The sequence below is a fragment of the Trematomus bernacchii genome, unplaced genomic scaffold (assembly GCF_902827165.1).
Source record: "Trematomus bernacchii unplaced genomic scaffold, fTreBer1.1, whole genome shotgun sequence".
Taxonomy (NCBI): Eukaryota; Metazoa; Chordata; class Actinopteri; order Perciformes; family Nototheniidae; genus Trematomus; species Trematomus bernacchii.
In genome coordinates, this window is record NW_022987714.1 from 7,936,955 (window position 1) to 8,009,043 (window position 72,089).

A 72,089-nucleotide genomic window follows, 5' to 3' on the forward strand; every position below is an offset into this window, starting at 1 on the left:
AAAAGAGGGTTTCATCCCTCCCTATTCTTTCTTCCTCTAGGGAGCACACCCTCCACTCTGTGCTGCCTTCAGCCCTACTCAGGGCTGCACTAAGCATCTTCTGGGTTGCTCCTCTATCCTTGTACTAACCTTTGACCTCCTGGCTGCAATTGCTCTATGTCCCAGCTCTCTAATGACATCTTATCCCTACAGCAAGGGCTACAGAGTTACTACTGAGATGCCAGCATAGGATGAAAACCTTTTTTTCAGACAGCAATCAGTGCTCAGCCAAACATCATTTACTAATTTGGGGATTTAGGTTTCCCTTACAAAAAAACATTATTTCAAACACTTCCTTGCACAGTGCCCCATTTTATCATTTTAACAGACTAATTTGCAGAAGGCATCGTTCTTACTGAACAGACTGAACAAATAAAAGTTAAGCGATCACAGAATGCATTATACAACATGAGGAGGACATTTCAGTCATATTGGTGCCCTTCCGAATTGTACTGAAATCCCTCCGGTCGTTGTTGAGACATTTCACTCCAAACCACAAATGCCAATATCAAGGGATTACCAAAATCAGTAGTATTATACAAATATCTACAAAACATTGCTGGCAATCCATCCTATAGTCATGAGATATGTACTTGAACCAAGGTGGTTGTCCAGATGAGTAACTAACTTGGTGGATGGCATACAGTATCTGTGAAACTACAATAGGTCACAGAAAATAATTGTATATCTTATCATATTTCTATGATATTGCCTTCTAAAATCATATTTTCGGGATGAATGCTGCGACACAAAATTACAAACACATCCCCTACATTCCATTGAATGTCCTCAATTTCATTTGCAAAATCTGCACAAAATAAACAGCAATTAATGGAGCCTGAATGGAAACAGATGAGAGTGTGATGTGAAGCAATGATTTTTGCTTTGAAGGAGGGCATCTAAACACCCTCAGCTCCTTTCATGTATATTGGAGTAATAAAGCAGACACTTTCTCAGGCAGGTACTGTATATGATTACCATTTCCCCCTGGGCTAATCAGTATTACCTAGGGAATGGTTATCCAGTGTTTACCAAAAGTGTACCAAATAATACTGACAGACTGAAATAAAGACTGTTTAAATGCTGAGAATCTAGGGGGATGTGATTGTTTTTTTTTATTTCCATTTCCTGTATTTAACAGTATATATATATATATATATATATTTTTTAAGTCTTTTTAAAAAGGTAATGTTTTATTTCTCTTGGTATTCAAATATAGTGGTTGTATTCTAATTTGGAGGTATTCATTAGACAGTATGATTTTTTTTCTAGCATTGATTACAAATACTGAAACATTTTTGCTGGGCCAAAATCAATGAGACAATTCAGGGCAAAGTCATCTGGCTTATTGTTTTTCTTTTTTTGAAGAGTGATTACACAAGACTGCCAGCTGATGTAGATGCCACCTGCCAGGGGATGTTTATAGAACTTCAAACTTGTACTGACTGGCCTTAGGGGTGCTGTTTTATTGATTTAACCATGCGACTAGTGGGAATGATGCATCTCACATCTGCAATTTGGCCCAGGTCTAAAATTACTACCTGCCAACGCCAATAAAATCTTGTCTTTATCTTCCCTGAGTCATCATCAGAAGAAAAACTATTGAATGGTACAAACAACATTTATATGTACACAACTTGTAGAAAGAACATGCTTTTTACCCTGCAAAACAACATAGCAGTATTTTCTTCTTTGCAAATATATATCATGTCAACGTTGACAATCCTTCAACGCTTCAGTTATTTGTTATGACAGTTGGTCCTATCTCAATAAATGGCTGATGGCAGCAGGGAGCCCAGAAAGAACTCCTAACACAGCCAAGAAGGGGAAAACAATACAGTCATATTAATGTATTCGTTCGTCCTTAATAAGATTTGAATTAATCCTACTACCCAAATTATAAGGTGATGACACACAGTATAGACAAAGTTACACCAAATGTCATGTTGAAGCTTGTTTTACAGTTGTTTTGGTTTAAACTTACAGAGTTTTGATCAGGACAGTATAAATATAAGCACTGTTTGCCCAGCAGCAACCGACACAATTAGCAAGCTAGCTGTTGGAGCATGAATCAGCTATTAATCTGATATTTGTTAAGACCAAAATATAGCTAAAAGGAAAGTGAATAATTGGCTTCCATCAACTGTAATGGATGACCAAACTAATCCTAATGTTGCTCCGAGTCTGCTTTAATAGAAAGTGTTTGCTAACATGTTCACCAAATAAAACTTAATATATATTAAGTCCGTCTCTGAGCGTCATTTTCAACAGGCTGAAATGGATCCCCACAATGCCTCCTGCATGCTGTATTGGAACTGCCCAATGATCCTAATACCAGGATGGGTTAAATAGATGGTATACATTTCACTCTGTGCATGTGCTGTGTACTTGTGTGATAATAAAGCACTCCTCCATTGCCATTATGCATCACTTACAACTATAGAAAGTTATACTTTTACAGTTGGCTTTTACAGTAAACTGTTCCAATTAATAAAGATTTTATGAACTGTGTATAATGAATGCTAAGCTTAACAGTTCATGGGTGATTGAACGACACCCTTTTCCCCAAACCTTTTCCAATTTGTCCTGTTAGTGAAATTACCACATTTTAAATATACATCTTCCCACATTGGATGTTTCCATGTGTATTTGTTCATTATGTCATTACTTGTTTTACAATTTATGGGCGTGTACCAGCGTTCCTATACGCAGCGGGGCCCTTCACACTGAGCTAATGTGGGAAGAGATGGTTTCCTCTATGATGAACTGCTTCAAAAATGATCCCATTATTTCCAGGCCTGTGCCTGGCAGCGGCTGTAAAAGACATAAAGTCTTGGTGCTTAATCCTGTTAGTGCTGCAAACCTGACACTGCTTATTGGCTCTGTGGTAGTGTGTGAACATTCAGGACCTAACTGTTTGCCCTCTAAATATACTGTACGGAATTCAATTATTACAGTTATATTTTACTGCCATTACACTGATATGGCATGTTTGCTGTAACAGGAACAAAACATATGTTTATAATTACGTTTTTTGCACTTGTTTGATCTGATTAAGTGCATCTGCATCATGGGATAAGCAATTATAGCAATTTAAAAATGGAAAATTAATTAAGTGTCCATCCTTAATGTCATGATCATTAAGGAAACAGTGAATGTTTTAGTATATCGATTTTCAGGCGTTGATAGAGGGCGGGTGGTGATGACAAGCGGAGTAAAGTTGCTCTGTAGGTGAAGATGGATTAGCTTGTCAGCCTGGGGTATCAGGAGTACAGTAGCTATGGTTTGGCATGTCTTTGTCAGGACTGGGATCGGGGGACCACGCCTAGAGCGGGGACACCGGTGTTTTTAGTTGGTAACAGAGTGGAAATAGGACATTATTCACTGTGGCGTAGAGACAACACACGATGACTGCTGAAATGGCTTTGTGTCTGATATGGTAGCTTGAAAGACAAAGTCCAGGTCAGTCAGTGTTCACTTTGAAAACAGTATCAAGGACTTGTAAAGTTAGATTGTCACTGAATTTACTAGCCCTGAAATTTGAGAAAATACGGGAAAGATGTGTTTATTAATTGAAATAGAAATGGGAAGATTGTTAATTTGAGTCAACAGGGACATTATTGACCAAAAGTTTTTAGCCCACCCACTCTGACACAGAAAATCACAACATCTCATGTCAATAGGTCAATAGTGACCTATTGCAGAAGATAATGGACCAATCTGCATGGTAATGGATATATTTGGATCGGTAAGTGAGGAGTTAGACAAAGCTGAAATGGGCTGTCATGGCTTGGTAATTGTGCTGGGAAAGCATACAATTGCTTCACTTGGAAAGAACAGTATAGCATCCAAGAACAGGGAGTGTTCGAAAAGCAAAGGAGCCTTTTTCTTAAAATATTGACTGAGACCTAAAAAATTACATAAAAAAACACAGTTTTTGTTATGATTCAAATGTTCTGAAAACATTTTCACATCTAATCAAGTCATACTGTAAAGTTCTAATAATGAGTACAGTCTGTTAAGTAATTTGGTTTGTCTGGGACCTTCATTGTTTTGAATGGATTAATTAACGGTAAGACAAAGTGACACATAAACATAACAGCCCATTAATTGAAGTTGTCTTTGTGGCGAGAGTGTTTGAAATCTTCGTGCCTGTAAAACTGTTGAATACCATTGTGTTGTTGCCTGTACCATTTGACACATGCAAACTGGTATATGTCATGGCCAGGGATCTTAAACCACACTCTGTACACTTGTGTTACACTTCCAGTATGAAAGAAAAAGCTGCCTTTCATATTATTTATAGACATGTAAGCCATGCACTTGTTGAGCAGGGACATTGACAGTACTGACGAGGGCTGATTGTGATTATAGTTTATATGTGTTGCTGTCTTTTTTCACTGATGTGCTGGACACATTATCATTACTTTGTCATCAGAATGAGTTGGTTGAAATAAAGTGACAACTGTGTAGCTCTTAAAGATAACATGGTATACCATTCTATACACTAAAATCCGAAAAATGATGGCAGATTATTTTGTATGTTGGTTGGTTCGTCTTCTGTAATACAAAAAGGCCAGAATCACATCTGTCAGGTCTATGGCTCTGATTGTTATTGAGTGTTTTTTTGCAGGCTTGACCCATTTCATTATTTCATCATTGTTTATGTACTTTTTTGGGAAAATGTGAAATGCAATAATATTACATAAATTAGACATTTTAATAACATAGGCTTCAGAAGCACACTAGTGCCCTCTAAAAAAAAAAAACATTCATTAAATACATTTCTTCTTTTTTTCATTACTTGCATGTTTCTCGAATGAAAAGTACACAAAAGCTTAATTTATTTATGAATTACTGATTGGCTGTCAATGTAATCAGTCGCAATATATCTATCATTCATATATGCACTCTTAATTAGGTTGGATAATGTTCCTGCTGAGTGATAACCTGTTTTATCATGACGGATCCCTGTTCTCTGTAGGAGTTCATCACAAACAATCTCAACCAAGCTGTGTTCAATGATTTCAGGCTTGTTGACAGACACTTATGCCACAGACCGAAAGGTGATAAGATAGAATAATAAATTAGATGCCAGTCAAATGTATCACACTAAACCTCCTGACTGCTTCTTTCTCTTAAACCTATCAATATCAAATCACAGCTTGTTCAATGTCCAATAGAAGTTGTTTTTGGTCAACAGCCGCTTTTTAGAGAAAGAGTTGAAACGTGGAGACATGCGGCAAATGGTCAAGGTCGAGATGCTATAGGGCGGCCCCAATAGAGGCATTCTAACGAATATTGTAAGGATGACAAATTGGCACGACTTTTCCCAGTAACCTCATCTTTTAAATTCCTGTCAAGTGAACAACAAAGTATAACACACTGATCACAGTTGCTCATATTACATTTAAAATGATGTCCTGTCACTTTAATGGATTAACTGAATGTCCTTAGAATTAACAAACATTGTATTGCAGCATTGATTTTTCTCATAGTTGTCCGATGTGTTCTTGATTACTTGAATATTCACAATATTGATCAATTGATAACAGATTAATTTTAACCACCCATAGCCCTGTAGTATTTACAGATCTGTAAACTGGTAACAACGTGGTTAAAAATGGTTTATATGGGTGAATAGTTTTTCAGATAATATTCATTATTTTGATATTACAAAATATAACATGGAATATGTATAATATTTGGAGTATGTATGGATTTCTGCAGCTGCTAATTGCAGGGATTTGAGTTAGGTGCTAGGCACAAGATTGTCATAGTAACTGTGAAGATAATCCAGTTGTATATCAACATCAAACAAATCCAATAAAGGCAAGCAAGCTTGAATAATTATTGGTGTTGCCACAATGTTTCCTTTAGTATAAATGAACACGCTCTAACATGTAAGACTATCTAGCCTCACTTTATCAAACTTAATAGTTTGATATGTCTTTAATAGAAATATAAAATCATACTCAGAAAAGAAAATACCAAATTCTTTGTTGTTGATTTCATGTTGTGTTTATACTTTAGTTTGACATTTCTGTTATAAGCAGCTGTATGTCATCGTGTGTTTTATACAGTACATGTGATCTGAGGATGTTCTTGGAAACCAATCACACACACACAGCGCTTTGCATTTGGAGCCAGATGCAGTCTTTCATCTCTCTCTCCAACCTAATTACTCATTATTTTACAAACAGAACATTGTAAATAGCACTTACCCATTATTCCATTTAATAACTATGGTTCCCCCACCCTCAGCCCCCAAAAAGAGGACGACCACAGCAATTACATGAAAATCTATCGACCTTATCATCGTGGTGGAGAATATTCTTAGGATTGTTAGGGTTTGGAAATAACGCTGAGTGAGTGCAAAATGTGCTGGAGATGTTCCATACTTACCAAACATCCCTTTTAAAGAGCATGGCTAAAGCAATATAACATAGGTCGACAGGAGACCAATCCACGGACTTAACGTAACGGCTCCGCGGAAGTAACGTAACGGCTCCACGGATTGGTCCATTTGGACCAATGGGTCCATTTGGGTATGGGCACGTCACTGTATCCAGGAAGAAAAAGAGAAATCTCCAACCAGGCGTTCTGGGGCAGCATAGACAGGTATGTTCTGTGTTAGAGTTTTACTCTCTACAGGGTGTACTTTGAGGGTTTGTGACTTAGCAGACCGTTTACATGCATAAAAAGCTTCATAACACAAAAGGGGACGGGTAATAACCGGAAAAGCATGACATGGGAGCTTAAATTAGCCGAACGACTTTGGGTAGACCTGATTTAAGCAACACATGGAAGATGTCGTAAAATGTGCCCTTTTTGGCTTCTCCGATACGGTTAGTATTAATTGGATTACTCTGTTTAAACATTTTTTCAGGTATTAATCTGATGGTGCACATGACTTTCTGGACCCAGGAATGTCCTCCAAATGGTGTTACAGCACCATTTGTTTTTGTTTCTAGAGAATATACAGACAGGGTTCTCAGGCTCCTATTTTGTGTCCTCTCAAACAAAGGGGAAAAATGTTGTTAAGCTCAGCCTACTCTATCTTTCAAATTGCGAGCCAGGTGACTGAAGTTGAACTGCCGCTGCTATACTGTACTGTATACAGTCCTGTCCTCGCTCTTGTTTGCAGCCATTGTGCTCAGTTGAAAAATCTGCAGACACAAGCTGTTTTCAAGCCTGATGAGATGAGGGGGGCCTATCAGTGACACACAGATCAAGTGTTGTAGGGGACACACCAGGGACCGGTTGAAATGACCCGAGCTACACCAACATTTCTGCAAAGATAATGAGCTGTAACATAAAAGCACAAAGCATAAAAGGACATGCAGAATATTGGCATTGGCAGTGACATCCACTCAGCCAGTCATGATGGATTTTAATTGTAGGTGCCGCTCTGTCATAGAGGTATTAAGATGGATATCATGGGCATAGAGCCTGTATTTTTTCCAAAACTCCCCGACCCTGAAATGATTCTAATTTGTTTCTATTACAGTCTGAGAATCAGGCTATCTGTTCAGAAAGAGAACAATTAAACAAAAATAAACAAAGTAAAAAGAGAAAAGGTTCAACACTATAGAAAGAACTATCAAAGTATTCCGGACATGTTCGTTTGGGAAAAGACCCCCAGGCGGACCTAGAACACTGTGAAGGAATTACAGATTCCATCTGCTCTGGGAATACTTCAGGATCCCCCAGTAAGAGCTGGAGGGGGTATCTGGGGAGGAAAACATCTGGTAGAGTTTGCCTAGCCTGTGACCGGGACCAAGGCTTTTGTAGAATATTGCCGGCTAGTTAGCCAAATAGCTGATTTCCAGCAGCACATTTAACAGCTAGTTACCATACTGCAGATGTCAGGTGCTGGTGTTGTCAATATGCTTTAACACCACCGCTAAATACACACTGTATATGCACATAACATATAGCAACAGCGTTAGCTTGTTTGTTTTTCTTCCCAGCGGCAATCTGGCAGCTGGCCAGCTGCTGTCAATCAAACACAAACACAGACACAGGCACACCCCTCCAGCCAGCTAAAATTAAAAGGTGCATATCTGAAATCTCCCCACAGACCCTTCTTTGACCTTTTCATTATACAAATTACAACATTTGTTAATTTTCAGGTCCTTACTTTTTGTTTTCTATTAGAACATGTTTACATGCTTCAATGTGTCTGAACATATCTGCATACACCCTCTGTCTGAAAGGTTTTTATTAGCACCTGTCTTTTAAGCCTCCCCTTGTCAAAAAATCTGATAGGCTGCTCAGTGTGACAGCTCCTTCCTTTTCCTTTACTCAATACTATAATAAACAATGATTTGATGTTCAACTAAAACAACACTGACTGCTTCATTTTTTATATCGACGGATTTCAGTCAGCAACTTTTTAACTTTCACATGACTTCTTTACAATAAAAGTCTTACCCTGTTGCACACGTCAAATGCGTTTTATTTGAGGCAGCAGCAGTGTGAAATGTTAGCTTTGCATCTACTTAAAGGTCCCATGTCATGCTTTTCCGGTTATTACCCGTCCCCTTATGAAGGTTTTTATGCATGTAAACGGTCTGCAGAGTCAAAAACCCTCAAAGTACACCCTGGAGTAAAACTCTAACCTCCCCAAAACGCCTCGTTGGAGATTTCTCATTTTCCATTGTTTACTCCCTGGGTACTCTGACGTGGGGATACACAGAGGCCACACCCTCTGCCAGCCTTTCACGAAACAAAGCTTCCCAAACCTGTCAGCGATTCATGCCGGATATGTACAGCGTAGGGCACTGAAGAACGATGCTGTTCCTACTTTGTTTGGACCAGCGGGAGATTCGGGTACACAACCTGTAAGTATTCATTGTTGTTTGTGTATTTATGATGTTTAAAATAAACAAAGTATCTACCACGACTGGGTAAACGTTTTTCGGGCTACTACGTTGGGATCGCGGAGAAATGCTCTCCGCAGACCCATGCTCACAGCGTTATAAACCTTTTTCTTACTCAATATCAAGCCACACTTATTGTTTTTACTTCGGCTGTGAGTGTTTGTGTGCGCTCAGGATGAGTTTCGCTTGTTCTCGCTGTATCGCCGACACGGAAGTCTGTCTGCTCCTCGCAGCAGCTCGCAGCAGCTCGCAGCAGCTGCGAGCAGCAACGAGCCTCTCAACGAGCCTCTCAACGAGCCTCTCAACGAGCCTCTCAACGTCGCGACCAATCAGAGCACACTGGGCTCACAGGGAGGGGGGGGGGCAGGAGCTTCAACAAGCCGTTTAGGACAGAGAGTGAATACCGGTGAATACACATACTTTACAGAGAGGCTGTATGAGAAACCAATGTGAGTTTGGAAAATTGCACAGTATAAATCTATTTTAGTATACCTCAACAACGGAATTATGATCAGTGGAAATGGCCATGACATGGGACCTTTAATACAGCTCATATATGGCTGTTGAAGCTTGAAAATGTAATTAATTAGATATGTAATTGCACTTTATTACATACATTGATGTTTGCATTCAAATCAACAATGGCAGACTCTGCCACAACTGAAGGAATTATCCTTTTGCTTTTGTCACAGGCTTTGCTGCCTCACAAAGAAGGGGCTGTCTCAAAGAAATTCCTATAATTGGATTGTCCTAAATTCTAAATTGCATTATTAGTTGCAATTTCTACAACTGAAGTCACCATACGGAGAGCTTTTGATTTGCTATTGATTTGCTTAACAAGTGATAGCCTTAGCCATGAATAGTGTAACAAATGGGTTTGACTTGTGTTTCTGTAATCACTTAAATCACCTGTGTTTTGGAGGGCAATCCTCCCTGCAAATTAGGATGAACATAGTTTCAAGGTAAAACGGTCAAAATGTTTATTTAGAAATAAGTGGCACAAGGGCAAAAGTAGGATTATAACAATAACTCAAGTCTACAGTTTGTGGAATAAATGTACATTTTTAGTAGCCTCTGTAGGGACCAAAGGTGCAGTGCATGTTTTCACTGCCTTTCCTTTTTTTTAATTCAGAGTTAAGCATAGTCCAACCTTCAAATAAGATTCACCACAAAGCATATTTTAGTCATGTTATACAGTATGCGTTACTGACCCTAATGTCATATCTGCTGGTAGATAAACAGAAGCAAACATGAAACTAAATATAACCAGCAAACAGCGGTTGCCACAACAAAGGCAGATGTGTGGTATACATTTCATTTGTGCAACTTCACCTCACATGTATGTGTTTATATTGCAGAAAAAGTTATATATTGCTGATAGAACATCACATTATTTAAGCAACAGAGGCCTGATGACTTTTGATGCGTAATTGTTTATTCAGATAAAGATGCACATCTGTATTGAACTGTGAAACTCAGATGAGAGCAGTTCAAGTACATTGAGGCTGAACACAAAGACAATGACGGCAAGCAAAGATTTATTGCACACAGAATCTTAAAAGTGTGATTATAAAAGATAAAAAGCTTATCTATAATGCAGAACTCTCCACGTCATTCATTGAAGACAGGTTGACAAACCATATGTAGAGAATGTGTAGATATAAAATAATTAATAAATTGTGCCTAAATCTTCTGTTTGAATTGTAGCATTACATCTCATAGGTTGTATTGTGATTGGTGATGAGTCTGCAAATGATAACACTTTGTTCAACGTTGTGTGATGAACTATAGCCACCCTTCCAGATATTTCTCTCCAAATAAAACTTGGCATACTGTTTGCATCCCTCTCTTTCACTTAAGTGCTAATGAAAGGGTTGAGCAAATCAATAATGCAACTAAGTATTTAGGATAATCCAATTCAAGGAACATCTTTGAGTCAGCCCCTTCTTTGTGAGGCAGCAAAGCCTGCAACAAAAGCAAAAGGATAATTTATTTTAATATTACCACTTTGCAGAGTATTACTTAATGGGGTGCGGAGAAGCTGGGAATAAGAACCATGGACTTCAAACCTATTTCTATTTAAATACTTATATGTACAGTAGAGCATGACTGGTGATGGTTTGGTTAATAATGAAAGCATAAGAGGAGTTAACTAGAGAATGCAATTCCTGAAGAAATTGCTAGTGGGAATGCTTTATGCTGAAAAGCTGACGCTAAACTGCTATGCTGAAATGTAATGTGTAAGAAGAAAGTGAAGAATTTAGATTTAAATGATACATGAACACTGGGGGCTTGAATGTGTGATGAGATAATTTTCTTCTCTCATCACAGTAAAAAGGCTAGGAAAAGCAGCAGAATATTTGAACTGCAAACTTTTGAACTAACTTGATGGTGAATGATCTGTTGCCATGCCAACGGCATTTGATGACATCCCATAATACGCCTAGATGTGTGGATGGCTGCATCGTTACCAAACCTGTGAAGTTTTGGGCTGTTTGGAGCATTTTCACTGAAGTTATGAGAAAACCGTGTTTCATGGCGAGCCTTGTGTTACCATGGCAACGGCATTTGAAGAAACCCCATAATTGACATAGAGCTGTTGAGGGCTGTACCGGTGATATACAAGCGAAGTTTGGAGGACGTTCGGACCATATCCATTGGACTTACAGCGACATCGTGCTTCTTGGCGAGTGGTCTGTCGCCATGGCAACGGCATTTGATGGCTGCATCGTTACCAAACCTGTGAAGTTTTGGGCCGTTTGGAACATTGAGAGAGAGAGAGAGAGAGAGAGAGAGAGAGAGAGATATTGAGGAAGAGGAAGATATTGAGGAAGAGGAAGATATTGAGGAAGATATTGAGGAAGAGCAAGATAGAGGAAGATATTGAGGAAGAGGAAGATAGAGGAATATATTGAGGAAGAGGAAGATAGAGGAAGATATTGAGGAAGAGCAAGATAGAGAGAGAGAGAGAGAGATAATGAAATGAACAGTTAGAACTGACTCTTGATTGCCCTCTCTCTCTTCTCTTGAACGGCATATGATGACACCCCATAATTGACGTAGAGCTGTTGAGGGCACGATCATTAACCATTATCTGAAGTCTGCTGCTCTGAGCAGTTGGAGTGATGACATCATCGTGTTCCATTACACAGGTGTTTATAGTTGAGCTAACGAGCTCTGTAGAGATCAAAGGTTTGCATTGTTCTGAATGAGAGATAAACCTCTTACATGTGAACGTTTTGTGGAAGAACGATAACAGATATCTGTGAAATTTCAAAATGTGAAGCATGTCAATGAAGTTGAGTATCTGAAGTGTAATTTTTGTGTACTTTCGGGTTAATAATGTGGCCTTTTTGGCAGTTTAACTAAAGGTGTGCGGCTGCTGCTGTGAGGAAATATCAGCCTGAAATTACAATGGGTTTTAATGGAGACATGTTGAACGTTTTTGTCACTTCATGCCCTCAGGAGGCATTTTGTTTAATTATTTTGCTTAATTATTTGTCATTTTCAAGCTACGAGATGTTTTCCTACGTTTGTCATGACAAATTATGTCTCAGGAATGTAGGGTTTGGGAATTATGGCAGTTTTAAAAAAAAATATGATGGCAAATTTCAAGATTTCCTACACTCTAGCTGTGACATCACGCACTCTGCCTTAACGAGCTGCGCAATGTTAAAGTTAAAATGTAAAAAATGTGATGTATTATGGGATGTATCTCTGGAATTATGAAAGTTATGAATGATAAAAGTAATAGCCTGCGATTCCCGACCGAGCTGAACGTTTTGATGTTTGAACGGAGTTTCTGCGATGTTGAATGTGGGAGGAGAAGAGGGCCAAAATAAGTCGGTGGAATAATAAACTTTTTGTCCGTAGCATAACATATAGTTGGAATGCTGTATCAGCATTCCCACTAAATTACTATATTCACTTTTTCATTATTTCACCTTGTTCTTGAGCCTGTGACCTAAGATTTTCATCGTCATAACTACACTGTAGCTATGCACGTATGACCAATAAAAGCCTTGAACCTTGAACTTTCTATTTAACCATGTTGATGTCTTGTTAGGTGTCGTAATATGGGATAATGGAAAAACAATTGAAAAGAGTGAAAGTTATTATTGACATCCAACATCACATTTAGTCAAGTGAAGAATTCCCTTAACGTTGCTGCCTTGTCCTTTTCAATCAATAACTTTAGATTTATATCAAGGGTGCAGGCGAGGTCATAATTATACATGTTTTTGCTCTCTCGTGACATGAACAGGGGTTGAGCATTATGTCGCGTTATCACTATTCCTCACTTCATTATCATATTGCATTTATAATTGAGGGAAGTGTTTTATTAATGCACTTATTTGTTTTTGAGGGGGAAATAGCTCTTGCATTATAATCGGCTTTTTTCTGCATGCATGAATATTTGAGACAAGGCCCCGGGGTAAATGCCTGGTGCCATCCAAGGGTTTCTCGGGGCTGGGGCAAGAGAAACAGAGGAGACCAAAAACAACAACAACAAAAAGAATAGTGAAAGGTCAGCGTTGACTGTAGATGTTTACACGACACCACACCCTGTGGCAAGCGGTCAGATCAGCTTCTGGCTGACAAATCGCAGAGGACAAAGCATTAGATCTTCCAATTTTCCACCTCCCAGGATGAATGCACCAGTGAATGCTCAACTGATTTCTCCTTTACAGCTGCTATTATCCCATGCAAAACAGCCCCATGTGATTTGCTGGGCTATTTAATGTATACTGAAAAAGAGAGACACATTCTGTGCTTTTGAAATTGGGTTTAAAAGTGTGCAGAGAACAACTCTCTGCTGTCACATTCTGTCTCTCAAGAGTAAAGAAGTACAGCATTAGTTAAAGGCTTTTCATTGAAAGGCTGGTCATGAACGGCATTAGAGAATCGGTAGAATCCATTAAAATAAAGAGCACTACTTAAGGATGAATGAAATCTCGGCAGACCAATGGCTCTTTTAACCACTGTGTTTGTTTAAGCTGTTTGGTTAAGATTACTTTAAAAGCCAAGCAATATAAGCGCCTCCACCACCCGAAGCGTGAATGAATGTTGCCCTACAGCACTCCTTTGTTTTACCTAACACACGTGTCTACATTGGGTTTGCATTTAGGAGAAAAAACACATTTTAATCCAATACAATTATGAGACTGGCCCCGGCCAATTATCACTGAACCAAATTTTTTTTTTTAATGGGCGAGCAATTGTGCATTATGGTGTGCTGCGGTAATTCCAAAGCAAATAGTAATGATTCACCATGAGATCAGGCAATGTGGTCCGTACAATTGAGCCAAAACCTGTATTTACAGGGCTATATGGAAGAGATCAGTGAGCTGAAATCACCCAAAGAAATGTAAATGGTGACATTAAAACATTTATGGCTGTATGCCTGTGTAAATAATCAAAATGCATCTGCTGCAGGATAAGAATCGCCAGCTGCCCTGATCTTGTTGATTTTTTTGAAAAGCTGTACTGAGATGCAAAGGATTAAGAATACGTGTCAGATTTCTTAAAGAGATTTGAATGTCAGCAGCATGTCACTGTGACACATCATCTACTTCATGAATAATTAAGCACAACATATGATCAGCTTCCATCATGGGAAAAGCCCCATAATGCCCTGTCATAATAAATTATTTCAGATAGACAAACATAATACTCAGACCGACTCATCATGTAAGTAAACCTGATGATCGTCAAACAAAGTAAAGTTAAGATCATCAGCTATAAAGTGGTTTGGCAATAGGTAGAGTGGCATTGTGTTTGGTTAAGCTCTGCAGGTATTAACTCTACAAAGTGTTTATGTTTACAATCCTCTTTCCTTTTTTGTGAAGAGTTGAGCAAGTGACTTTATTTTCTTTGTGTCAATAATCATAAAAAAAGCACTGAAATTGTAATTCTGCTTTTAATTGTATGGTAAACAAGAGTCAGTACACACAGATTTAAATGGTTTGCATTTTTTCTATAATTCGTTACACAACGTGTAGGCCCTCTTAATTTAGAAACAAATAATTGGTCCTGTTGACATGATTATTCAGAATGTGCAGAGCAAATTTAAGACATTAAAAGAAAGGGTGAAGAAATGGCAGGGTCTCACAGCAAGGCTAATGAACCAGCAATGAAGACAATTAGGTTGTTATTTTTATTTTACAAACACCACACTTTCAGTATATTTTCTTCAGTTAAACTTTTTAAGTGGCTCACTTTGTCCAACTGTGTTTGATTCAACGCTGTGTGGATGCATATGACTGTTTCTGTGCACACACATGCAGGTGCCCGGATGTATGCTGTATGTTTATGTGGTCAAGCATGACTGTATGAAGGAACTGCTGGGTGAGTCAGCCTGAGAGACCAGTCAGGCATGATTAGATGATGTGAAGCTTGGGTCAAGGTTAACGTCTTCTATCAGGCGTGGTTTAAATTGCAGTCAAACCCTCCGCTAGTCTCTTTCTATATGGAGCAGACAGTGAGCTCCCCTAACATGACCTTGGTTTCATCATTTTTTTATGAGACGGAATGGCAGAGGGAGGAGCGTACGCCATTCTCAAAATAATTAGTCAGCTAAATCATACATAGTGCTCCAATCCCAGGCTGATCCTGTGAATTGGATAGGACTACAGTAAGTGCAGTGGTGCATTCGCTATATAAAGAATGTTTGAAAATAGAAAATAAGGTGAAATGAGCATACATGAATTTCAATATACGAGTAATGTACTTACGTCATTATAAATATGTTTGTAACATTCCAGGTTTTGCTTTGTGTTCTGTATAAACATTAACAGCAATTTGTGAGAAAAGAAATTGGAGTGGGATGATATCGTACGAGGGAGAGAGTAAGAAAATAAGTGTGAGAGAGAGAGTCCCACGCACAAGGTCTTTGGAAAGCAGAAGCTGTCAACCAGGGATTAGGAGAAGGAGCAGAAAACCGACAATAGGCAAAAAGCTTTTATAAGAAGACGGGATTTCAATTTTAATCCACTATAAATGAAGAAAAAATAGCATATACAATCAGTACTAGTACGCCTTAAAATACACTCAGAAGGCTTATACTAAAAACGAGAAAGATGTGCGGAACAACGGGTATGGGTAGAAAGAAATAGCAGACTGAACTAAGTGAAAAAAGTTGTTTACATGAGATAATATTCAAAAGGGAGAGCATTGGTGAATACAGGAGGTAGGTATGGCTTTATTTTTGCTACAATGGAGATGTTCTGCCTCTTAAACACTGGTGAGATGGCAAATACACAATTACTGAATGATTAAGAAATATAATTCAAAATAGTCTTAAGAGTTAGACATCCTAATGCAGATCCAGCAAACCTATGATCCAACATTCTAGCAGTTCTGTGAGAACCTAAAACCATGCCAAGGACAAGAGTGAAAATAAAAACTTGGGAGGCCAAAATGAATTAAAGGCCTTCATCTATTTTATATTCTACAGGTCCCAAACATGCTCCCCTTTTTTTCTTCTAAATTACAGGGCAAGCCTCCTTTTATCCCTGCATCATTGTTTTCACATTAGCCATAGGCTCAATTAGCCTTTTGTTCTTATAACCTCATACCACTGCCATCTTGTAATTCAGAAGGCTTCAACAATACAAAGAAAAAACATTGCTAGGTTGGTATAAAAATTACTCGATGTCAATAAACATGGACCATAAACTAAACCATTTTTTTTAATTACATTTATTAGGTTAAATGAGCTCAAAATAAGCAATATTTTTGATTAACTCTTTCTCATTGTGTTCAGCACATATGGTGGGGGTCTATAGTCAGAGGCAATGAGAGAGTGTGAATGTTCATGTTTGGTGTTTTCTTTTACTGTGTGGCAATTTAGAACGTTCCTATTCTCCTCTTACCATTAAAATAAAACATAAACTTCCTTCATTAAGCGAGGAACAGACTGCAGCCAAAACTAGAATAAGCTAGCCAGCTGCTACGTGATACAGAGCTACTATGAGTCAAACCTGTCCCTGCCTAAGCAAGTGAAAAAGGAAAGCCATGTTCTCTTCCTTTTCACCACGTAACCTGTATCAGTATCAAAATGCCTCAATGTGGGAGAATGCCAAGTCATATACTCCAATTTACTTTGTACTATGCCAAGTCATGTGCCTGAACATCCTTAATAAAACAATAAGTCCCAAAGTCACCCACAGCGTTTGGTGAAAAAGAGCCCCTATCAGTGGCAGGATATTATTAAATAATATATAAACATTGCAATTTTAAGAATATGGTTAACGTTGAAAAAAGGTTGCAGTTTGTTAGGTTGTGCGACAAAACATGGCTAGATCTCGGCAAAGATCATGATTTGGGTTAGAATAGGTCTGTTTATGTAAATTGACTCATGTACTGTACAATAGCATATTACAAACTTGACATAAGTTATGTATTATTGAGTTAATTTACATACCTACCTCAAAATAACTCAACAATGAGCTTTGATTTTAGTAAACAACCACTCTGACCTACACAGACTAGATCTTTTTACAATGTCACCTTACTTGGTCATAATCCGGCCCTTGTCCATACAACCTTTGAGGTCGTTTTTTAGGGAACTCAAGTATACTACTGGTGCAAAACATATCTGTAAACCAAAGCCTTTTGAAGGGCACTCTTTCAGCTCGTAGTCACTCAGGGTCATTTCTACAAAAGCTGCTTTCAATAGCTTTCTATTTTACGGACAGTTCTAAGAAAAGCACATTTAAATAAAGTATTTGTTCTCGACTTATAAATAGCATCATAGCAGCGTAAAGGTAAAGTACAGCCTCAAATAACGTTATGACAGTCAAAACACATCAAAAATTAAGTGTTGACATGGAGACCCCTGTTTTCAACTCATTCTGACAAAATTCAGCCGTAGAACATGGACTCTGGTTATCTCAACATATCGAGTTCCATCAACGTCATTGTGATTGCTAAAGCACTTACTCATCCCTTGCCTATTTGCTTTGGAATTGTGTAAACATGCTTCAACCTTGCTTTTAGAGCCTCAGTAGGAGTTCTCAGAAACAACACAGAGATGAACTTTGATATTGACTTATTTTTAGCCTGCCCGTTGAAGGACATGAAAGAGACAACAGGGATGACCAACATAACGAAGAGAGCTGTGGTACGTCAGACCTTGAGCAATGTAAAATAAACTAAATGACAACGGACCCTTTCACGGGATGCCTTTAACATCACGGAGGGATAACAAAGTGAGAAGGAGTACAACATTATCATTAAGTACAGAGACCGAAGAAGGAGAAGGAAGGTTAATTCTTGTTCAACCCAGCCTGAAGACAAGACACATTACAAGACTGCACTCTAAGCAAATGGTAGACAAATTGGATTCAAACTCCAATCTTTCATTACGTCACTTGAATGGGCTTTTCACTTGCTTTATAAATCACTGAGAGAGAGTAGGCTGAGCAGACACTTATAGCTGCGCTCAGGTACGACAGTTGTTATGTACAAAACAAGTGTGCTAAAAACTGTGTGTCTGAAAAAGGTTTTCAGTGCAAAGACTCAGGAATCTGGCCTCTGACTCCATGGTTCACAAACATGTATCTATTGGTCTCCTGTGAATACATTTACCGTATTTTCTCCACTCTCTTTTTCTATATGTATTGCTCATGCGGGTATTGATGTTTGACAGACATAAAATCCCCAAAATGTGTGTGTATGTGTGTGTTTTATGTGTATAATGTGTGCATGCAATATTGAGTTAATGGCTAAGATAAAATATTGATTGAGATGAGCTCACTTTAGCTTAGACTAACAGTTAAAGACAGGTATATCATTTACTTTCAATGTCGACGTTGAGCAAACAATTGGCATTGGCAGAACATTTGCCGTTATATGTTTATTTTTACACAAATGATGTGCCATCCCATTTTGCCCATGTATTAACTATTTTGGTTTAGTCTCACCATTCCCGTCAGCATCTTAAAACTCAAAGAAAATAGCTGTTGTCATTGAAATGGCCACTATGACCAGGTTACCACTTACTATCCAGCATCAAATGGCAGACAGCCAGAGTTTGCGACTAGCTGTTGATCATAGTGAACACAGCTGCTACAGGGCATGATCTTGCCCAAATGAGAGGGTTGAGACTAAAACAGGGCTTCGAATTATAGATTTCTGATGGACAGAATACACATCACTCCAAATGAATGCTGATGTTGCTCTGTGTCTGCTCTTCTAATGTAAATATGGGATAAGCCACTGTTAGTTAACATGATTGCCATGAAATTAGTTACGCTTGTGTTAATAGTGCTCTTTTTTTCACCACCAGGTGGCAAAAAGATTATTGGAAGCTGGTTTCAGTTTAACTTTGTACAGCAATAGCATAAAGCATATATATTGAGCATGGCTTATGGACTCAACATGCTTTTTCTACAGTTGCAACAGTTAATTGCATTTGATGACATACCTTCATGTTCAGTATGGTTTTGCGTTAGGCAACAATAACTCATAACTAATCCCTTAAGGTCTTACATACCCTGTCACCCACATTATTATTCATTTTTATAGCATTTTGGCCTTTATTGAACAGTTACTGGATACTCTTATCACCAAGCAGCACATTTACACTGTGCAAATGTCAGACATTCAAGAGATATTCCCAATAATGATGATTTGGCTTGAGTAAAAGAACATTAAGAGATTGTTTCAGAGCAGCAAGTAAGTGTTTTTATTACAAGGACCATCTTGCAACCTTTGTTGCAAGGCACACATACCTCTAATCAAGACTACTATTAGTCATTGACAGCTTAAGTACATGTTTTTTCTCAGCAGCATACAGCATGTCGATATGTCCAATTTCCTTAAGCTAAAATGTGATTCAGCAGGGCTGATTGCTTCTAGCCAATGCCCTGAAGCTGTGGCTGAAGGTCTATAATAAAAGACAGCTTACCCGAAGGAATCTAACCAACATAACCAAGCAACTTCACCATGGTCGGGGACAGTCCTCATGAGAGAGAGAAGGGAAACAAATGCAATAGTTAGTCTTTTTGTGTGCCTACACAGATCAGTTTTCTGCTTCATCATATGTGACAGTATGAAAATACAAGTCAATAAGTGTCCCTGCTGGAGGCCTTTTCCTTTCATTTTAAGTATTGATTTTTGTAAAACAAAAAAAAAAGTCTTCTAAATTCCACACAGGAAAAACATGGGTTTGTATGTTTTACTCTATTACGTCATTTCATAATACACTATATCGCAGTTGGGTCAAAGTTGTCTTTTTTCACTTACATAATGTTTTGGTTGATTCTCAAATTGTATTTTATAAAGATACAGAAAAGGGGATATACATGATATCATAATGTAAATAACTTAAGGGTTAAAGAGTAACAGCTGAAGTTGCAAGTACACATGTTGAATAGCAGAGTGACCAGAAGGAGTCAGTAAATAAATATGGAGCAGCCTTTTTGGAGATAATAAAATGGAACATAAAAGCCTGTATCGAAACGTTTATAAAGAGGCAAGAAAAAATAATAAACTGTTTCTGTGTCTCTAGAAAAACAAAGATAACTCTGCAATGCAAGCATCACAGGCTACAGGCTCATCACTCGTTGTAATGTATCTCTGACCTGTATGGTCATGTTTGCATGGGGCTGTGTGTGGTGCGAGCGAAGAAGGGGGCCAGTGTAGCAAGTCAATTAATACATGTATTAAAAAGGGAAACTAAAGATCTTGAACACTGGTCCGTTTTCTTTTTTTTTGTGTCAAATTAACACAGAAGTGTCAGAAGTATTGACTCACGGCTTGAATGTTTATTTAAATGAGTCATTTGGTCATTTCATATTCACAAAATTATCACACTTTCAAAAACGTGTTGTTGCATTGTATTTATGAGGAATTATGTGTATAATGTGAAAATATATCTTTATATTTAGTTTGAAAGAGAAGAAGGAAGCATGTGAGTAACACAAATGGACCAAGGTTGAGAACATTTAAAGGGGACCTATCATGCAAAATGCACTTTTGTACGTCTTTTATACATGAATATGTGTCCCCGGTGTTTCAGGGAACTCACCAAGTGTCAGAAAACACAACCCTCTCTATTTTCCTCCATACCCAAATCTCTAAAAAAGGGGCTGCAACGGATCTGATAAAAACTGATCCAGATTTGAACACTGTCCTGACGTCAGGACGGTGGCGCTACGGCTATTGGGCCAACTCCACCAATCAGGAGGAGACAGCCACGGCCATTGCCGTTCGAACGCGCTGGAGACGCTGTAGTACATATGCCAGGCCTGTAGGTGGTGCTGTTCTCACTGAATCTGCCCTTGCTAAAACAGGGATAAAAAATGTCAAATTGAGCAAAATGAGGCATGGCTAAAATGCATGATCTGTTTGGTATTTTGAAAAAAAAAAAGTATAAATATGCCTTATATAGGTATGGTCCTACACTATATTATTCAAATATAGCATGATAGGTCCACTTTAAGATTACATATGAGAATTACAATGTAATGTTGTACACGTGATATGAAGTGCTTGCTGGGTACATGATTGATTGGTAAAAGGAAGAAGTAGAACATAAAGGTACCTGCTCAGTAAAAAGTGAAAAATAAATAAATTACCGGTTAGAATTTTGTATGATTATGACTAGGTAACTGCTTGATTTGATGTAATCTTACAAATTATTAATTATTTAAACCTGTTCAGGGATTATAAATGTAAATTGACTCTGTTAATGTGGATCAATTTCTAAAAGAACAGAAAACCACAGTGTTAGTGTGAATCCACTGGGAGTTTACACTTATATCTTACAAGTGGTAGTACGCTTTCCTGCACTTATTTTCGGTGAATTTAGAAAATGTATCATGCTGTCCTTCAGTGGATCATAGGATCCTCACATAAGCTCTGTGCAGCCATCAACTCACCGCCCACTTGTGCTAGGCTTTGCTAAAAACAAACAAACCCTCCTCTGCACTGAAGCAGGCACAAGCCTTGCCTTGGTGCATATTCTGTCGAGCAGAGAAATGAAACAAAGCTAGTTAGAAAGCACACAACGTTTTAAGCATGCTGTATCTAATAAAAAAGTTTATAAATAATGTGTTTTTTTTATTGTCTATCAGTTATATTTCCAGCAGCAAACAAGAAATGACAACAACATGTTTCAGGTTTACGTTTAACTAAACTCCATAACTATGTGCTTTGCATGATTTAATATATTCCAAACATGTTGTGTATTGTTGTTATTTTTATATTTAGTTATACTCCGGTTAAGGACCTGAGGGAAAAGCTTGCGAAATATTTCATCACAGACAACCTTCGAAAAACAGAAAATCGATCCCGGGCAAAAAACAAAAAGCAATTTACATCATTTAAGCAACCTCTGTTTTCATCTGGAAAATATAATGGGGGAGCATGAGGGGTTTAACCAAAAAAATTCTGCACACATATGTGTTCCTGTTTTAGTATATCTATCAAATATGAAAGACTGTTTCAGTCAGTCAACCAGGTAACAACCTGCTGCTGTTACCTGCGATCTTTAAGAGTTGTATTAGAGGAGCTCATGGTATTTCTCTTCAGCAGATACTGCTTCCACCTCATTACGGAAAGGGCTCCAGCCAGTGAGAAGTTCCCCTGAGGAGGGACGCACTGAAGCAGAGGCCAGACAAGCCCAAGATATTATTGGGTGAATAAAGAGCCTATAGCTCTGGGATCCTCATGTAACAAGATATTCAATGCCATCATCAAAATGAAAATATGCATTATAAATCAATCCCTGTTATTTTTGCTCATGTTGTTGTGTTATTTGCTAATGTTCGTCACCACGCAAGAGTTTTGTGTTTTATGATGCAACACACTTATCAGCAGCTAACTAACGAACACTCAAATATGGTTCCAAGGACTCATTTATATAATAATTTCCTAAAAAACTAATAACATTTGAAAATGTAATACAATTTGCACTTGAACTAGTTGAAAATGAAATAATATGTAATTACTTTTCCAATAATGTCATAAAATGTTCCTACTGATATTTGAATAACATTTTACAAATATTGTGTACCTTGTGGGTGGGACTGATATTACTGTATTATATAAAATACAGCTTTTTTACCACAGATATTGTGTTCAATAGTGCTGGTTGACGTGTAAAGTTGACTGATGATTTAAACCCTGAAATAGGTTCCAGTTAAGAGCAGCTTTCAGCGTGCAACAACACCTTCATCACTGTCTTCAGATTAAACAGTCCCACTGAGCGGTTGCTAACATTAGTGAAGACAAAGAGGTTTGACCCCCCAGGCAGCAGTGTGCTACTTAACAGACACGCTGACAGAGCATAAATGTCGGCAATTGCTATTTGTCTCACAGCAGGAGACTTGAAAGGTATAGATCATCTTCTTATGAGCTTGCACAGGGCACTAGTTTTAAATAGATTTCATTAGAGAATGCTGATTGTCTAAATGAAAACATGTTGATGATTGTTTCCTAAAAGTACTTATAGTCCTGAGCCTGTGGCTGACGATACAAACTAAGTTACAGATCACACAGATCAATCTCTGCAAATATGTTGCTGAAGGGTTTTGAGAAAACTCAGGGTTTTACAACATTCTGCCATAAACTGTAATGCCTGAAAAGCTGTCTGCTCTTTACTACTCCTGTATGATGCTAGAATAGCCGCGTTCACACCGGAGTACTTTCACCGTACTTTTCGCGTTTTAGTTCCGTGAGTACCCCTTATCTATTTATTTTTACAACAAGTTGAAACTGATTCAATTTGGTATCTTTGAGTGTGACATCTGAAAAATGCAAAAATATTGAAACTGAGAATGGAAAATAAATGACTGAATTAATTTCTTTGCTCAAAGGCCAAATGCTTTTGAGTAGCAACTGGCTAGTGGAGCTAGACAAATGTGTCCTGAGGCTAACCTCAGGCTGGGCTGGAAATGATCTACCTAGGGAACCAGGAGCCTAAATGTCAGAGACAGGTGCCTTTACGATGAGACACAAGGGGCTGCTTCTTCTTCATCTCAACATCCTACCCCCAAGGTGTCACTTGGGTGCGGAGATAATGCTTACAGTTGGAAATTAGTGAGACACCTAAAAGAAAATGACCTCTGTGTAGGTATTGTGACGAAATAAAAATCCAGATAAAAACTCAAATTGGAGAGGTACCTCCTTGTTGCAGAGGAATGACATTGGAAGAGAATAGGATGTATGGTTCAGAATAATGAGAAACATAGTTGCACAACACTAGTGGACTGCAAACTGTCATTTTTCCTGTTGATATATTTCATACAAGACTTTATAGAACAAGCAAACATTGCTTTGAATTGTTGTGCTGAGACGTTGACAGGGCATAAAGAATGCAGCAATGATGAATGTTGCGTCTGGATATCCTCATTTGTCTTGTGCTCAGTGTGTGTGTTTTTGATTGAGATCTGCATCTTTTCCAGGAATCCCGTCATTGTCCTCATCCCATATTTATCACATTTTGCCGGAACTGCTGACACATTAAAAATGAATACACAAATCAATATGAACAAGTAATTTGTGTTGATCACTGTCGTACATCAAAATTAGCCCCGGGCAGATGATGACTGATAATGACTTTGAAACTTTAAGCATTGCAAAAACATCGCAAACATAACATGGAAAATAATTAATTTAGGCTGAATGGAGCCAAAGCTTTAGGTGTAGGATTTGATAAGGAAATTAAAACATGTCAATCAGTAGCCCATGTAAATGTTGGTTGAAACCATAAGGCTAGTTTCCCCTGCTTCCAGACTTAATACTAAGCTAACCAACTCCCAGCAACATACTGCAGTTAACCACAATAATTAGAGTTGAATTAAGCATCACATCTGACTCTATACAAGAAAGTGAATTAGTGTATTTCTCAAAATGTCAAATTAACTTTTTATTACAGATGAAAGGCAAACAAGTTGTGCTAATTGAGTTATTTAAACATAATACTAATACATATTGTCAGAAAATGCTATTTTCTGTGTTATTTATATGGGGGCTGTGGGCTACTCCCCTGATCAGGGGAGTTGGGGAACACCAGTTCAATCCTGCCCTGACCACCACTGCAGTCAACATGCCATTGCGTCCTTGGGCAAGACACTTCACTCCAACTTACTCCTGTGGGTATTGTCCAAAGTATTGATGTATTTCATGTCTGATATATGTAATATGTAATGTAAAGCGCTTTGATCACTTGGCAAATAAATGAAATGAATCATTTGTATTTGTTTTTGACATTCATTCATACACATTTGTACTCCTTTTCATTTAAACCTGTTGAATACATATTCTATACTCCACTTGTCCAGGGTAATGCGACACATTTTTATAATCAAAGTTCCAGTTGATAGCAGAAGCTGACACATGATCTTGTTCTAACCTGAGTGCAAAACGGGCAATGAAATTCCAGCCACACTAAGGGCACAGACATGACAACACCATCAGTCCAATCCTTTTTTGGGTAAATGTTGCAAAAAAGCTTTTGCTTTTCTGAGCACAGAGAAAATACTCTGGGATATAAGGGGAATAAAGCAATAGTCTCACAAGGTCCCATAGTGGATTAGAGAAAGAAAAACTATAAAGCATCTTTCTCCGACAGACCTTTATATTGATTTAACCTTTGCCCTAATCTTTAACTGACTGCTGTGTTGACGATTAATTGATTCAATTGTGGGAACAACATGACCGATTTGCTTTGAACACCAAAAGAGGTCGCATGTTGAGAGAGAATCCCTGTCGGACTCTTTTTCTGGATTTGTATATGATTTGCTCTGAGTCACCTTCCTCTCTCTTTCCTGTCACCACTCCCATTTTGCAGTAAGTTGCCATTAAAAACAGCATCTGTCTGAGATGCAGAGATATGCCAAACATTCCCCAGTGTCTGCACAACAAGTGAAAAGGCTGTTTAAAAAAAGTAGTGTGCAAACAGGATGTATCAATGTTTGATGATGATCTGTGCACAAGATGCTGTGAAGTAGGCTATTTACATATGAAGGGTTGAAATAAATACAGCTCAGATAATACACTATTCATATACAATATTCAAGTATATAAATGCAGAAACAGACAGCTTTTAAACTTTTCCTCCCCTAGCATTTTCAGGTTGTCTAATATGTGGTGCTGCTGTTGCAAAGACGACTGGATCACTTTCCGTTTTTCTCAGAGCTACCAACACCACAGGACATTCTTGTTTCCCAACAATTAGTTACTGTCAGCTTGTCAACAACAACAAATAACAGTAAGAAACCTAAAGAACAAAAAAAGGCAAAGTAAAATACCTGATAACATAAACAGGTAACGGAATGTTTCCTTACCTACTGATCTAGTCTAGAAATAATGTTTTTTTAACACTTCTTCAAGCTTTCTTTGCATCCTCCCTCAACTGGGCTTGTTTATTGGGTATAATTAGGGATAGTTACTGTAAAAAAAATGTCAATAGGCAGTTATGGGCTTTTATTGTGAAAAGGAGATTGTGACGCAGAGGCAGACTTAATTGTATTGTAAAGGAAGGCTTAAAGGGACCAATGTAAACATAGATAGTGTCATTATTCTATAGCCTTGTGTAATCAACCATTACCTCATCATGATCAGTTAAAACAAACATGTCTACTTTTATTACATTTATAATGTATTGAAAATGTATTAAAAAACTATATCAACCATGTTTACCATCTTAAAGAAATCAATAGAAGAGAGGGGAAGCTGTCCAACTGTTGCCGTAATGTAATATTAATACCAATTAAGCCCTGAATACCAGATCCCTGCAGTGGCGGTTTTGACCACCCATCATGCAGTCAGTTGATTTAATCGAAGTAGCGAGGAGCAGATGTCCAAGGGAGAGGTTTAAAGGAAAGGATTACAACTCAGTAAAACAAATAAGAGTAGTAATCTGTGTTTTTTAAGTTAATATAACACGTGTCAGTTTTTATTTGACAGCTATGGTTCATCTTGTGAAAGGAAATATACCGGGGACATTAATTACCTTTTCACTCCAAATGTAACTTAATTATCACAACACATTCTTTCAATGATTGATCAATGCACTGTCCTTAAGCCTCTGTGTTTTATTAGCAGTCCTTACAAATCTACATTTTTACGAGATCAAGATTCAACACAGTACTAAAGAAGTTCCGATTGTGTCTTGCTGAAGGATGGCATGAAAAGTCATGTGAGACCTGCTCTATCATATTCAGTCACATTGACCCTGAAACACATTTTCATACACTGTTGGAAAGATGGGATTCTTAGCTTTCTAATGATATCAATATTGTTTTTGTGCTCCAAATATTAAGCAAAATACGTCACTTTACATAATGAATGTCACCGAACCATGATTTTGAGAAAAAGGCCTTCAAAGTTTGCAGTACTTTCTTAGGTATTTATTCAAATGAACCATACCATAAAACGAATTCTGTTTGCACAAAAACACACACACACACACTATACTGTTCTCTCTTTGTCACTTTCATACATCAATAGATGGAACAAAGGCACTCACATACACATGCACGCCGTACCAACGTGCACTCCCGTACTCACGTGCACTCCCGAACTCACGTGCACGCTCATCAATTTAACATGTATTTTGGTCATGTTTGAGCACATGCTTATGCGCACACACCTATTCCCATGTACATGGCCATGTGCACACCCAGACCACGTGCACGCCCGTACTCACGTGCACAACCGTACTCACATGCATGCCCGTACTCACGTGCACGCCCGTACTCACGTGCACGCCCATACCCACTGGTGAAGCGTAGGTGATACCTGGCAGCGGTCTGAAGCTGGGGGCAAGGAAGTTGTGCCAGTCGTCTGTTTTGACGAAGGTCTCCCCTGACTCATTGCCAACCAGCTGGGGGATGTTGACTCCAGTGACGGTACTGGACCTGACAGCCTGGCTGATGTCCTTCAGGCAGGACACTGGTGTGCGGCGGAACTGCTGCTTAAACAGGCCAAAGCACCAGTCAGGTGCAAATTTGGTGTGGCCAGCAATAAGAAAATTGAGGGAGATATCTTCATGGAGTCCCACCATGCACCACCAAGCAAGGTACCAGAGGAGGTATCTGTTTTTGTTCTGACCAGAGCAGTTGTCACAGTGCAGGTGAACGTTTTTCTCCCCAAGCCCATACTGGGAGAAGAAGTGGTGGAGGTAGGCAATGACAGCATTGGAACCCTTGCTGCTGCAGTGAGCCTCATCTATGAGGTAGTTTACCTGCTGAGGAACACCTTCACAGCAGACACTAAACAGTCCACACTTCCTGGGAACCATAAAGTAAATGGGCCCGGGCTGGAGAGGGTCACTGGGGTAGTGGACCTGTAACACCAGACCAACAGATGAATTAACTAATGAGTCTTCTTCTTCTTCTTCTTCTTCTTTGAGTCCGTAGCAATCTCAGATGTCGTTCTGCCAGTATCGGGCACAGGCCACAGCTGATGGGGTAGGTTCTGCCAGGTCTTCTGGACTGCACCGGGGGGCATCGGCACATTCCAGTAGGTGGGACATTGTCTGCACTGATCCACAGCTGCACGTGTCTTCTGTGGTGTAGTTCCACACTTTCATCAGTGCTTTGCACCTCCCCTGTTCCACACGCAGTCTATTAAGTGACTTCCAGGTTGTCCAGCCAAGGTCGTGGCCACTAGCGAGGCTTTCCGTTGGTGTGATTCCTCTGTCCAGCCATTCAAGAGCTCGTGTGTCATGTCTTTGCCATTCATCTTCCCAGATGTTGGTCCTTGCTGTTTGTTTGGTTGTCTGGAGGGGCAGGACTGTCTGCACAAAACTGGCTCTGGATCGGAGCCTGCGTGGGGGTACTACGTGGCCATGCAAGGGGTGTCTGATGTCTGTCTCCTGTGTTCTCCGTTCATCTTGAGCGATACCCAGTCGTCTGATGTGTGGGGGAGAGATGCCGGCTAGCGCATAGAGGCACGGGACAGGTGTTGTCTTAACGCATCCCGTGATGATGCGGCAGGTGTCATTCAAGGCTGTGTCGACCAGTTTGGTGTGACGTGATCGGCTCCAGCTTGAGCAGGCATACTCTGCTGTAGAGAAACACAGGGCCATGGCAGATTGTTGGTGGATCTGCGCCCCACTTGGAGTTCACTAGTTTGCGCAGGAGGTTGTTGCGGGTGTTGATCTTGGCTTTGGTGTTCTCCAGGTGTTTCTTGAAGGAGAGTGTCCTATCCAGTGTAACACCAAGATACATGGGATGCGTATGGTTGGACAGTTTGTGGCCATCCCAGGTGACGCTCAGTGCCTTTTTAGCGTCTCGGTTCCTCAGGTAGAAGCTGCATAGTTGGGTTTTTGATGGGTTGGGTTTCAGGTGGTTGTTATTGTAGTAGCTTGACATTTCTTGGAGGGCACTTTCAAGGACAGGCTCAATCTTCTGGAGGTCTACTTGTTGGGTGGTGATGCAGAGGTCATCTGCGTAGATGAAACGCTGGCATTCTGGAGGTAATGGCTGGTCGTTTGTGTATATGTTGAACAGGAGGGGGGCCAGTACGCTACCTTGTGGGAGGCCGTTCTTTTGGGCTTTCCACTTGCTCCTCTGGGGCCTCATTTATAACGCCTTGCGTAGGATTGACGTGAGAAGGTTGCTTACGTAGTACAAAGCAAAAAAATAGGTACAGACATTTTCCGACATTTTCCGATTCACAAAACATTGCGAGGGAAGTGCGTACCGGCACTTCCTACGCCTGTTTCCCTTTATAAATCACAATCGACTCGAAATGCGGCGCAGCTTTTGCAGGCTTCACGTAACGCCCATATTTACCTATAAATAGTCAAAGAAACGCCCATTCATTCATTCATTTTGACTGACTGCATGAAGAAGATCGCAGGAAATTACGACCGAACAGCTAAAAAAGACATCTCACACAGTGTCAGATTTTGGTTATTTTGGGGAGGTCGAGATAAATCATATTGTTTGGTGGATGTAGTTTGAACCAGAGTAGCAGCATGGAGGTCGGATCGTCACCAAAATAAATAAATAAGTGGTCCGAAAAAAGTTAATGACAAAAAAAATACACATAACCTAACCTTCCTCAGGCAGTGTGTTTGTCCCGGGGACAGGAGACACCCCCTTGATGACAAACTGTAAGAAATGATCGGGGAATCCCTCCGGAGTGGAGTCATGACGACTGGATCTGAATTATTTTTGTTGTATTTGGTGGTTTGTGTTCCAGCTGTCGATCAGCAACTATATATCCATAATCCGCCAGTTAAAGGAAATGCAACTAATGTGTTGTGTTATATTAGCTGTACAATTTACCACATGGTGTTCTTAGTTTCCATACCTCCTGTGTTTTACGAGCGACTTATCAAGTCTTGGCAAACGGCATAAAACACGATTAAACGTGATAGTATATAAAACCATGCTCCTATCTACAACCTATAGAAATGCAAAACGGCGTCAGTTTAGACGTTATTCTGTCCTCCTGCTTACCGCATCATTTATGAGAAAACATTTCATAACATTAACACAACATATTCGAGGTGGTTTTAAATAACATATCCGTATTTATTTATTTCTCCAAGTTTTTGTGAGCACTGAGGAGTCTCAAACAGGCGTTTGTTTAATCGTTTTAAGATTGGCTTTAATCAATGTTTGAAAATGAATTCTTCATATGATAAATGAGAGGTAACATTTTATTTATTTCCACATATTTCTCTCCATTCTTCCTTCTGCCAACGGTGTCGCAGTTTCTCGTCTCTCCCGTTTGTGTGCTTAGTGCGTACGCATGGGTTAGAGTTTGCGTGGAGGACCGCACATTTTCCCGTCAAGTTAGTATTTTATAAATCGCAAACATTGCGTAGAAACTGGCGTACGCCATTTTTTGAGCGTATATCCCTTTATAAATGAGGCCCCTGGTCATTTAACTGGACGTAGAAGCGCCTGTTATTGAGGAGGCTTTTGATGACTTGACACAGATTCAGGTCACCAGTCATGTCCAGTAGTTTCCTGACCATTGTACGGTGTTGGACAGTGTCATAGGCAGCAGAAAGGCAAGGCAAGGCAAGGCAAGGCAAGGCAAGGCAAGGCAAGGCAAGGCAAGGCAAGTTTATTTATATAGCACCTTTCAACACAAGACAATTCAAAGTGCTTTACAAAAATGGAAGACATTAAGAAAATGGCATTTAAAAACAGTCATTAAAAATAAAAGATAATAAAATAAACATTAAAAGAAAAAATACATGGATAAAAGTTACAGTGCAGTTTAAGATATGGATAGTTCAATTAAAAGCAGCGGCAAAAAGAAAAGTCTTCAGCCTGGATTTAAAAGTAGTAAGAGTTGCAGCGGACCTGCAGGTTTCTGGGAGTTTGTTCCAGATATTTGGAGCATAATAACTGAATGCTGCTTCTCCATGTTTAGTTCTGACTCTGGGGACAGAAAGCTGACCAGTCCCTGAAGACCTGAGAGTTCTGGATGGTTCATAATTTAGCAGTAGGTCAGACATGTATTTTGGGCCTAAACCATTCAAAGCTTTATAAACCAGCAACAATATTTTGAAATCTATTCTTTGACACACAGGAAGCCAGTGTAAGGACTTCAGAACAGGAGTGATGTGATCCACTTTCTTAGTGTTAGTGAGGACTCGAGCAGCAGCGTTCGGAATTAGCTGCAGCTTTCTAATAGATTTTTTAGTGAGACCTGTAAAGACACCATTACAGTAGTCCAGTCTACTGAAGATAAAAGCATGGACAAGTTTTTCCAAATCCTGCTGTGACATTAGTCTTTTAATCCTGGATATATTCTTTAGGTGATAGTAGGCTGATTTAGTAACTGTTTTAATGTGACTGTTGAAACTCAGGTCAGAGTCCATGAATACACCTAGATTTCTGGCTTTATCTGTTGTTTTGAACATTGCAGACTGAAGCTCAGCGCTAACTTTTATACGTTCTGCCTTGGCTCCAAAAACCATTACGTCAGTTTTATCTTTGTTTAATTGGAGAAAGTTCTGACACATCCAGTCATTGATTTGTTCAATGCACTTACTCAGTGTTTGAATTGGAGCATAGTCTCCTGGTGAAATTGTTACGTACATTTGTGTGTCATCCGCATAGCTATGGTAACTTATGTTGTTGTTTTTCATTATCTGAGCCAGTGGTAGCATGTAGATGTTAAAGAGAAGAGGCCCCAAGATGGAGCCTTGAGGTACCCCACATGTCATATTTGTCAACTCAGATGTGTATTTACCTATAGAAACAAAGTTTTTTCTGTCCTTTAAGTAGGACTCAAACCAATTTAGAACTGTTTCCGAAAGTCCCACCCAGTTTTCTAGTCGGTCTAGTAATATGTTGTGGTCAACAGTATCAAACGCAGCACTGAGATCTAATAATACTAACACTGAAGTTCTGCCACTGTCTGTGTTTAAGTGGATGTCATTGAAGACCTTTACAAGAGCAGTCTCAGTGCTGTGGTTTGGACGAAATCCTGACTGGAACACATCCAAACAGTTATTTAAATGCAAGAAGTTACTCAACTGTTGAAATACAACTTTTTCAATGATTTTACCTAGAAATGGCAGGTTTGATATTGGCCTGTAATTGTTCATTACTGAAGCATCTAGATTATTCTTTTTTAAGAGCGGTTTAATGACTGCAGTTTTCAGTGCCTGTGGAAAAATACCTGAGTGAAGAGATGTGTTTACTATATGAAGTAGATCTGAGGCCATGCAATGAAAAACATCTTTGAAAAATCCTGTTGGAATAATATCAAGGCAGCAGGAGGAGGATTTCAGAAGTTGAATAATGTCCTCTAAGTTTTTATCATTAATCTGATGGAATTGTGTCATGGTGTTTGAATTGATATTAGGTGGACACAGGGACAACACATTTGCTGTACCTGATGCAGAGGCACTGACTGCTTGTCTAATTTTCTGAATTTTGTCAGTGAAGAAGGAGGCAAAATCATTGCATGCCCTGGTGGATAGAAATTCAGATGCTACTGACACTGGGGGGTTAGTTAGTCTGTCGACGGTAGCAAACAAGGCACGTGCGTTGTTTTTGTTTTTGGTAATGATGTCAGAGAAGAAAGACTGTCGTGCGTTTTTCAATTCCAAATTATAAAGGCCAAGTCTCTCTTTATAGATTTCAAAGTGAACCTGGAGTTTTGTTTTTCGCCACCTACATTCAGCTTTTCGACACTCTCTTTTTTCTGTTCTCACGGTCATGGCCTTTCTCCATGGAGATATCTTCTTGCCAATCACTTCCTTTACCTTAGTTGGAGGGAAATGGGTCGGTAGCTCTTTGGGGATGATGGGTCTTTGCCGGGTTTGGGGATTGCAACCACTTTGGCCTTTCTCCAGACAGGAGGGATGGTTTTTTTGTGCCATACATGTGTTCAGCATCTCCATGAGCCAGGTCTTTGCGTTAGGTCCCAGGTGCTGTATCATTTCTGCCAGTATGTCATCAATCCCTGCTGCTTTTCCGGGTTTCAGCTTACCCATGCCTACCCATTGGAGTTTCGAGTTGTTCTATGTCGAAGGGTTTGGTGAGAGGGCTGGCTGGTTGTGGTTGGTCTGATACCACTGTGCGATGGTGTTCTCCTGTGGGTTGGCGGCGGTGTTGGTTACGGCCGTTGGCCACCAGCTGTGATGCAACCGAGTTTGCTGTGACCGTTGTGATTATGGGTGGTGTGGTGTGGTCTTCGCCAAGACGGCGGATTGTAGCCCATGCCTTCCTGCTGTTATTTGTCATATTGGTGTTCTCTATCATTTCCTTCCAGACTTTCCTTCGTTCTTCCCCAACTTCACTGATCAGGGTCTCTCCAAGTTCCATGGTGGTAGAGGAGAAAGGGTCCTTATTATATTCCTCATAGTAGGCTTTCAGCAGGTCGCTGGATGTTTCTGATAGCCCAGGAATATACTGTGTCTGGCATCCCCTGGGTATGTGACGTCTGGCTGACCTTTTTACCAAGTCTGTGAAGTTGGAGTAGTTATTGGGAAATGGTGGTAGGTTAGATATGGAATGCTCTATCTCCTGTTGGAATGACAACCAGTCGGCTTTCCGTAGGTTGAACCTCCTGCGGAATGGGACGGTGGTTGCTTGGAGAGCGGATCTAACAGTGATGGCAATTGGCCGGTGCTGGGTATGGGGGATAGGGTCCAGGACTTCCTTCTCAGTTCTGGATGCAATGTCACTGCTTACGCATGCGAGGTCTGGGTTGTATCCTCGTTTCCATCTGGCGCTGTGGAAGGATTTGGGTAGTTTAGCGTTATGGATTAGGGTAAGGTGCTTGGACTCAAGCCAGGTCTCAACTTCATCTCCATCTTGGTTGTTGTTCTCATAGCCCCATGATGTACTGTGGGCATTGAAGTCGCCGATGCTGATATGGAATCTCCTCTTGCATCTTTCTGGTAGTTCTGTGTACAGAAAAGGGGTTGCGGGTGGTTTGTAGACTGATGTGACAGAGACATTTGGGAGGGCAACTGTGATGGTTTCCATGTTTCCTTCTGTAGTGTGGGTCCAGACTTCCTCAATCTTGAGGTTTGGTCTGCTGAAAACAGCTGATCCATACTGTCTGTGTCGGGTCTCAGCGACCAGTTTCATTCCAGGGATGGTAGGTCGGTGTTGTGCAGGGCCGATGTGGGTTTCCTGCATGCAGAGTATGTCAAAACGATTGGCCATCGTTGCCAGTATCTCTGCCTTGCATCCGGAGAAACCTTCGATGTTGATTGAGACAGTGCGGGTCCAGAGAGGGGCAGGTATCTGTGACGCTGTCGAGATCCGGCAGGCATCTTCATCATTTGATTGCGTAGGTAAGTATACAGATGTAGCAGCTAATTTAGGACAGTTTGAAACGCGAGGGTCGTGGTCGGCCCGTGAATGGCCCGTGAATGGCCCGCGATGAAGAGCCTGCCCCCAGTCTGACTTGAGACCACCCCTGTGATAAATAAATGTAATTATTGTGAAGCCAACTGCAATGGATCATTGATCCACCAGGGGGTGCAGTGGGGTTCCACACTGGAGCTCATGTGAAATCAACTTCGATACAGTAAACTGGATGTACAGTATGTCTGGTACTACTGTATAGCGGATCTTTGTTAAGATCCATATGTCACGGATAGGATCATAGTCTGTGCTAAATAAGAGATATGTAATCATTTACAAAACATCACCATGTTGTTATTTAACAAAATAATGTTGTTTAGTCGAAAAAAACGAACGAGAGGAAATGCAGCCGGCTCTCGATTTTGAATCCTAATTTAATCATCATCTTCACCACGATCATTTATGTTTATGTTCGCCGAATTGACATGAAATCACTGATAAATATGAATATTCTGTATTCAACTTCATTAAAACGTTATTAACGTGCCTAAACTCAGTAATTCACTAAAAATATTTATATTTTAATGGAGCCTTGTCAGGCAGATCAGGATCTTGATCCCTGGGTGTTATTTTTCCCCACAATGACCAAGTCGCTGCAAATTATCCCGCTTATTGCATGGCCACATTCTCAACAAAGTAACGACATGACTCCCAACACCTAATGGCCCATCAGCCACAGCTTTCTCTCTCCTCTTAGTAGCGCGCACTCCTTTCCTGTAAATTACAGGTCCAGCCAGGCAAAACAGTGCACTTCTCTTTCCCGCACTACTGTGACAGACCATGGGGCTGGGTCAGTGTTAGAAATTAAAATCAATATTCAATGACGTAATTTAGTTTAAACGCACAGTAAGCTTTGTCGTAGCAGCTTTAAAATCAGCTGGGGTCTAGAGAGAATAATCAGTTAGGTGACCACCGTACAGCAACACAATGTCCGTATTGAAAGCAATAAGGATATTTCTATTTGCAAGTATGACGTCCCCTCCAAAGGAGGGTGTACTGTTCTGAGTGAAACAGGCTCTCTTTATGGGAGGACATCAAAGCAGATTTGCATTACAACAACATTCTGGGAGGCCAGCTGATACCCCCTCTGGCACTGTATGCAAAACCATCTCACCCTACAAGACAGTGAGATATACACAGACACAGTATGCAAAACTGACTCCCAATATAACATCAGCCACTAACATATTCATATTGCTCTTCTCAAAAAGATAAATATGAACGTTAGTTTTTAACTGAAATGATCAAATAAAGTCCAAATGTCACAGTGTTTACAAACATTGACCATACCGTTCACCAGCCCCCACCCCCAGATACTGTAGGCCTATGTTGAGTATACTCTTTGTTTAAAACTAATTGGCCATCGGAATGTGTGTGTCCCAACCCCCCCCTGTGATATCTCTTCTCCAGCAGTCTGTAGGTTTGTGTTCGCATATTTATGCTGTCGCAGTTCCTAAATGACATGTTTACACCTTAAAACGATGTTTAAAACGAAAAGTAAACGTTCAAGGTTTTTATTAATGGTAATTTTCAGACTTTGAGTTGTTTAGTGGTAGCTCATATAATCTTGATTCTTGTGGTTAAACTTTTCGGTAGCAATGGTGTTTTTATTTATTTATTCATTTATTTAACAGGGACAGTGCACATTAATGAACATTTCTGTAAATGTGCCAGAGTTAGCCAAGAGGCTATTTTTCATCTGTAGTCCCTGGACAGATTTTAAAAGTCAATCTAAAACACATTTCATTTTAAACAAGTAAATACAATACATTTAAAACATGCAACATACATTACTGGGATACTTAAATAAAACAATTTAAAATACAGAACATTAAAACAAAACAAATAAAACAAAACAAAAGAACATGTTAAAACATGTTAAAACACAGGCAGTGGGTTGTAAGGAGCAGAAGATTGGGTCAGTGTTGGCAGAGCTGATTCCTCACTAACCATATTTTGAGTTTTGATTTAAATAAAGTGAATGTGGACTGGTCTCTGATTGGAGATGGGATTGAGTTCCATTGCTGAGCAGCTTTAACAGAAAATGAAGACTGACTGAAAGAACTTTTTCTGAGTGGAATAATGCAATCTCCTCTCTCTGCACCTCTTGTTACCCTAGTTGCAGTTGTGCGTATGTTAATAAACTGTCTAAGAGGAGGTGAGGTAAGGCCGTTGACAATCTTGTAAAAAAGGCAAGCATTTGCATGTTTACTGAGGTTTTCCCAGCTTAGCAACTTGGCACTAAGAGTACTGATATGTCTACCCTTTCTTTTATGAGGGTAATATCTGCCTTTTCTCTTTTGGTTTGAATTGGAGAAGGGCAATGGTTATCGATGGTGCTTTTAAAGCCTATTGTATACTAACTGTGTAATTTATATTGCTTTTCAAATGCATATAGGCCACCCATTTACACTGCTCTTCCCGTCAAGAATATGAATAGAACTTAGTTAGATCGCTTCACATTGAGGGGAAGAGGAATTTTCCCATTGGTCCCAGTCCAGTTGGTTCTTTTCACCATTCTCCCATATGTTACAAATGGCTGTCTAGCCCTGTTTGTTTTTTTGACCTTTCAGATGTTATTGTATAGCCTCTGGAGCAGAAATGAAAGAGTTTTAAAAATGTTTACGTTTTGGTAAGTTTTTAGGGAAATGTTGTAATATTGCAACGTTGGCCTTAGGTGGGAGCAGAATTTCTGTATTTCTACTCACATTGTCTGAATAAATATATTGAACAACTAAGGGTTAATTTGCAGGATTGATTGCTTACTTAGCCCTATATCAGTATATAGCATGAATAATAATCACACATCAGTCATATTTGTTATGAATAATCATTTATCATTTATTAAATAGTAAGTCGCTTTGGATAAAAGCGTCAGCTAAATGCAATTATGAAAGCCTCACTCAGGATTTTTTTTACCAAGTGTTTTTATTGCTCTTGGGGCATTAAAAACAAGATTTGAACTTTAGTTTTGTATATAATATCTGCATTTTCTCTTTTGAAAAACTAAGTCTTAGTTTGGCCACTCATTTTTAATCACACACGTCTCCCCATCCCATTCAAATTCTTGCCTGAAAGAGCAGTGTAGCCTACAGAACATGTAAATGGGTGGCATTGCCTATATGCATTTGAAAAGAAATACATGTAGTACCTACCCCCCTCTGAGTGAATACCTGTTGACTTCACATCTTGCACTGTGATCTGCATGCACTTATCAAAACATTTAATTAGGAGCAAAACACACACTTCAAGTCAGATCATCACCCTTAGCTATTTTAATTACCTCTCAAACAACCTAAACTAGTTATAAATGTTTATTTTTTACTGTCGGCCGGGTCACTCATTACTGGATCAGCTGCTGCATGAGACAGACACTGAAAAGTATTATCATCTGAAATTAATCATTATGTTATTAGTATTAAATACATATAAGTATTTTTACAGCTTGTATTTAGAAATACTCTGTTGTAATTATTGATGCATACATGTGTTCATCCATTCAATGTGGCATCAGCTATAATGGGGTTAATGTATGATATTACTTAATAATACAATACACTATATAATATATGATATGATAATTACATTTTAATTTGATTCATTTCTTATTTCATAGTTTCTCATCATTATTATAACAGTTCTGTTTCATATGAGTGTTGAGAGCTGTATCCATAAATCTCTTAATTTTGCCCTCAAAGTGCACCAGATTGATGCATTTAACTTCAATTTAAAGAAAAACATCTTCTGTTGCCAAAGTGCTGTACATATAATAAAAATACCCTACAGTAAAGACACTTTACAGCAAATACAACAGCACAGTTTGTTCAGAATATCAGTATGAGTATGAGCACCCTCTGTCCTTAGACCCTCACATCGTACAAGGAAATACTTCCAGAGAAAAACCCACATTTCAAAGGGAAAAATGGGAGAAACCTCGGGGAGAGCAACAGAGGAGGGATCCCTCTCCCAGGATGGACAGAAGTGCAATAGATGCCGTGTGTAAATCGAAGAGATAATACATTTTACAGCGTATGTAGACCGCATGACAAATAAAGAAGTGTAATGTAAACATTTACATTATTATTATGATTATTTAATATATAAAGACTATATATTATTGAATTACAAGATTAGATATACTTTATTTGATCTAAAATATTGATGTGTTCAAATGCTCTTCTAAACAAAACTGAAAGTCCATGAAAAGTTGTCTTTCTGTATTTGTGAATGAAGCGCCATCTCCTGGTTAAATCCTGAAATTGAAAATCTGGCAACGCCCTCTTGGAAAATAGTGGGAGGGCTTAACATTCCCAGATACTGGTCTTTTGCAGGTCTTAGGCAGGTAGCTGGCAGGTAGCAGGCAGGAAGCTGTAAACTGGAGTCTGAAATAAGCTGCTACATCTGTACAGAGATTGGCCTACTGGCAGTATCAGATTATATCCTCTTGGATGTATATCTCATTCAACCAGCATTTCCCAGGCTGCACCACGGGGAGGTTTCTGTATGTGCAGCCCTAATGAGTGATCTACTCTAATTCTAAAAATGTGTGAATATACATATTGATACATTCCAAACATTATCACAGCATTCATCACATTCATACACCTCACCTGCTGTGCAGTCAAAGCTGTAGTGGATGGTGATGTCTCTGCTACAGGGTTGGTTGGGTCCTAATTTGACACCCAGCTCTCTAGCTGTTTCTTTACAGCTGGCGACCATCTCCTGGTAAGCCTGACGCTCCACCCCCACGGTGCGGAGGTGTTCTTCCTGCTTCCTGAGCTTCGCTGACTTGACACAGTCAGGAAGGTTGGAGCTGCGGTAGATGGCAATGTTGTTTTTCTGACAGAACCAACATAGGTCTGTCATCTTTGACTTTGACTTTGATCGGCCTCCCAATAATGACACTGGGAGTCAGCTCCTTCCACAGCCTCCTAAATGTGCTGTTGCCAGCAGCACGGTGACCTGGAAAGGTGATTAAAGACAAAGATAGCATTGTTAGATTACTCATCATTAGTTTTTCATTGAGGCTTATCTTTCCAAGTAGCACCAAATGCTTTTCACCTGGAAAATCATATAACATTGCATAATTGTTTGTGTCAATCACTCATCACACACAACTTAAATCTTTAACGTGTAACAGAACACACAGGCCCTCTTCAGCACCCGTGGTCTGAGGGCTGCTGTCAGTGTCAGGGCTGTCTGACTCTGAATCGGAGCCGGATAACGGGGCAACTTCAACCGGTGCCGTCAAAAAGTAATCAGTGATCAGCTGAACCCATTGCTCATCAGAGGCTGTCCCTCTCACAATGTTGGAGTTCAACAGTCTTGCGATTTGCTCTTCTCTGGAATCCATCGATCTGATTAGCGGCTAATAAATTGTCAAAGTACGGAGGAAAAATATTTTCGTTTTACTGGGGGAATATATATTGTGTGTGTGTGTTTGTGCGTTTGTGTGTATTGTGTTTGTTTCCCGGGGAAAACACTCACAAGAAACACCGGCTGTTGTTATGCCAGCTGTGACGTTACGTTACTCCGCTTGTAATTATGCCTTTACAAGCTTCAAAGTGGTATTTATCATCTGAATTTGGCGAAACGAGTTTAATATTCTGAAAGCCAAGACTTTGTTTATTTAAAATCAGATGAAAATAAACTGTCACGGACTCTGGCGTGTTATCTATTACTATACGCTTTTCATTCATAATGTCAGCCGGAGGGAGGGGGAGCAGCGCTGCGGAAGAGCAGCGTGAGAGCTGTCATCTTCCCTTTACAAGCTTCAAACATGTATTTATCGTGTGATTTTGGAAATAAAAGTTTCAGATTCTGAAAGCCAAGACTTTGTTTATTTGAAATCAAACAAAACACCAAAACCCCGAAAGACTAGTTTTTTACACAAATCCACGTTTATTTTTAAATGAGCCGTTGCGACTTCCGACTGATTTCGATAGAGCGGGTCACATATATCCCTTATAGTTTAATTTCAGAGCGAGCTAAGGAACCGAGAGAATCAATCACTAATACCGTTAACCAGCAGCAATGACATTATTGTCTTGCTGACACTGCATTCACTTTGGTGTTGTGCTGACTGAGCTCGCAACTGATGCCTAATAGAGTCTTCTTCCAATCTAGGTGGTAACAATGTGGCTCAGACTGAAAATTAAATTAATAAAATGTATTCAGACAATACTTAAATCATATGTATCTGATGCTTCTTTAAAAGGAAAGCCCTACTTTTAAAAATGTTTTGCATTTTTGTGATCACATTTCTTTTTCAGCACTACACTTGATCACGATAAAATGAAATGAAAATAAATACAAATTGGTAGATTTATACACTAGTTAGCTTGTATTAAAAGCAACATTATTTCACGCAGGGTATTAACTACAGGGGTCCCTCAGGGCTCTGTACTTGGTCCCCTCCTCTTCTCCTTGTACACAAACTCGCTCGGATCTGTCATTAGCCCGCATGGTTTTTAATACCACTGCTACGCTGACGACACCCAATTAAGTCTGTCCTTTCCTCGCTCAGAGACCCAGGTCGTTACACGCATCTCTGCTTGTCTAGCGGACATCTCTCAGTGGATGTCTGCTCACCACCTCAAGCTAAACCTTGACAAGACTGAACTGCTTTTCCTTCCGGGAAAAGATTGTCCCACTCTTGACCTAACAATCAACATCGGCACCTCTCTTGTTTCCCGACTCAGACTGCAAGGAATCTGGGTGTGACCCTAGATAACAAACTGTCCTTCACTGCAAACATCGCTGCTACAACCCGCTGCTGCAGATACACGCTTTATAACATCAGGAGGATACGTCCCCACCTGACCCAGAAAGTGACGCAGGTTCTGGCCCAGGCTCTCGTCATCTCACGCCTTGACTACTGCAACTCCCTCCTGGCTGGTCTACCTGCATGTGCCATCCGACCTCTGCAGCTCATCCAGAATGCAGCGGCTCGTCTGGTCTTCAACCTTCCAACATTTTCCCACACCACGCCGCTCCTCCGCTCACTTCACTGGCTTCCAGTTATTTCTAGAATCCAGTTCAAGACAATGGTACTTGCGTACCATGCTGCGAATGGATCTGGCCCTTCCTACATCCAGGACATGGTTAAACTGTACACCCCAACACGTGCACTCCGCTCTGCATTGGCCAAACGGCTCGCTGCACCAGCACTGCGAGGAGGACCCAAGTTCCCATCAGCAAAAACACGTCGGTTTGCTATCCTGGCTCCAAAATGGTGGAATGAGCTCCCCATTGAAATCAGGACAGCAGATAGCTTGCACATCTTCCGGCGCAGACTGAAAACTCATCTCTTTCGACTCCACTTCGAGCGATAGAATTACTAACAAAGAATTGCTAACAAAGCACTTATATACTAATAAAGGACTGGCTTATCTAAAGCCAGTTGAGTAGCACTTGAAATGTTTTAGCTCTATGAAACCTGATGTACTTATATGATTCTGTTTTCTTCAAGTTTGTATCTTGTTGGTCGAATGCACTTATTGTAAGTGGCTTTGGATAAAAGCGTCAGCTAAATGCAATGTAATGTAATGTAATGTAACAAACATGGATCCCCAGTGAGAATTTCCAGGGTATTCGGACCACCCTCTGTGTGTTAAGTCACTTCCTAATCAGTCATCAATAAAGTATGAAAAATGTATAAGGCAATGTTATTTGCAAAGTGTTCTCCACAGAAAGAACTCAATGCAGGTGATCGGAAAGGAGATCATTTATGTCAAAATGGTTTAACAACTTCATAAATTCTTCATAATATATATTTATTCTCTATTCATTTAAAAAATACAGTCTTCTTATAGTAAATAATGCAATTGAAATGTTGTTGGTCATACTCATTACCACTTAAGGTAGCAGAATCAATGACTCTTATGATTCAAGAAAATAAGTGTTTTAGTTTTACCATTCAATCAAACTCTCTTTTGAATCAGCGGTGTGGATGCTGGCATCAAAGGATGTGCATCAGGAAAGGTTAGAGCTATCATGGTTCATGTGCAAATTGAAGTTTAAAAGGCATGTTTTCATAAAGTGTAGTAAAATAATATGAAAAAGCAAAAAGAACGCAAAGACAAAAAAAATAAGTGATGTATGTAATGGCAAAACGTTTAATAATTGGGCACCTTTTAGCACCTCATGGTGGCTGTAGATGACAGATCTGATTTGTCCTCGTGAGATATTGGATTATTTCTCCAAATCTTTGAAAATCTATCCTAAAGATGTAAAATGACCACCACAGAGAAGCGCTCCAACAGCAGATAAAGACCAAAAATACTTTTAAATCATTTTTTTTTCTCCCAACAAGGTAAACTATTTAGCACAAATAATCCTTAGTTGCTACCTCATATCTGCATGCTTATTCAAGTGTGTGGCAACTGCATTAAAGTCTTTGCAATATTTAATAATCTCATTCATGTATAGTAGAAAGACAAATCAATGAGTTACACAACCCATCTGTGCATTCCTTTGAAACTCCTTACAGGCAGATGAGAGAAAGGCCCTCGGCCAGCGATGCAGAGCTGTCATACACCTGACACTGAGGTACCTGTTAGACTTTCACCTTGGCTCTCACCTTGGCTCTCACCTTGGCTCTCACCTTGGCTCTCACCTTGGCTCCTTGTCAGTTTAAAGGCTCCAATATGGAGAAAAAAACTACAATATTGAACACTGATCTTCAAAGCAGCAATATTGTTTACTATAATGCAGATGTATCAATGTTTGATGACGTTCTGTGCACAAGATGCTGTAAAGTAGGCTATTTACATATGAAGGGTTGAAATAAATACTACAGCTCAGATAATACACTATTCATATACAATATTCAAGTATATAAATGCAGAAACAGACAGCTTTTAAACTTTTCTTCCCCTAGCATTTTCAGGTTGTCTAATATGTGGTGCTGCTGTAGCAAAGACGACTGGATCACTTTCTGTTTTTCTCAGAGCTACAAACACCACAGGACATTCTTGTTTCCCAACAATTAGTTACTGTCAGCTTGTCAACAACAACAAATAACAGTAAGAAACCTAAAGAACAAAAAAAGGCAAAGTAAAATACCTGATAACATAAACAGGTAACGGAATGTTTCCTTACCTACTGATCTAGTCTAGAAATAATGTTTTTTTAAAACTTCTTCAAGCTTTCTTTGCATCCTCCCTCAACTGGGCTTGTTTATTGGGTATAATTAGGGATAGTTACTGTAAAAAAAATGTCAATAGGCAGTTATGGGCTTTTATTGTGAAAAGGAGATTGTGACGCAGAGGCAGACTTAATTGTATTGTAAAGGAAGGCTTAAAGGGACCCATGTAAACATAGATAGTGTCATTATTCTATAGCCTTGTGTAATCAACCATTACCTCATCATGATCAGTTAAAACAAACATGTCTACTTTTAAGTTACATTTATAATGTATTGAAAATGTATTTAAAAAACTATATCAACCATGTTTACCATCTTAAAGAAATCAATAGAAGAGAGGGGAAGCTGTCCAACTGTTGCCGTAATGTAATATTAATACCAATTAAGCCCTGAATACCAGATCCCTGCAGTGGCGGTTTTGACCACCCATCATGCAGTCAGTTGATTTAATCGAAGTAGCGAGGAGCAGATGTCCAAGGGAGAGGTTTAAAGGAAAGGATTACAACTCAGTAAAACAAATAAGAGTAGTAATCTGTGTTTTTTTAAGTTAATATAACATGTGTCAGTTTTTATTTGACAGCTATGGTTCATCTTGTGAAAGGAAATATACCGGGGACATTAATTACCTTTTCACTCCAAATGTAACTTAATTATCACAACACATTCTTTCAATGATTGATCAATGCACTGTCCTTAAGCCTCTGTGTTTTATTAGCAGTCCTTACAAATCTACATTTTTACGAGATCAAGATTCAACACAGTACTAAAGAAGTTCCGATTGTGTCTTGCTGAAGGTCGGCATGAAAAGTCATATATCCCTTATAGTTTAATTTCAGAGCGAGCTAAGGAACCGAGAGAATCAATCACTAATACCGTTAACCAGCAGCAATGACATTATTGTCTTGCTGACACTGTACTCACTTTGGTGTTGTGCTGACTGAGCTCGCAACTGATGCCTAATAGAGTCTTCTTCCAATCTAGGTGGTAACAATGTGGCTCAGACTGAAAATTAAATTAATAAAATGTATTCAGACAATACTTAATCATATGTATCTGATGCTTCTTTAAAAGGAAAGCCCTACTTTTAAAAATGTTTTGTTTTTGTGATCACATTTCTTTTTCAGCACTACACTTGATCACGATAAAATTAAATGAAAATTGGTAGATTTATACACTAGTTAGCTTGTATTAAAAGCAACATTATTTCACGCAGGGTATTTCCTATAATTTAAATATTACAAAACAGTTTTTAAAACTATAATTATGAATATCTGTATGAATTGATTAATTGATTGACTCTTTCAGAGTTGTTGACATATTAACACCACAAACATGGATCCCCAGTGAGAATTTCCAGGGTCACTTCCTAATCAGTCATCAATAAAGTATGAAAAATGTATAAGGCAATGTTATTTGCAAAGTGTTCTCCACAGAAAGAACTCAATGCAGGTGATCGGAAAGGAGATCATTTATGTCAAAATGGTTTAACAACTTCATAAATTCTTCATAATATATATTTATTCTCTATTCATTTAAAAAATACAGTCTTCTTATAGTAAATAATGCAATTGAAATGTTGTTGGTCATACCAATTACCACTTAAGGTAGCAGAATCAATGACTCTTATGATTCAAGAAAATAAGTGTTTTAGTTTTACCATTCAATCAAACTCTCTTTTGAATCAGCGGTGTGGATGCTATGGAAGTGGTATATGTAATGGCAAAACGTTTCATAATTGGGCACCTGTTAGCACCTCATGATGGCCGTAGATGACAGATCTGATTTGTCCTCTTGAGATATTGGATTATTTCTCCAAATCTTTGAAAATCTATCCTAAAAATGTAAAATGACCAAAAATATTTTTAAATTTAGCACAAATAATCCTTAGTTGCTACCTCATATCTGCATGCTTATTCAAGTGTGTGGCAACTGCATTAAAGTCTTTGCAATATTTAATAATCTCATTCATGTATAGTAGAAAGGAAAATCAATGAGTTACACAACCCATCTGTGCATTCCTTTGAAACTCCTTACAGGCAGATGAGAGAAAGGCCCTCGGCCAGCGATGCAGAGCCAAGGCTCTCACCTTGGCTCTCACCTTGGCTCCTTGTCAGTTTAAATGCTCCAATATGGAGAAAAAAAACTACAATATTGAACACTGATCTTCAAAGCAGCAAGGTTGTTTACTATAATGCAGTGTTCAAATTGGACCCTTGACATGCACATTCAGTAAAACAACAATCAATGTGACTATCTTCTGAATATGGTAGGGCTGGTTCCAGCTGATCAGTATGTAGGTTCTCCTCTTCAGTCAACCTGGCATCAAGTGTTGTGTTCATGCATGTGTTTCTCCATCCCATTATGTACACATCTATGAAAGGGAAGAGCCTCTCCTGACAGTTGACCCATATGTTCATTTATTTCTCTGATGACTTGTGTGCATACTGTTAACCCTGCTTGTTGCATAGGATGTTTCCCACACTACCCAAGGGCCCTGGACACCCATGTCAAAATGCCATTTCAAATGTTGTCAACAGCATGAAGATATCAGGAGTTGTAGGGCCCCAGGGAGGCCAGAGTTGGCTCTGGTGACAGTGATAAAAGCCAGTATCATGTTCAATTCATTTCTAGACTCAGCTTTATTTGTCCTAGTACCAGTAACTTTCCTTTGGCCACTGCAATATTATTAGTGACTTAAATAAGGCATGAATGTATGAATCCTTGCATTTCTTATTTATTTATAGGGATTGTTTGATTGTAAAATGTTTACCATGGTGATACAGCCAAGAATATAGCATACATCCACAATACAAATGCCTAGCCAGTTATTGTTACCCTAGATTGTAAGTAATAATAATAATTTTAAAAAAAAGGTAATAATTGGGCTGAACCAAATGTGCATTCCGCCAAAACAGGAATGGACAGTATAATTGTATTGACTGAACTTAATGTGTTGCTCTTGTTGTTGTTTTTCCTCGATAATAAGGAAGAAAAGTACACTTGAAATTGCCACTTCATTGCATACTCCTAGGGAGCTGTATTTCTTAATTAGCAAGATGCAACAATAAGTGTTCCATTGGGATGTAGATATTGGAAACAAGTCACACATTAACCGCAGAGCATATTAAGTTGTAAACCTCCTGTTTAAAACTCATTGTAATGTTCTCTATCGAAACTGACATCTGGAACTGTGCAGATCCAAATCTAAGCCTAAGCAACCCTAATATACTGGTGGACATCTTGGGAGTTGACATCCATTCAATCATGTTTATTTCAAACTTGGCACATTGTGATTACGAAGCTGTACTGTACGGATTTGGTTCATTGTTGTTAATGTTTAATGCCATACGCGTATGTATGACTCAACTTTCAGCAGGTAGTAATTCACCTGAAACATTTCCAAACCCCATTGCACCACTAGCCTCTGACAATAACATAACTTGTTTTGAATAAAAAGCTACACAAGTACATTTCAAGCTCTGTATTTTGAGTTATCTCTGTTCCATTCTTAAAATTGTTCATAATTGCATTTGAGCTTTATCTTACAGGTGTTTTTTCGTTATTCTTCTCTGACCGTCTCCTTTTATAAGCAGATCATGACAACAAAGTGTGATTACAATGCCTGAGTCATTACGATTTCCAATGTTATAGGTTTTAATAAGACTGATGGACATGGGCGGCACCAGAGATTTTCTGTTGGGGGTGCTGTGGGGTAGCTTGCCGCTTCATAGAGGTTGCTGAAACATGTAGGGTTTCCCATTAAGGTAGCTATGGGCTACAGTGAAATGTTCTACTGCAACACTCCCCACACGCACATACAGTACACCCGCGACTGTTACAGTACAATGAAGGCTCGATAATCAGCTCACGGCATATAGGAAGGATAAAGTGCTATTTTTTTATAAGTGGGGGGCGGACCAGCCTCCTAGCGGGGTCCGGGGGCATGCTCCCCCGGGAAGATTTAGTTTTTAATTATTGAAGTTAAAAGCATCAATCTGGCACACTTTGAGAGCAAAATGAAGAGATCTATGGATACCTCTCTCAACACCCATATGAAACAGAACTGTAAACAGATGTACTTTTTCTTTATGGATATTTCACTAATCACTCCCCTTTTAAACTATATTCTTATTTTACTGTCATATAATATTTCATACCTGTTTTTAATTTATTCTCTTATTGTTTTATAGCCTAACTATAATGATCATATGGTGTGCCTCGGAAATACTTGTTTACATAAATGGTGATCAAACTGTTTTGAGACCCACTGAGATAACTTAGTTAACTATCTAAACACTGAGAGTCCTTGACCTCACTGAGCTGACGTTATCTGACAGGAGGGGACTTTCCTTTCACTTAGTTGTAGAAACAGCTTCTAATATCCGTTAGCGCAACAACAACAATCTTGCTCTCTCTCTCTCTCTCTCTCTCTCTCTTGCTCGCTCACTCGTGCGCTCCCGCCACACACACGGAGCCGAGCTTGAATGAAACACCCAGAAGTAGGCTACTTGTACTGTACTGTAGCATATCATTTTCGAATCAATCATTTTTCAAATTGTGAATTTCACATATATAAAAAAAAAACATACATTTCTTGGGGTTGCTTAGCAGTTGCTAGGCCAATTGTTGGTGTTGCTGTAGCAACTGTAAGCTACCGCCTGGCACCGCCCCTGCTGATGGAGGATTGTCAAGATTAAAAAAACATGAAACACCAGAATATCAGTCATTTCTGCTCACAGGTAAGGATGAAGGAATGCCTTGTTTGTATATTTCTATTTCCCATTACTGAGGCTTTTAGTTTGATATAATATGAATGGAAATCAAGACATTTTGAAAAGTTTTTCCAATTTGTCTAAAGCCATGATTTGTGTGTGTTTGTGGGTAGCAACTCTGTTTGCCCCATGACCTAACATGACATGCACTGGAGCGATAGAAAGAGAGATAACAAGAGAAGGGGTACATCTCCAAGACAAGGTTGAAATGGATAAGACATTAACTGGTGCTCCTTACTGATACAAACATATCACACACTTCATACTTCTCATCAGTCCCCAGATGTAATGTTGGGAAGTTCCATATCAGAGGGGAATCTGTTAAAGTCACATAGAAATGTTACTGTTATGGATCCCATCCATTCACAAATGTGACAAGGGAGAGCACTATTAAAAGGGATATGTCCAAGGTAGGGCTTCAAGACGAGGGGTTTCAGCTGTGTCAGGACAAAATCGATGCACATCGGGGGAATAAATGGGCCAATCACTCAGACGGTCAGCCATATTGAGCGGGTGGCAACAGGCCACAGGCTAATAACAGTTAAGAGACACATGAGAGAGTGCAGATTATATGAAATATGAGAGTATGGTTTCTACTGTACATTAGAGATGTGGGTCCCAGGCCACATGCAACAAGGGAGTTGTACAGTAGCTCTGATAGCTTAACGTGCTGTAAATTGAGAAAAACACAACCAGAGCCCGAAATGCGCTGCTTACAGGAGAATGGAAACAGTTTCCAGCGGACACTACACATTCTTTTTTAATAAAGTAATTCAAGTCTGCATCAGTGGTGTTTGACTTTAAGCTTAAATGGTTATTTGAATGTATTGTTATTAAAGGCACCTTTTGGTAGTCTATCAAGATTCGTTTTTGCCTGTTATTGATCTTTCAACATTAAATATTCTGCCGAAACAAATACAAATCATTGTTAAAAAGGCTAACAATATCCTAGTCTGTTGTGGTTACTTTCAAAATGTTCGAAGAATCATTCAGATGAAAGTAAAAAGAAAGAATGAAAATGTTTTAAACGGTTTAAAACAAGTTCAAAGAACATGAACAACAGCAATAGTAATATTTGAAAGGCGAAGTCATGTTGGTTATTTAATATGTTGGAATGAAATCAATGATTTGGATGTTTGCTTGAAACATGAGTGAGTACGTCATCAATCTAACTGTCAGGTAATCAAAGGCTTAAGTAAAGACATTGTTCAAGGTTTGACCTTCTAGAGTCCAGGGTTACTGCCTAATCGTTATGTCAGTAGATTACCTGCTTTATTCCTTTCAATAGAATGATTTTTTTCTCCTCCAAAAGCATTTTCCTCACGTCACAACTGCTCTCCTTGGGAAACAGGAGATCAGGACTGAAAAACTGATGACATGATTCAATACTGTATGCATAAAAAAGTTTTTTTCCACGTATAAAAGTCCAGGTGGTACTGTACTGTAGGTGGATGATTATTCAAATGCTTATAAAAAGGCACGTTTTATTGCAGACTGGCTGAAAGGGTTCCCTTTTTTTGTGGCTCCCAAGATCATTTTTTCATGGTAAAGTGAGTTGACTAAAGTTCAATCTTTTTCTTTTTATTTAAATTAAGATACTGCACTTTATAAAAATCTAACCAGTTCAAATGATGTCAATTTGTTTAGAGCATTTGACATACAGTATGTCATTTATCAAAAGCCAACATGTAGTTATCACATCCATCTCCTCCTGTTTTGTAGCACACACTCACCCATTTTAAAAGGGATTCATACACACGTTGATGTCATCATCCAATAAAAGGAACAATCAATAATGATGATAACTTAATCACAGAGCTGATGTTTGTGATGCAAACAAATTGGAATATAGTTGTAAATGTTTTTCAAAGCAAATCCTTAAAGGCCTGTCTAGTATTTTAAAGTTTAAACTGTTTGAATTACAGTAGATGATAATTGATTGTTTCTTTGATCAATTAAAAGTTATTGCGACCATAAATAAGGGAAGACATCTGGATTGTTCTTTGATATGCAAAAGAAGATACTGGAGCATTCCCTTTAGCCAGTCCTATAGCTGCATCTGTCTCTGCCTCCAAAATCAGATGCCATAAACCTCCTTCCCACAACTGCCATTTATCTGCAAAGAACTACAGAAGGATGCTTCAATGCATACAGATTAAGGTCATTGCTAGGGGTGTGCTGTGTCTGTGTATACACTATATGTATCAGGCTCTCCAATATGCTGCACAGCTTTCAGGGAAGGCCATTGAATCGTGGGACACCTGTGTATTGAGAAAGGGCAGCTTCTGCATTGATTCTGACGAGAGCTATTTTATCCTTTTGCCTGCCGAGGCTCAGGTCTTCTGGCAGACACAAGGAATCTATATCTACACTCTGTTTTATGTTATGCAAATGTTAATTATAAAGTGTTTGAACACAAGGCAATAGCTAAAAACGGTGCACGGGGGCTATATCAGACGAATACTTGTAATTGATAAGACCAATTACATCTGTTTGCCATTTCCCATTTCTTAACGGTCAATTGCTGCCAGGAATTTGTTTTGATTGACAACAGTGGGTAAGAACAAATGACACACTAAAAAAACACTGTCCCATTTCTTCCTGTCTTTTAAGTTAATCCTTTTATTTAAAACATATTTTCCCATTACAAATTGCTCCAGTGCATCCAACCAACCAGAGCAAAAACTCCTAGCTGTTTGCCTAAAAACACGAGTGGAATAAAGACCAGAAATGAAGTAGTCATGGATGAGCAGATCCATTCTTCTTATTTCAGGTTGCCCCTGCAGATCAGAAAGCTGGACTAAGAGCCAGCATGGCAGAACATGTCCTGTAGCATATGAGCAAAGGACCACCTCTGCACCACAATCCAGCACTGCAGGAATGTACTAATGTCCTCTCTGAAGAGGACAGTATTGATAGCTTTGGGGCTTGATCCTCTGAGGGCCACATTTCTAAACTGAATATGAATATGTCACAAGGGTCTGACAAGGCCTGTCCTATTTCAAAGACTGCTCCAAATGCAGATGAGAAATATAGCCTTCTCTCGCCAGACTTTGGAGGACACAGTCAGCCTGTCCTTTGTTGCCTTCTGTATTCGAAGATCTTGCACTGACTGAAATATTCCACCATCGAACAATGTTAGCAAATACTACAAAACAAGGTTCTATTTGCATACAGATGGTGATCTGTCATCAGTAAATCAATCATATAAACTAAACTAACAGAAATGCTGAATGGAAAATAATGGAAACCAGGCATGTTTTAATATTTGTTTTTGATTGTAGTCCCGATATGCTTCTAATCTCAGGGAGCATATTGTCTGTCATTGGCCAAATGTTTAAAACAAGTTCATACGGTTTGTAGTCTTGTATTAACTATTTCCCATCAATTTGTGGCTGTTCTCTGTAGATAAACATGGCAATATGAATATATTTACTTTAAATGTAGACATTCAGAAAGTCAAGCACTTTTGATTTGAGGTCTTCCAATTAACACACATGTGAGGCAAATTGTGTGCAGTGTCTTTGGAAATGCCCGGGCAGTGACCGATCAAGCACATCATATACCGTAGCTAAGGACATTAATTAGGGACTCTGAGGGACAATGACTGTCCTCACAGATCAACAAAATCATGGACTTTGTTTACATATAATTTTTAAAGACTGTTTTCAAAAAGAATATTGGTTTGAGTCTTTTGGATCGTAAAATATGACATCAATTCTCCTTACGTTCTTTTGCTCAAGGGAGTGTGGAGTCAATGGCTGTCATTGAGTTGGAAAAACAGAACCCAGAATCGACCTCGCCCGTTTCTTTTCCCAGGCGCATCATGTCTACAGCTGTATCTGATCCTGTCCAACGTGAATAAGCTGAACTCAATAGCTATCTTTGCTGCAGCCTTGGACTGAGAAAGAATGCCTGAATTGGCAGATAGGCTACCAAACAAGCCCCCTTAGGTTTATCAGGCAAGGAGAAAAAAAAACAGTAAACAGACCGCCATCTGATGGGCTTTTAAAATGGAACAGGACAGCACACGGACTCTGTCTGCCAACCAGCACTGTTAGTTCATCTGGCCTGAAATCCATTTAAGACAACAATCACACTAAAATCCTAAAGAACAAACTAATCAATTACTGGAAATGTTTCTTTTGTTATTACTTTCGTCATAAAGAGGACTTTGTTACGTTTTTTTATATATTCCATGTATCTTGCTCGAGCAGTGAAAACTGAATAAGCTGTTCATTTGATCATTCAATAAAGGCTATTTAAATGTTTATCACTATTTGACCTCCTGTCTTCTGACACCTCAGCAAGCTCTATTTTCAGGTCAAATGTTGCCACATACTTTGGTTTATGATCTGCAAAATGAATGACCTTTGCATTTGCCTGACCTGGTCAAAAATATTTACATGAGCTGGTTGCTCAGTGTAACAATAATCAGATCTAAATGTTAAGCTGTAAACTGAATTACATTTTTAAACTTTAGAAATGGAAACTGGTGTGTTGTTTTTTGACTTGAAGTTGTTCTCACTTGTTTTTCAGTATGAGCAGTGTGACTCTGGGATGACAGTAATGTGAATTGAGGGTATTCACTAAAATGTGTGGGACAGTGAAGAAAGGACACAGATGGCAGGTAGTGCCTATAGGCTTCTCAACTTCATATTACAAGCAGAAAATAATGACAAAAAAGGAAAGAAAATGACAAATATGATTAACGAGCAGCGCCCACACTTGTAGGGTGTTGGAGTAATCCTGCCTCCTCAAATGTTAGCTGACATTGTACGAGGAAGCTCTTGACAACTTAATTGGCGCTTATTTGACCATACAAAACATCACACCAGGATAGTCAGAAACATGTACATACACATTTACACAAATGTAATGGATTTAAGGAACAGTTTACAGATGCATGAAAGCATATCGAAATAATAGGAAGTACTATGATCTACCAATAATTCAAAAATGTATTTCAATGTTTAACCATTGATAACGTTTCATGTAATTATTCATAGAAAGTTTACTATTGAAATGTTCTACTTACCTATTTACAATTTGTGTATTGTGCACTTTATATTATATGATTTTTTTGTTTTATTTTATCCACATATTATTGTGTGAGAAATTGGGTTTGGAAAGTCGGTGGGACCGTTAATTGTTACAAAAAACACTTTTCCAGGTTATCAACACAGTTTGCAGAGAGCGCTTCATTGGCATGGCAAATCAAATCATTGATTAAATGTATTCGACCAGACACTGAACTTAGTTACATTTATCTGGGGGGAATCAGAGAAGTGAAAGAATAGGGACTTCATTATTTTCAATATGACAATAAGGGAAATAATGTGTATGAGAGTTCTGCAGCAATAACTTTGAATGCTCCATTAGCAAATGAAATAAATAGGCCTTTTAAGCTGGCAGAGACAGATAACAGCGGGGACAAACATGTGGTCTGTTTAGTGTCTCACAAAGCTGTCATGTGTCCATCTGGGATCCACCTGTTTGGCTGATGATGGTGAAGAGATTTTGACAGCATTGTCAGCTGCAGTCAGGCAGAGGCAGTACAACAGATCGCTCTCAACTGAATAGATGGGTCTGCTTTAAGTAAGAAAAGGTACTCTTGGTGAGGACTTGAACCAGTACAAGTCACACTGCAGTAAAGTGTGGTTTGAAGTACTTTAGCTATCCACACACAGACAGCACTGACCAAATGGCTGAGGTTATTTGGGTTGCTAGGCAATAGGAGAAGGGCAGGTTCACTACAGTCACAAAGCTTGTTTTATTTAACAGGAGGGGAAGTGCTATACTTCTTTCAATCAGAGTTCCTGTTGAGCAATGTCAGTGTCTGTGTAGGCCAGGTCTGAGATTAAGGCCATAAGTGAAAAAAAGTTGAAACACATTTTTCAGTGGATAGTAGAAACAGAAGTTATTGGTAGCAGCAGATGAGAACAGACCGTTACAAGTTTTAATCTGAAAGAGAACAACAACTATGGATGTCTCCTGCTTGGTAGCGTGAACATGTTACATTTTTTTCATTATAATTTCCTCCTGAAATCTTTGTTTCAGTTTTAAAGCGCAATTTTAGAAACATAATCCAAGACTAGTATAATGTCAAACTGGTGAGGAGTGCAATCCCCGTTCCTGTCCTTTCGCTGCTCAGACGCACTATCTCTGGTCTGTGCATTAATACGGCACATGCCTCTGAAGCGTATGTTGTCGGCCACCCCTGAGACTAGGAATGTCATGGATGTTCACACACACTTTCATCCACAACCACACTGAACAGCGGTGCATTGTTGAAGGCAACAGTCTGTTGGATGTGTACTCTGCTTTTTCAAGAATGTGGCTAGTAACAATCTTGCAGAGAGACAGCAAGTCTTATATCCTGTATATTTGGAGGGTTACCTGGTAGGAAAACTGCACTTTGTACTGAAGCTCTGGGAACACTAGTTATTGCAGATTTGGGTGTCAACATTAATTCATCATTGTGGTTAATTAGTTGTATCACAAACTTAATTTAGCATCTTGAAATTATTGGACCAGACTAATGCAGTATTTAAGAAGTGACATCATGTCAATACTAAAGCATTTGCTTTCTTACGCACCACTGAAAATGGCTTTGCATGCCCTTGCTGCCATGTGTGTCATAGGTCGCTGACGCCCACGCCAGTAAAAAGGCACACTAAAATCGGTTTATCTCCAGATAAGGTTCACAATGAGTTATTTGACAATGATAGATGCAGGATTGTGAAAGGTTGATGCACATAAAAACAATGTAGAAACTTTAAGCAATGAGTGAGCTGTAATATTTAACTTTACTAAAGCTCTGTCAAATTAAATTAAAATACATATGACCTCCTTTCTAATAACATTCCGATTAATAGCACAAGGAATGAGATAATAGATGCATTTACCATTTTAGCAGGCATGAGGTTGCAAGATCAAAGGGCGAAAGAGTCATGATGAATAAATATCACTCATTTGCTAAAATGCTTTACCACAAACTATGCTGCTTGGTATTTCAATTGCATCACAAGTCGATATCCCGCGTCCTTCAGTGTGCACATTAATCTTCTCTGTCATTAATGTTTATCAATTAATCAATCAAACAATTAGGATGCATACACTCTGGAATGTTATCTCTAAAATCAACCTTACTTCTTCACTTTTTGTAGTTTCAATACATCTACTATACTAAATCAAAATATACCCTTAAAGTGTCCATTGAATTGGTTAAATACTTCATCTATTAGATGTTTAAAGTAAATCACAATCAAATACAACATCTAAGTTAATAAAAAAAAGAACATGATATGCCCCTCCTATGTATTTAATGAGACTGCTTGTAATTGTTATGTGTCCTTTCTGTTATTCATTATTAAAATAGGTGTGTCATTTGTGATAGTCTGGTTGCATCTTATCATCAATAAATCCAATATGTCTTGCTCAGTCTCACACTCACACTGGATTAGGATGAAGACCCTGGGTCGCTGGAATGTGACAGCAATACTATAGCTCCAGAAGTGAACATGAAGCCAGACAACCACAAGGCTAATGTTTTTTTGCAGCTGTGTCTCATAATGACTTGTTCAATAAAGTGCTTCAAAATTCTCAGGACCCCCTGACCAAATGACAGAGTGACTTATACTGGCTGCTGGTCTCAGCTAAAAACTATCTTTCGTTCCCTCTCTGTGCTTTTCTCTGCAGTCAAATCTCACCCACCAGCTTACTCCTTCTGGGCAATGTTGTCTCAAGTTTCTGTTCCACTACATCTCTCGTCCTAGCATTTGCCTCTACCAGTAATAATTGCTCGAGTCAGAATCCTTTTAAATGCGAAGATCTGTGAAAAGTGTAAAGTTAAAGGCTGGCGGTTTTGGTGCAGTCAAACCCTGCATGCATGATGCCTTGAAAAGCCCATTTACAGCATTCCTGCAAAAGCTTTGATAACGTATCATGTTCAGGCCCATCATTGTGGATTTATTCAAAAATCTTACAGTTGCACAAACAAATAATAACATGAACACACAGTTGTGCTATAAGTGTGCCTTATTAACAACTGAAACCCAGTCAAAGACTGAGCACAGCCGAGGACATATATATTTCTTACATTCCTTTTTCAGTCAGATTGTGCCGCGGTGTGCTATTACAGAACATACAGTACACTGTGTAAGCACAGATTTAAAGACAGAAGGATGGTCAGCATTAACCTCATTCATTACATAGACAGGTGACGGTCAGAACTCTGGCTTTAATGAGGGATAATGTTCACTTATAACACATTCTTATTATATGTACTAGAAGGAAAGGTAATGACGGCAGAAAGCTACGTTCTGTTGTATAGTATGTATGGTTAGGTATGAATATATGGGCATGTTGTGTGAAGCAAATGTGCCTTTTCTTTGTCCAGGTTACAAGCTTATTGTGTGCATGTGAATGCTTCCACACAGCTTCTCACTCAAAAGGGAGAAATAAAGGGGTGTAGTCATATAACAGACAGGCAGACAGCTGAGGAAACATAATGCTATAGATTAATACCTCTACTTGGATGTATTTCTCGGCCCAGGACAGCACCTTGAGTACCATTTATGTTGCCCTAAGCAAACAAGTTCATTAGCAAATATGATATAATATATACCAATATTTAGAAAATAAATATATTTAAAAGGTTGTGCCCTAAAATATAAATTGTTCTTGCTTATTTTCTCCCCCCTTTTGACTTGTGTTGAATGCATCTAGTCAAAAAAGATGAAATATCTAATCAAATTTAGATTACACTTGGAGAAAAGCAAAATAATTAACTTAAAAGACAAGAACACTGCTTAATTCAATGTGTATGGTTCCTATTGCATTAGAAGCAATTGAAGAAGAACCTCAACAATGATAGAACTGTACTGTTGGCATTGGGACTCAACAAGTACAAACTGTTCCAATATTTATTGAAAAAGCATCAAGCTGAATCAAAGCCCAAGGTTTCAAATCAGACCTTCAACAGGGGCAAACGTGAGAGGTCTTATTATATCTGTACATCTTTTGTGATGCAAGGAATATGTATACATGGCCCCTGAGAATGTAAAAAAAAGAAAGAAAAATATACTGTATGAAAACACAAAATAGAAATAAAAAAACCCAGTTCTACTCTCAGTGTCCCAACTACAAGCTATGCTTTTTTTTTGGCATATACAAACTCATACTACAGATCTAGCTATTATACAAAATCTGGTTCTCAAAAGCCTCGTATACACCATCTGCAGAGATTTTCACCAAGAGGTATGGGTGTCTGGAGAAGATTGGAACTGCCAAGAATCGTCTCTCTTCGATGGCATCTGTTGCTGGATTTCTGACACTTTCTAAATCAGTACACTGTTATTCTCATTCCTAAGGTAGGGGGGGAATAGCTTTTTAACTTTTCATCTTTGGCTGCCATGTGTTGTGGCAGCCCTTTCCCTGAGAAAGCATATACTGTAGGGAACCAGGTTTTTATAAAGCTCCAAAGCCATTTGACAATCCAACTCGGTCATTCATAGTTAGACTTTATGATGACTCTTCTCTATACATTAGGATTTTATTCTATACAATATTCACCTCATAGATTAATGTTGCTTGCTAAAAAAAAATTGGGGTAGATAATCATTTGGTTTGTTGCTGCTTATCAGTGTGGCAAGCCACTTTAGTTCAGCTTGAGCAGATACAAATGGTAATGGACTTTTATATAGCTCTTTTATATAGCTCTTTTATATAGCTCTTTTATATAGTGCCTTTCTAGTCTTTGCTACCCAAAAGAGCAGAGGCTTCCATACATTGTGCACCCTGCTTATCAGGAGAGAAACATTTACACGGTTCAGTATCTTACCAAAGAGTACTTCAACATGTTGCCCGCAGGGGCCAGGGATCGAACCACTCACCTTCCGATTAGTGGAAGTACTAAACCATAGCTCCACTTTTTGCATAATAATGTCCTTACTGATAAGATGTTCGTAACCAGGTATCTACATGGAAATAAGCCCCGCCTCCTCTCTGGTGTCACTAGCTTCAGTGACACAAGTAAACACAAATGATGCTGCTGTCAAACATAACTGCTAAACCACCAAAAAGGTTACAGATATTTAAAACAATGATTATTATATAGGTATTCACAACAATAAACCAATTTGAAGAGTGAAACTCAACCACCCAGTGAGATCTAGTCATCATATTTACACTTAACAAGCTGGAAGTATGCAGGGTTCTCTATGCTTGCACTGTGTTTGTATGAAGAGATGCTTAGTTTATGCTCGTAATCACCTGAAGTGTCTTGTGTAGATTACCATTACAATCTCACAGAAACAGGCTGAAGGTAAAGCTTAGCCCATCCATCTTATTACAAATCTATAGCTTTCAACATTAATAGGCTTAACTCAGCATAATCCAGATTTTTCATCTCTACTTCCTAAAACATGCAAATCCTTTTTTTGACTAAGCAAACAACCAGGGTGAAATGAGGATCTTGTAAACATGGAATATATTCTCATTTTCCAAAGGTATAGGAAGGGACTAACACTTGCTGCTATTTACAGCCGAGTACATACTTTATTGTGCAGCCATTAAAAATGACTTCAATCAGCTTCAGTCCAGCACAGAACAAGACAAAGCATTCCTCATAAAAGCCATGATAAAGACTGTCTTCTACAACTGTCTCTACACACTTTAGCATCTTGCCATTTGTGACACTTACCTTTGGTTTCAGCAATAATATAAAAAAGAAAACATGTCTCTGTGTCTTCATTAGCCACCCCTGTGTGAGCTTCCAATGTCCTCGCAGGAACCATATGGCCCTGCCCCCATGTTGCGGGACATTTACAGTATATTATTCATTAGGTTATATAGTAAACAGTATGTGGTAGTAGTATAGAATGGTAAAGTGTATAGTATTCTCCCCTCTCCTATGTGAATTATGAGTGGTTCTCGCTCCTCAGGTATGGTATGTTATTAGATAACTAAAGCAGAGGGTCGTTTTTTTTACAATGATACATTTGCATGTAATAGTCACCTCAATATCATCCTACAAAATCAACACAAATATGTGTAAAATATTGACATATTTATATGTTTTATACTACTAACACAGCCTGGGGTCAAATTGACCCCAAGGAACACCGATGCGTATACCAAATTCGTACAGGACATTGAAAAAGATCATCATGTTCATTTTATGTTTACCCATTTGTCCTCACTAAATTAGGAACAGTCATGAAATACTAAGCAAAAAAAATAATGTGAACATTTTTTTTTAGATACGTTAAACATTGAATGGGGTCAAATTGACCCCAAGGATAACAGGAGGGTTAAAGAGTTGTGAATAAATAAACAAATAACTAAGTAAATAAAAACGATAGATATTGAGCCAGAAACTCTCCAAGACTTTAATTTACATGAGTACTGTATTTTGTTTGTCCCCATGAGTGTGATGGATGGATCCCCAGTCCTTGATGAAATGGAATGCATCAGTTAATTAGGTTTCCTCGGACAATGCCATGGACTATACCTTAAGCTATCAGTACAATATTACAAGATACCAAGATGTTGTATGATACATGCATAACCAAAAGTGTTCCTACTACATGTCACTTGCAACAACACCTCTGTTGTCAGTAGTCATAAGTGCCAGGTCACAGTTGCGGGCAGAATCGCGATCCCTTCCTATTATGATTAAAAGATAATACACAAAACTGTACACTAAATATGTTTCACATGCAGTATGTTGTCAACCATTTATAGGTCTGCTTGGCCTGTCAATGCACATGGAGTAACGCAACCTCAAGCAAACTGAGCAGAAGCATAAACTATGAGGAGAAAGTTTAGCACATTGTTAGGTTGTTTAGGTTTAACTTTGCCCTCACTGCAACTGAGTGTCAAACGTGTTCGTAAAACAGGTCTAAAAGCTTGCCCAGGTGGGATTACCGATACAGACCTTGTGAGAAACCGTGTTTCAGTTTTTGCTAACTTATAACTGAACTTATGAGGCAATATACCTCTAGTGAGAGGCCCAGCCCTTCGTATATTTATATACAGTATATCGAAAAAAGTTTGGACACTCCTGGTGTAATGGCTGCATTTAAAGCAGCATTCCTGTACCTGTATCTTGTATTAGCTAAGGCAACAGTGTAAATGATCTGGGCAGGAAAAAAATATTGCCCTTTTGAGAAGTATTATGTCTTGTCTTTATTAGGATTCCCATTAGCACTAGCATGAGCATTGGCTATTCTTCCTGGGGTCCTCACACACACAAAACATACATAAACATACAACAAAACAAAACAGCTCATAATTTCATGCAATTTACAGTGCTGTATGAAGTGAAAACTAAAATGGTCATCCAATTATCGCCATCCTAAGGCCAAACAAAAGTAAATACAAATAAGTGTACATAATAATATATGCATACATAGCCATAGACACAGTTCAAATTTACTTTATAATACTTAAATAATTTTTTAGCAACCTTTTGAAATGTACTTGAGAATTTTCCTGAATGATGTGGACCGGTAAAGGGTTCCAGCTGACCATGGCTCTGTACATTACTGTTTTCTGTCCCATATTTGATTTAGATTTGGGTAATACAAACCTTCCTTCTATTGTATGTCGTGTTTGATAGTTATGTTGAGCATATTGCGCTATAAACCTTTGTGATAATATATGTGGTGAGTGAGTCACTGTAACATTTCTGACAACATTTAACAAAATATAAGTTGACCTCTGTCTGACAGTTAACCATTTCAGTGTCTCCAGCATTTCAGTGACTCTGGTTCTGTAGGAGCACTGCAGTGCACATCGTGCTGCCTTATTTTGTGCTACTTGTAGTTTGTTTAAATCTTTTTCAGCAGCACTAGACCATATAACCAAACAATAATCAAGCTGCGACAGAACCAAAGCATCCAAAACTTGTCTACTGACAACTATTGGCAAATATTTTAAGTGACACATCCCTTCCCATTTTACATACAACATTATCAATTTGTTTAGACCTAGATAATTTATGATCCAGGGTTATACCTAGCAATTTTGTCTCCTTGACCTGTTCAATTTCAATATGGTTTAAATGTAGTTGCAATTTTGGTTCACCTTTTAACTGATGATTTTATCCTATTAATAAAGATTTAGTTTTTCCCGCATTAAGTACCAACTTATTATTTATGACCTACTCTGATATCAGTAGTAGATCTTTATTCATAACATTTGTCAACTCTCTTGTAGTTGATGCTGCATAATATATTGTTGAGTCATCTACATACATTACAATTTTAGCTTTTTCTAACACTAATGGTAGGTCATTTGTAAAAATCGAAAATAAAAGTGGTCCCAAACAACTACCCTGAGGTACTCCACAAGTGACTGTCTTCATCTTTGAGAGACTTCCATTAAAAAAAACAGTTTGACTTCGATTTGTCAGGTAACTTTCGAACCACCTCAGCGTATCAAAATTAAAACCATATTGTTCCAGCTTGTGTAACAACAAAGAATGGTCAATGACATCAAAAACAGAACTAAAATCAAGTAGTACTGCACCCACTAACTTCCTATTATCTAGTTCGCCCTTCCAGTCATCTGTCATTTGTGTTAAAGCGGTGCATGTCGAATGGCCAGGTCTGTAAGTATGTTGATACACAGTGTTAAGTTTGTTACCTTCAAAGTGTTTTTGTATTTGATTATTATTATTATTATTATTATTCTCTCCATTATCTTTGCTAACGCTGGTAACAAACTTATTGGGCGGCTATTTGTACCAGAAAATGGTCCAGCTGGATTTTTTGCAAGTGGAATAATCTTTGCTATTTTCCATGCCTGTGGGCAAATACATTTTTCAATACTCAAATGTATAATATGGCAGATAGGCTCTGCAACAAAATTAGCAACATATCTAAGAAATGTACCAACTAAATTATCCACTCCTGGTGGTTTATCATTACATTTACCTAGTAGACATTCAACATCTGTAATTCAGTCAGACAACTCACGTGTTCTAATATGTGTATTATAGCAGCATATAGTTTGAGTTTGGCGTCTAGGCTCGGGCCTCATCACTCCACAGATTTACAAAGAACATTGAGTGATGATTAGATAACTATCCCCCAAGCCTACAGGTGGAAGCTGGGGTGGAGCTGGGGTGGTGGTGGGGCAGGCAAGCAGCAGCAACATGAAACACAGCAGCAGGAACATGAACGCAGCAATAGCACGTGAACACAGCAGTGGCAGCAGCAGCATAGCGAGGCAGAGGCAGGAAGACCTGGCAGCTTAAATAGAGCGGCATGTTTAGGAGAATGTGTTTGGTTGGTTGTAAGAGGGACGAGGTGCGTCACGTGTTAATGTATCATTGGTGCTCGAGTTGACTGCCGCAGGCTTCGCCCCATTTGTCACTTTTTCTATTTTAAATGTACACTTCTTATTTTTCATAATTAAATCAGTTATTAGAAATGTGGAGTTACTGTTTGATTCATATTTCTCTTCAAATGATTTACTTCATCAAGAAAATAATCATTCAGATAATTAGCAATTTGTACTGGTTTAGTCAAAAAATTCCCTTCCACCTCAAGATATGTTGAGGTGGATTTCGGCTTACGGCCCATCATGCCATTTACTAAACTCCAGTTTTTTCTTGTCATCCTTTATATCATTTTATTTCCATAATGCAATTGTTTTTTCTTTTTATTTAATGCTGTAACATAATTCCTTAACCTTCTATACATTTACCCATCTGACTCATAACTTGATAAGAGAGCTACATTTTTTAAATCATCTCTTTGTTTCATTAGATCCCTTAATTCCTCATCTAACCAGGGTGCTCTAAAGTTCCTTACTGTCTGCTTTCTAAGTGGTGCATGTTTATCAATCACCTGCATAAATGACAAATTAAAGACATCGAGAGCATCATCTGGATCGACTTTCTCAAAAACATGTTTCCAACATATCTTTTGAACATCCTGTATAAATGACTCTTCACAAAAATATTTCATTGATCTCCTCACAATTACTTTTGGTCCTGCTTTTGGCACCTTTGTCTTTCTCACGATAATTATTAAATTATGATCAGTACACCCTACCGGAATTGATATTGCCTGTGAACATACATGGCTAAAATTAGTAAATATATGATCAATACAAGTTGCACTTGTAGTCATATTATCTCTTCACATAATATGACTACAAAGATAGTAAAACATGCATGTATACATCTCTAGAATGTTAAAATAAATGACAAGATACAACCTAATCATTTAAAATCAGCTTCAATTGCAGCAGTGGGCCATAATTACTGGTAAATGTTTATTTAATTGATGATCAGTAGATCAAAGCAATTCTAATTAGTCAATTATCCTGTTAATTCAACCCATGTTATATCTTAGTATTGTTGGTTGTTTATGCTAGGTCTTAGAGTCAAAGGAAAGCAAACTATTCAGTTTTTTTGCAAATTCATGATAAAATATAAATGTCCCTTTTGGGTGCACTTCCTAGTAATGCATCATATTCTGGAGTGTTTTTATTTTGTAAGTTGTTTTTCCTTTTCTAAGGTGTAGTAGTATGGAGAAAATGTAGTACGCGAGTAGGGAGTGCATTGACTGCAACATTTACAAGAGCTTGTATCGTCTGTGGTTGTTTGGATATTTATAGGTGATGTATGACTCGATGGGTTATCACATGTGTTGTTCAGTATGTCTCTGGGGGTTGTAAAAATATAGGGCTTCATTGTTATAAATAAACAAACTACTGAGGCCAACAATGATGTCATGCAAAAGTAGTTCCACTTTCCTGAGAAATACTGAAAACTGCAGTTGAGGCAAAAGTATTGTTAAGCCGTTTGGAAAATATTTAAGCACCACGTTTCTACAACTTTCAACTGGCCTGTTAGCAGTCTGAAGTGCTGTTGGAATAATGCAATGTTTTATGAGCAAGTCAGTTAATTACTAAAACAAATGCATCTTATTCAGTCATTGAAATAACTGTTTTGCAATGCGTAATTAAAAACCGTTCTGTCCTAGAGAATGGCCAAAGCAAGCCTTTTAATCAAGCCTTATCGCTTACAAACATTGTTTTTTGCTTTTATAATCAGTACTGTCCTTTTATACTATTAAATCCACTCGGCTTGCGAGAGCAGATACAGATAAGCAGAACCTTTTTAACTCTTCTCACGTTGAATATTAATGTAACTAAAGCTTTAAATACATTGAAATAATTTAAGATTATAATGTAAGGCAGACATTGTGTTAATGGATTTGGGAACATAAGCAGTGTTGTGCTTCATTACTGATTCATGCACTATTCACTGTGAAAAAGAAAACACAACCACATTGCATTATTAGCCAAGCTTATGTACATTCAGAACAAAGCGAATTCTCCATGTTGGAAGTAGCAGTCTGTGGCGGGGGGAAACAAAGAACCAGTTAATGTAATAATATGTAATGATTTGTGTTCAAGCTAAAAGGGCAATGGTAATGTAGGCTGCATTTGCCTAATTACGGTTCACATTTTAGATTAATAAAAGAGCTATTACTTTATAACCAGAAATGTACATTGTTACCTTACTCATTCACTGAAATGGTAATTTTATTACATTATCAGACATTAAAGGTCCCATGTCATGCTTTTCCGGTTATTACCCGTCCCCTTGTGTGTTATGTAGCTTGTTATGCATGTAAACGGTCTGCAAAGTCACAAACCCTCAAAGTACACCATGTAGCGAGTAAAACACAGAAAAAACCTGTCTATGCTGCCCCAGAACGCCTCGTTGGTGATTTTATTTTTTCATTTTTTTCTTCCGGGAACCAAGTGACGTAACGACGATCCAAATGGAGCAATTGGTCCAAATGGACCAATCCGCAGAGCTCCTCACACACACACAAAGCCTTATTTGTCTCAGCTGCAGCTCCGCAGATTTCTCAGCCTGGACTCAGCCTGAGACAGCGGGACACGGCGAGGCCCGGCCCGGGCCCGGTCCGAGCACACTGTGTGTGTGTGCTCCTGCCGAGCTCGGGCCAAACTATCACTGATGTTCCGCTGTAAGGGTGGTGGACCCATCAGAACAGAGTGGGCGAGCTGACCAATAAGAGCACACTGGGCTCACAGGGAGGGGGGGGCAGGAGCTCCAACAAGCCGTTTAGGACACAGAGTGAATACACATGCTACACAGAGATGCTGTGTGAGAAACCAATGTGAGTTTGGAAAATTGCACAATTTAAATCTATTGTAGTATAGCTCAACAATGGAATTATGATGAGTAGAAATGGCCATGACATGGGACCTTTAAAATGGTCTTTGTTGTCCGAGGGTTACAGTCTATAATTGAATTGTTACAATGGAGTCAAACTAAGCATCTGTGATCTGCGGGAAGTTCAATGCAACCTCATAAAATAAATCCTGGATTATATAGTATAAAATATTACTTATATAAAGAGACATTCTCTTTTTTTTGTTGAAAAAGTAGAGCTGACCAATAAATCGCATTTCGATAGTAAGTGTGAAATGAAAATGTGCAATAAACTCATGGCAAAACAAGTCCGGTTACCGATATAAAACAGGCTGGATGTGGTCATATTTATCGCAAATCATCCTCATGTCTGCAGCAGATTTTGACTTTAAAGTCCATTTCCATGACTGAGGTCAGTGGAGAAGTCAATACCTCAAGGCAAGGTTGCTGAGATTCACACTGAAATGCTAAAGGTTTTGTGTGTTGTTCAGATATCATGGTTGACATATATTGTTGATGTTGTTTATATCAAAAACAGTGTCTATTAACTGAAATAAATCCATTCTTGCAATCTTTTAAATTAGGCCTAGAGGGTAGTTTTAACTTCTTTATAATTAGAAAGCTACGCATGAGAAAGTTGTATATGTTACTGTCTAGCTATTCATTCAGCTAATGTCAGGTTTTTAAAAATAATGCCTGCTTTTCTAAGCTTTCTGTAAGAGTCACTCCATATTACCAGGCCACAAGCTAGCTGGATACATACTTCTGTGTATTATCACTGTCACTGTATGTTTGTGTTCCATAACCGTTTCGTTTTAAATAAGCAGGAGATTTCATGTTATAGAATTCCCCCAGTAATCATTTTAATAATCTTTTGCTTTTGTATTCTCTAAAGGAAAATCATGTATACCATTTGTTATTTTTTATGGTAGTGATATTTATTTGAAAGACTAATCACCTGTTCAAAGAGCATACATTACATTGAAGAGTTAGAGGTTTACACCAGTTTAATTCCAGGCCTGAGGGTGCAAACCCTTTGATCTGGACATTCATCATCCAAATACATTTTATTCCTGCATGGAGCCTGAGATTAATGAATTGGCACAGGAGGATTGTGCCTCTTAAGACCTGACCTTCAAATGCAGCAGGCTCACGGTTATTCAACACATTGCAGACTATAGAAGAGCTTTGCTATAGGGCAAAATAAGTGTAATTTATACGTTAATAAGTGGACTACTTCAGTGATGAACTGAACGTATGTACAGTTCAAGTGCCTGATGTATTTCATCAAGTGCATTAGTTTTAATGTAAGATCTACAGAGCGCACTCTGCATGACAAAATGTTGATACTCATTGTGTAATACAGTTACTGATACTAATTAATAAGTGTAACAAAACGTTATACAATAATTAAATACATTTAAAGATCCTTCATCAGTGCATAATGTAATGTAATTAGGGAAATTAACGTTTCACTTTTTCAGCCAATAAAGGCACTGTGCTGTCACAACACTATCCTGCAAATATGTCAGAGCGAAAATCTTGTGTTAACAAGTTCAGGAATTTTGTCCACAGAAACAAGTATTTAAAAAAAGGGGCACTTTATAATGAAACAGGACGCAACCGAAGGCTGAGTTTTATGCCACATGATTAAACTGTGGCATAGATATATTGTAACTACTGTGCAACATCACTACTAGAATAGGAAAGGGGTGGAGTAGTACTGATGAATGCAGATAATAGATTATATAAAATTATACTTTTAGCTTAATTCTGGTGTTACCAAACTCCAGCTAGTCAAATTTGGCAGATAGCTGCTTAACACAGTGGAGATTTTAGCAACTAAGAAACCATATATTGCTTTCCCAGATCAACCCAGATCTTAAAAAAGGTATGTAAATATTGGACTAAATCCATTAAGTGGACAGAAACACGAAAGCAAATGAAGACTAATGGAGATGCCAGTTGTGTATCTTTAGAAAGTGTTTGGTAAAATGTTTGCTATATCAACTTTAAAACTAGCAAGATGTTTCCACTGCAAACTAACTTCAAAAAGTTCCCTCTCTAGTGTTTTGAGACAATATACACTTCATGATTAATCCATCTACTACTAACATAACTGCAGTGCCTACATTGCAACATGAATAGAGTAGTCAGTTGCATCAATTCTGTCGTGTCCAGTTGTACAGCAGTATCAATAATTTCCCACGTGTTTAACTAATGTTATTTGGCCTCTTTCTGTCATACCCACAATCGTCTATCTAATAACAGCAACATGCCAGGAGAGTTATACAGTTGCCAGAAAACGCATTTGTAAGACTCATAAATGTATTTTCTTTGCACCTGATATTTCGTCTCTGTAGCCAATTCACAGAGATCCAGGACATTTGCTCTTCGGAATTTTAAGCATCTCATTTGCCGGTCATCATCATGTGCCATAAAATCAACACAATCTCTATGCTGCACCTCAGTCTTGCATTGGCAATAAGCTCAAACTGTTTCAAATCACTCAATGTGTATCATTATGCAAGAGCATTATGCACACATATTCAGAACCATTTAAGTTGAATGTATTATACTTGAATAATTCATCACTGTAAAAATGGTCATTGTTGTTGGTGCGCATTACTCAAAAGACCTACGGTGACTAATCGATTCATATTTTCAGGAATGTTAGTGGGGTATACCAAAGTCTGCATATGTTATCCCACTCTAGGACAGAATACTGAAAACATCCAACAAACATAATATCAGGGAACTTTATGGCCAGTAAAACAAAAAAACTAAACCCAGAGAGGAACAGAAAGATGGACTGGTAGTAATGGACAAAGCAGACGCTGAGTCACTCCAGCCAATGTTCTATAAACTGTCTGGGAATGCAATTCATTTATCTGATCCCTGATCAGTGAAACCATTGAATGGTCTGTATGGGTGAGAGAGTTCAGTGAGTACCTCCAGTAATAATGGCCATCTAAGCTTTGCCTCACTGGCAGACCATCCATGCGTTTGTGTCTCTCAATGTCGAGTATACCTGCTGCAGAGCCACTATTTCAAGTATACTACGTCATCGAGTGGCGCCGAATGCTGGGCATTTAACATGTATTTAAACAGTCCTTCGGCGCCACTCAATTACGTAGTATACTTGAAATAGTGGCTCTGCAGGAGGTTTACTCGACATTGAGAAATGGCCCTAGTAAGCTAAACGGTCATTCTTCTTCAGGTACTTTTTGGAATATAACAAACACTTCAGCTGCATTAGCACCACCGTGTGGACTGGAGCCAACCCACATTCACACTTAAAATGGGAAAAGCAACAATACTGCCTTTTCCTGTCTTGTTTTCTAGAGTTTCATGCTCAAATGTCAACTACCCATTAAAGTTACATTTTAAATGGACATTTACATTTGTAAGCAATGATGAGGAATACATGGCTTAGTCTTCATGGCACGCTCAGGCTGAGAGTGAGTGCCATCCCAGCCCTGGGCACACACAGCATATTACACACTTAACCAGAGAAGGAGGGCGTTAAATGTATAGTATCTTTGACTTAGCTGGAACCTTTTTTAGCTCTACAGTGGCACACATTTACTGTATCCGTACCATCTTGAAGAAAAATAGAAATGTAGTTTTACTTGTCTATACTATTAATTTGAAATGAATTAAATTGTGTATGACATTATAACAGACAGTTACTTTGTATTGTTGGCTTTTATCAATGGTCCCTAGCATTCAGTATTTATATTCAAGGTCATGGTTTAGTCAGAAACTTTAAAGTACAACTGGATAATCAGATTTAGCTTTACTTTAATATGTTCAATAACCACCTGACAAAAACAGATGGTTTATATTCCCTTTATGTGCAGCTACTGACCATTCCTTACCTGCAATGACCCATTTTCACTAGATGACTATCAATTACTCAAGGTTTCCTCACACAGCCTCAAGGAGATTCTAAATTCAATATGGGAATTTCTTTCTGCCCGCCAATAATTAACATATTTGCAGCACTGTGAATGTTTTCACAGATTGAAAGACTCTCAAAAAAGTTAAAACCATCATCAGTTGTTTTGATTGAATAAATAGTGGATTCTGAGATATGCATATCTGCAGGACAGAGCTCCTTCACTGGGACCACAGCATTGATTTCCACCTCCATACAGATGACATGCAGCTGTGCATTGTCATACCACCCAATGATATCAGCCCTAAGTAGTTCACATAATTGATCACGTCAACTTCTGAATGTCACAGAAGCCCTGTGAGCTGCACAGAGGTAAAACAATAATTGTGTTTACTGCCATAAGGTCAATAAAAAAAGCTGTCCGTCAAATTTGAAACCAAACCCTGGAGCCACAGATTCTGAATCTGTCAACAAACAACTGAATTACTGTGAGATAACTGCAATTATTCAAAGAGCATTATCATGATTGAATACTGAAAAAAACAAAAAAAACAGAGTACACCTGTTCACAAGTTGCTTCAATGGCTCAAACTCTGGCTGCACTATGTGTCAGATGTGTCAGCATTCACAGGGCATGTGAGCTGAGCATTTCTATATATCATAGCAGATGTCGTGCATTCCATGCCGCATGTTCTCAATACTAGCCCCCACACAAATTGAAAGCCCTGTGTAGAAAGGTTGGGTTCAATGGTAATCATGGCCAAGGTTATTATTTGTGGTTATTTAATGTTTTATAGATATATGACTAGCATAGCATACAATTTACAACAGGCTTTAGAAGGTACATTTACAGTAGTGTAAAGGTAAAAACAAATCTTATTATCCAAAAGAAAAAATAAACCAGTGAGTGTTTAGGAGGGTTCAGAGCCGGAGTTACAAACATTAAAGAGATTACATTAAATGGAGAACAGACTTCTTGAAATTCTGATAAAAACACAAGAATTCCACTAGACTTGAAGTCTAAACTGCTTAGTTGTTCCTTGGCTGAGCGTCAATGCTCCTCACCTCTGAAAGCAACTTCCAAGGACCTGAGGCTATCACAATCTTTACAAATTCAAACAAAACCTTTTGACAGGTCTTATCCGGTTAGGATTTAATGTTAAAGTCAAACTATATTGTATCACATTGTATGTATTTAGCAGTCTCCATATAAGTTCCAAATGTACAATTTGACATGAAAGAAATGTTGCCTGAAAGGTGCTGAAAAAATAAATGAAGAGATGACTTATTAATTAAGTACAAAAATCTGAAATATGTAGTTAGGGTGAAAGATCTTGAAATGTACACATTTTAAAGAAAAGGGTTCTATGCATAACTAACGCATGATGAACAAGGTCAGTCAGTCCATCCTACTATCACAGTTTCCACGGGAACACAGACACAGTGCACTAGAGCAGCCAACGCCGCCTCCAGTGAACACCCACACAGAAAAAGCCTGAACACTATAGTTTTTTCTTTGTTATAGGTGTGCATATGTATTAGTATAAGAGAAACAGAGACAACAAGGAAAATGCACTATACTGTAGCTGGTTACCCACATCTACCATAGTGGAGCTGTATGTTTTTCTTTGCTGCTAACTACAAGCATGACACACCCCCCAGAAGTAGCTCTCTATATAATGTAGGCAAGAGAAGCTCTATGATGGAGACTGGGTTTTTTCAAGAGTGCGTGCTCAGAGTTTGAGTATTCCTGGAGAGCAAGAGGATGACAGTGGCTGCATTGTGACTCTACTCTACTCCATTATCCTCTTACAGACGTGTCCTGGTTATAGGACACACGCTGCAGTCAGACATATCAATTGCCTGCACTGGCGGGCAACTCTTAATCTACTAAAAAGACTATAAAAAGGTCAATTATAACAGTATCATGATGTGTTCATATTTAATCCCTTCTAGAAACTTGAATTAAAACAGTTCTTTGAAGGAGATGTTTTCAGAGCATTAACCAATATTTGAGAGATTAGCTGCAAGCAGCGTTAAATACATAAGACTGACTTCAGGGAGGTTTATATTATGTTAAGAGTGGTAAAAAAATTAAACGTTGTACTCCTGTCCATGATTCCTAACGACTGGCCTGTCTGGACCTCATTTATTGATGCTATGCTTGGCACAAACCACATCTTTGTGTTAGACAGCGCTGTGGCAATAATTACTTGTTGCCCTCTGCTGTAGTGATCAGGGGCCACCAATGAAATATGCCCTGCACTCACTTTGCTCTCCTGTATGTCTGCGACCCTTTGGAAATGAACATCTCTCAGAGC